The sequence below is a fragment of the Lagenorhynchus albirostris genome, chromosome 1 (assembly GCF_949774975.1).
Source record: "Lagenorhynchus albirostris chromosome 1, mLagAlb1.1, whole genome shotgun sequence".
Taxonomy (NCBI): domain Eukaryota; kingdom Metazoa; phylum Chordata; class Mammalia; order Artiodactyla; family Delphinidae; genus Lagenorhynchus; species Lagenorhynchus albirostris.
The window spans coordinates 127580917-127652836 of NC_083095.1; positions in this window are offsets into that span (position 1 = coordinate 127580917).

A 71920-nucleotide genomic window follows, 5' to 3' on the forward strand; every position below is an offset into this window, starting at 1 on the left:
GACTTTGTCCCTTTAGCACACAGCTTTCATTTGTGTTCAGATGCAGCCCTGTTTCTCTTTTTGGTGGGAGGATGTGGTGGAGGTCAGGGGGCGGGGCTAAGCACAGCTTTCCCTAGACTGACAGCCCAGTGCGCTTTGTCCTGGGGGGCGGGCTGCTGTGTGAGGCTTCGATGTCCCTTCCCCTCTCTGGGCCTCAGTTTCCTCGGCTGTGAAAAGGGGGTTGGGGCCAGGCACCTGTGGTTCTGGGAGCAGATTTTCCCACTCAGGAACAGGGACAAGGCCCGGCCCTGGGGAAGGTGAGGGAGGAAGGAGAGGAGGGGGCTACCGGGAGGGAAAAGGGTGCAGGCCAGGGGGGACTTGGGCCACTGAGAGTCGCTAGCTGGATGTGACATTTGCCAGGAGCGGCTGGGTTGCCCGTGTCCACTTGCTTTCCTTTTGTGTCGGTGCGACTCAGGTCGGGAAGAGCATTACACGTAACCTTGGCCCAAAGTCAAACAGAAGAGGTTGCCAGTGGCCCCTGAGTCTCCAGCCCTCCCTTCCTGCCTCTCCTAAGTGCTGCCCCTCGCCTCCTGAGTGTCCTGGTGCTACTTCCCTGCCACTTGGGCAGGGCGTCTGGCTTGGTCTCTGGAGCCCTAGTCAGGCCTGTCTTCCTCAAGGTCAAGCAGATGGACACTCCAGGCCATGACCTTGGGGGTGGGGTAGGGTGGGGAACATCCGCCTTTGGCTTTGAAATGCCTTTGCCGCCCCTTCCCTGACCCTCACCAGCTAGTCAGGCTCCCTGGTGAAAAGGAGGCACTAAGCTTTTCCCAGCAAGAGCCCTGGAGCTTTGGAAGATGCCTTCTGGGTGCGATTTCCCTGGAGAAGCAGCGTCTCCTTCAACCCTTCAACCTTCGTTCTGCTCAGATCCTGGAAGGCTGGGCTGCGGCACAGAGGCAGGCTGCTTCCGAAGACTTCCTCAGCTCTCCCCCGTGTCCGGTTCCTCTGAGGCCTAGAGGGAATCAGGGCACCGCAGCGCTACCTGTAAGCCGTTCCTCTGTGTCTGATGTGTTGAGTCTGGTCTTGCACGAGCTGGTGGTAAACAGCTTACCTGGCAGAGGGGTTTGGGCGTTTTCCTTCCTCCTGATCTGTTGGTGCTGTCACGCTCCATCCCTGGTGAATGTCTCTGTGTCCTATCCAGTCTACCCACCTGCACTATTCATTCATTCATTCATTCACTGAGGCCCCCATGGGTGTAACATCACCAGGGACTAGACATACAGAGAGATAAAGGAGCAGAACACAGTCCTCGAAGGGGCTGAGTTGAATGGGTCTTGCGGTTCAGGGTGGCGAGTGATGGGGCCTTGCAGGTCAGGGGCCTGGGAGCGAGGCTCTCACAGAAGGTGAGGTTTGAGTTGGGTGTTGAAGGAAAAGAAGTAAGAGTTCCCTAGGTGGGGGTGGAGGGCTGGGAGAGAGTTTTCCAGGAAAGGGGAAAAACGCACACAAAAGCTGGCAGGATAGAGAGCAGGGTCTGCTCTCGTATTGGAGAGTTCAGGGTCTGCTGGAGCCAACGCACGTGGGGGCGGAGATGAGGCTGAGAAGAAGGTGGGACTTGGATGGAGCAGGGCCTTGGGACGCAGGCTAGAGCAGCCAATTCGGCTGTGGCTGGTAGGCCGTGTGGAGGTTAGTGTTCTAGTTCAGAAAGGAGGAGGGGGAGGTCAATTAGGGCAGGCAGGGGGAGGAGTAGAAGAACAGCTCTCAGAGACACTGGATGGGTAGAAGCCATCCAATGGGATTACCATTGGGACATGGTGACCAGGAAGAGGGAGCAGCTGAGGCTGACCCCCAGGTTCCTGACTCCAGTGGTTGATTGCAGGGGGGCCACCCCTCACTCTCCAGGCTTGCGGAGAAGAGCAGCAGGTTGGGTGTGGGGCGTGAGGGTGGACTCAGGTGTGGATGCGCTGAATTTGGGTTGCCGGTGGCCACCTCAGGAGAGGATGTCCAACAAGCATTTGGTGTAGAGTTTGGAGAACTGACTTGGGTGTCCTCAGCGTCTAGGTAGTGTCTGAATCCCTGTGCTGTCGATGAGATGATTAAAGGGGCTGAATAGAGGGAGATGAAAGAAAAGGCCCAGGTCAGAGCTCTGGGGAGTACCAGCATTTAATGAGGGGGTAGAGGATGCAGGGAAGCGAGTGGGCAACAGAGTCTGAGGATGGTGTGACGGAGGTCAAAGGAAGGCTATGAAGGAGGATTAACACGTCCAAGACTAAGGCAGAGAAGCCTGGGGTTGACCTCTGGCAGGAAGGTCATTGGCACGCCTGGCAGGAGAGGACGTTGGCTGTGGTGCTGACCCCTGAGAGGCAGGCTGCCGTGCCCACCCTGCCTGCACGGCCCTGAGCACAGCGCTGGGCAATCAGTGCCCAGTAGAATGTGTGGTCAGGAAAACTTCGATGAATGAATGACTGAGGGGTCAAAGAGGGGACTTTTTTCTTTTAAAGACTGGTGAGAATTGAACAGGCAAATCTATAGAACAAAAAGTTCTATGGCTTTTAATATCTTCACAAAGGGGCTTCCCTGGTGGCGTAGTGGTTAAGAATCTGCCTGCCAATGCAGGGGACATGGGTTCGAGCCCTGGTCCGGGAAGATCCCACATGCCACGGAGCAACTAAGCCCGTGCGCCACAACTACTGAGCCTGCGTGCCACAACTACTGAAGCCCTTGCGCCTAGAGCCTGCGTTCTGCAACAAGAGAAGCCACCACAATAAGCCTGTGTGCAGCAATGAAGAGTAGCCCCTGCTCGCCACAACTAGAGAGCCTGTGAGCAGCAGCAAAGACCGAACGCAGGCAAAAAAAAAAAAAAAGTAGATGAGGTGTCATCTAAGGCTGGGTCATCAGTTGGGACAGTTGGGGTAATGGCTAAAGGGTGTAGGGTTTCTTTTTTGGGATAATGAAAAGGTACGAAAATTGACTGTAGTGACGGATGCACAACTCTGTGAAGATTTTTTTATGTTTTACTTATTTTATTTATTTATTATTGGCTGCGTGGACTTCTAGCTGCGGTGAGCGGGGGCTGCTCTTCGTTGCAGTGCGCGGGCTTCTCATTGTGGTGGCTTCTCTTGTTGCAGAGCGTGGGCTCTAGGCACACAGGCTTCAGTAGATGTGGCACACAGGCTCAGTAGTTGTGGCACATGGGTTTAGTTGCTCTGCGGCATGTGGGATCTTCCCAGAACAGGGCTCGAACCCTTGTCCCCTGCATTGGCAGGCAGATTCTTAACCACTACGCCACCAGGGAAGCCCCTTTGTGAAGATATTAAAAGCCATTGAATTGTGCACTTTCAAATGGGTGAGTTGTCGGACTTAGAAAACAAACTGGTGGTCACCAAAGGGGAAAGGTGGGTGGGGGAGGGATAAATTAGGAGGTTGGGATTAACATACACACAGTACTATACATAAAATAGATAACCAACAAGGACCTACTGTATAGCACAGGGAACTCTGCTCAATACTCTATTATAATAACCCAAATGGAAAAAGAATCTGAAAAAGAATAGATACATGTATACATATAACTGAATCACTTTGCTGTACACCTGAAACTAACACAACATTGTAAATCAACTATACTCCAATATAAAATAAAACATCTTTTAAATGGTATTGTAAAAAAAATGGGTGAGTTGTACGGTATATGAATTATATCTCAATAAAGCTGTTTTAAAAAAATATAAAGCTACCAGGAAAAAATCCAAAAGATTGGTGAGACTTAAGCCTTGGGCATCTCACCTCTCCCACTTCCCTGCTCCCAGAGCGAGTCACAATCAGAAAGGTAAAGGACGGGGGTGGTTTCCTGTCCTCATCCAGATCTGGAAATTAGGAGCTAACTCGGGGAAAGTGTGGAGGCCTGTTTAGAAAGTGACAAATGCTCCCTCCCTAGCCAAGGGGTGAGAACTCTTTCTCTGGGGCTTTCCCATAGCTCCAGCCTCCTTGGTCCCCTTTGGTGGTGAGCTGGGTGACCAGGGGAACTTTGGCTTGCTGGGCTCTGGAGGCCAAGCTCCTCTCTTTGGAGATCGTAGCCCAGGTCAGCAGCCAGCACAGGGAAGGAACACTGAAGTGGGAACCTGGCTGGGATTCTAGGCCAGTCTCTGCCATTAGCTCGTGTGAGATGGTCATCGCTTTGGGCCTCCGTCACCCCATCTCTAAAGCAGGGATTCCAATACTGCATTCACCAGGGTATCCCAAGGATAAGATGGGATACTGGATGCAAAGATCCTGTGTAAGAGAGGAAGTACTGTACGTAGGCCAGAGTTTTCTTCATTCATTCACTCATTCATAGATACATGCATGCATTCATTCAACAAAGAATGACAAAATGCTCACTAGATGCTATGATTATAAAATACTAAGTGTTTGGGGGCAGAACAGATGGGCAGAGAGAGCTTGTGATCAGAGCCTGCCTTTGGCCATATTTATGCCATCCCCTCACTGTCTGCAGGGGAAAGGGAAGGGTGGGGCTGATGGGTCGGTGGGCATCAGTGCTCCAGGCTGGTGGGGAGGGGGGCGGCCACCAGCCCTGATGTTGCACTACGGTCAGTAGGCTCTGTTGCTTGGGAGTCTGTGACAGTAGGAACTCCTTCTCTCTCCGTTCTGCTGGGGAAGAGTTTATACTAAGTAGTGTCTAGGGTTGTTTTCCTGCTTTGTCGTCTTGACCCCAGAGGCTGCCTCATTTGTTACCTGACAGTAATGGCATATCAGCCATTTACATGGGCAAAGTCACTGCTCTTTGTGCAGGTAAGAGGACCCCAGGGCCACACGTGGTCATCAGAGGCAGCTCGGTGGACACAGCTGGCTCCCGGGTATGAAAGACCTGGGCTCAAATTGGGTAGGTGAGCTTGGATGAGGTGTTTAACCTTGATGAGACTCAACTGCCCCTTCTGCAATATGGTACTCAATACCTGTCCTGTGTGCCTTGCGAAGATACGGTGAGGGTGTGAGAGAGTTTTGAATACTGTAAAGATGCCTCCTCCTCTTCCACTGATGTCAATTCATCAACATCATCATCATCGGCCCACCTTTCTGGGCTGCATCCCACGCTTCCCTTCTTCGGATGGATCCCTCTGTAACGTGTCTACGCAGCAGGACATCCATCAAAGTGTGTCCGCCGCTTATTCTTCTTTGGTCTAAATGATGGCTGAGTGGCTGGCTGGGCAGGATTTGCTGACTGACTGTCCTGACTCTATTTTATTACGATTTATGGAGGTTGTAACCCACAGGATTCTGGGCCTCAGAATCACAAAACATCAGAGCAGGAGGAAGCCTTGGAGAGCATGCACTCTGGCTGAAAATAACAGGTGGATAAAAAAATTGCTTGGATGCCGCCCTTCAAGTGTGAGTGGTTTTTTTCTGCGATCCTGCCAGCCCTCTGCCCTGCATGACTCGGGAGGGCCAAGGTGGGCGTGCTTCAAGTGCAGGGCCCTGCACCGGTGCACCCCATTCATCAGGCGGCAGCCATGCAGATGTTCAGATTCGGGCAGCCCAGCAGAAGATTACAGAGGTGCGGAGGATCATTGGTTTTAATCTGAGGTTCTTAAACCTCAGAACCTCAGGTTCTTAAACCTCAGATTAAGCTCTGAGGTTTAATTCTCCATAAATGACTTCAAGGTCCATTATGTGGGTGGGAGAGCCGCTTCCTATGGACTCAGACCTCAGGCCACCCTGGAAGGCAACCAGGCTTCCCCACATCCCCTGACATCGCGTCTACTTGGGGGCCTCTGGAGGTCTCTCTTGTGGAGGGCAGAGGGGAAAGGTCTGCTCCCTGGGAGGTGTGTTCTCCTCCACCAGCCTCTGCACACTCTCCTGGCTAGTAGACAGCCTTCCAGGAGCAGGCCTAGATGCCCCAAATCAATTGGCTATAAGCCAATTTGCCGAATGATAAATTTGCAGAACGACTCATTTGCCGTAGGACTGAGGATTCGTTTTTTAAATTTCAGTTTCCCTGTGCCTTTGCACAGCAGTTTCGGCAGCAGAATTTCACATGAGTGTCAAATTCCTAATGCTGAGCCCGACTCCAGCCCTCAGTACTTTACATGGAAAGGATGGGCTTGCCCACCCCCTACCCCTGCCCCTGAATCCGTCTCTGTCTGCTCTGCTTCCTAGGTGGGCTTTCTCTTCCAATGCAGTTTCTGTCTTCTCTCCTTTTGCAAGCTTACTCCGTGTCTGCCCTTGAATATGGGCAACGAGAGTGGATCCCTGATGGAGTAGAGGCTCAGACCCTTCCTCTGAGGGGGCTCGGGACCTTGCATTTGGGTAATTAGAAGGATGGAAGAAAGTGGTACTTCTTGCATACTTGGGCTTGTGATCTAGGATTCACGCTCCTGTTATTATTATTTATCACTTTAATTGATGTTGCAATAGACATTGAAATAGCATTTATAAGTGAAGAGCTCTAACCTTGGATGTATTTATTTATTAAATTTAAGAATTGAAATTTAGTTTAGAACCATCTCATTGCCAGCACATAGGACCATAACATTTGCTAATCACCCAAAATGAGCAGCTTAAGGTCTAGAAGTCTAGGAAAAACTAAGTTATTTCAACCCTTGACTTTCTGTGGCTCTTACCTATTACTACACCTACATCTGTATCTGTATCTGTACCTATACCTATATCTATTAGTAGGCAATTCAAAAAGCAGATTCATTCTGAATATTTTCATTTGCTTTGAAATGTGTGATTCTTTTTATTGCTAGATTTTCCTTCTTAGTAGCCTTCATTTACATTTGCATCTATTTGCATACTCATACCTAGTGAAGGCCAGTTTTTCTTCTGCTTTGCCCTTTCATCCGGCCACCATGGTATCTTGAACAGAACACTGTGCGGGTGACCTCTGGGCAGATTCATCAATTTCACTGTCTTTTTTTTTTTTTCTTGGCTGCATTGAGTCTTCGTTGCTGTGCGCGGGCTTTCTCTAGTTGCGGAGAGCAGGGGCTACTCTTTGCTGCGGTGCGTGGGCTTCTCATTGCGGTGGCTTCTCTTGTTGCGGAACACGGGCTCTAGAGCACAGGCTCAGTAGTTGTGGCTTACGGGCTCTAGAGTGCAGGCTCAGCAGTTGTGGTGCACGGGCTTAGTTGCTCCACAGCATGTGGGATCTTCCCAGACCAGGGCTCAAACTCGTGTCCCCTGCATTGGCAGGCAGATTCTTAACCACTGCTCCAACAGGGAAGCCCTCACTGAGTCTTAATGTCTTCATCTGCAAAATGGGGCTAAAAATGCCTCCCTGATGAGGTTCCTGTGGGTATGGAAAGAAATACTGGGTGGGAAAGCACTGTAACCATTCATGGAGTTGTGCAGATGTAGGCTGTTAATATGGCCCAAATTCTGGATAGAAAGAGCAAGTCCTGATGTCTATTGACCTTTAGAAGAGAGATGGGCTAGGCCGGAAGAAAAATTTGCCATGGCCAAGTTAAAACGCAGAGAGCTCTTTCTTTGTCTTCATGGGCTCCTCACCCACCCAGACTAGATTCTTTGCTGCTGCCCCAGCCTCGTCATAGCCCCTCTTCTCTGCGTGGCTCTGAGCTCCAGCCACGCTGACTCTCCGCAGATTTCTGGAATGTTGCATGCTCCTTCCTGCCTCGGGACTTTTGCACAGGTTGGTTCTACTTTGCCATGTCCCCGCTAAAGACCATGTTTAGGTCTTTGCTAAGATATCCCTTCTTCTGTGAACGTTCTGTGACCCTCCTACAGGTAGGCTCCTCCTGGCAGGCATTCTCTCTTAGCACCTGCCCTTAGTTATTCTTCACAGCATCAGTTACAACAGCAGTTAATTAATTCATTGTGTAATTATTTGTTTAATGTCTGCCCTTTTGACTGATCTATAAAAACAATGTAGTCAGAGGATGTGTCTTGTTCATTGCAGTGGCCCAGCATTTAGCACTGTGCCCGGCACACAGCAGGTGTTGGCTAAGCACTTTTGAATGAATGAATGAAGTTGGGACAACAGGGCAGGGAAGGATGAATGTCTGCTGGACACTTCTCTTTTTGACTCATTCTGGCACTCCCCAGTAGAGCTTGGTTCATTTTCCCTCCTTGGTCTGTCCCCAGTTCAGGTCTTGGCCTCTGCTCTGGGCGCTGGAGTCCGTCAATCAGCAAGCGTTGCATGAGGTGGCACAGCGAGCAGCCTGGGTGACACATAAAATAAGGCGCTCTGAGGAGGGAAGCAGCTCTGGGGAGTAGGGTAACTCGGGGGCCGCATGGAGGAGGTGGGACTTGCAGTCTGAGTTGCCTAAAGCTCGAAGGGAGGCCTGGCCGGTTGGGTCAGCAATGCCATGAAGACCTCAACTGGTCCCATCTGCTGTCAGCATGATGGCTGGCTTGGGACAGGGCAGCCTGGGGGAGCAAGCCCCCTAGTCTTTGCGGAGCATGGCTCACGGGCCCAGCCGCTCCGCGGCATGTGGGATCTTCCCGGACCGGGGCACGAACCCGTGTCCCCTGCATCGGCAGGCGGACTCTCAACCACTGTGCCACCAGGGAAGCCCCCGCCCCTTCTTAAAAATATTTTATGGAACCAGAGAACGTTGGAACTGAAGGGAGGCTAGTTCAACTTGACCTTTGCAAGGGAAGGAGGCTCAGACTCCAGGCAGTAAACTGATACTCCCTGAACAGCCTATCACATGTTAGTGATGCATGCCTTTCTTTCAGAAATATTGGACCTGATGCCTTAAGCCGTTGTTGGGCGCCATGTTTTTTTGAGGGGTGGTCAATGGACAAGCAGCTAAGAGCCAGGTCCCGTGGGAATGGGAAGTGGGGTACAGCCCCCAAGAATCGAGACAGCGCGGGACTCTTCACAGGCTTCTGAGAGTTGTCCGCCCTTTCAGAGCCTCAGTTTCTTCATCTGTTGAATGGGATAATAATCTTGTCCCTGGATGACTACTCACCAGGGAGGTTGTGAAGTGTTTCATGATTAGAGGGAGGTTGAGCTGCCTGATTTCTGAAGTCCCCCTGTAATTTTAGGCGTGTCTGGTTTGGAGCCTGGGCTGGAAGCACTGGGGGGCTCTTAAAGGCTTGAAGTCCAAAAGTGAGCAGTGTGGGAGGGGTCACCCCCTGAGCAAGGGGGAGAAACATCAGCTTCTCTTGGGCCCCTCTCTGACCGGCCACCTGTCCCAGCCTCCCTGGGCCAGGTTGAATGTTTGTAGACCCACCTCTCAGAGTAACAAGGATTACAAGGCCTGATGTCCACCATCACTAGATCCCTCTTAGAAAAGCATATTGGGAGGAAATACACTGGGCTGTTCTTTCTTAAGAAAAATTCAAAAATTTCCGCTAACATTTGGCAAGTGAGTGACTGTATGTCTCTCAGTACCATGGGGATCTTTTGTCCTCACCCCTGATGTCTTGCAAGTCCTGGCCTTTGATAGGAAAGCACTGTCTTAGCTCAGCATCACGAAAAGAGAACCTAGCTGTGTCCCAGGGCACATCTCCAGCCTCTCCTCCCTGATAATATACCTTCCCTGATAATCTCCTCCCTCAGAAATACAGAGCTTTAGTCCTGCTAAGACCCCTCGAGACCCAAGCAGGAAGGACCCATTGGCCTGGCTCCGTCAGCATGTCCACCCCACCCAGCTTGGTTCCCTTTTCCCTGGAGCACAGGAACTTGGTACCAAGGCCTGTGTTGTGGCCCATCTCTCTCTCTCCCGTTCCATAGTCTACTTCCTCTTCCTTCTCTCCTCCCAGCCCCCACACTGAGAGACCAGTGAGCTAACTAGTGTGTGAAGGAGCATTGGGACTGGATTGGCGGGAGAGCCAATGGGGCTGCAGTAGTCAAGGCAGACTTCCTGGAGGAGGAGGAGGCCCCAGACTGGGCTTTAAAGGACGGACAGGGGTTGAAGAAGTGCTGAGGAGGAAGGATAAGCTATAGAAAAGCTCAAGGATGGGTGCGAGGAGCCCAGCTTGAGACCGTGGTAGAGCAGGGGGCCATGGGTGGGGTGGGTGTGTGCTTGTGGAACCAGGAGAGACAGGCTAAGAGAAGGTTGGGAAGCCAAAGCTGAGACATTTTCTTTGACAAATAATCCAGTGGTCCCCAGCTGCGGTCGCTTTAGCTAAATAAAGCAGTCACTGTGATTTTGAAACCACAGCGGGCTTGTTACACTGCGATGGCAACTAATTATGGATTGTAATTGTTTAAACATAGGGAGGTGTTTTGACCTGAATAGCAACACTGTGATGGGCCTCCTTTGGTGTCTTCCCACGGCTGGCCCACGAGCCGTGGGCCCATCTGTGCATCCCCGCCCTGCTCCAGATGCTCGGGAGGACAAAGGTCAAGCAGGGGGCAGCGTCCACCTGGCACAGGTGGATCTCCACGAGCCAGCCTGTCGTGGTGGAGAGAGAGCCAAGAGGGACCCGGTCAACTCCTTGCCCATGACCTGGGGCGAACAACACCTACCCGGAAGGGCTGCATCGTGAAGATGCAGCAAAACACCGAGGGGAAGGCGGCTGCATGTGGCAGACACTGGAGGCATGAGAGCTGCAACAGCTGTGAGTAGCAAACCAAAGTGACCTCATTTTACAGATGAGGAAACTGAGCCCCAAGGCGAAGCTTGACCAAAGTCACATGGTCACGGGAAGAGCTTTAGGCTTTCAAAGGACTCTCACCAGCGTGATTTCACCAGTGTTTCCCATCACTCTGAATCATCATGCGGACAAGTTACCTCTCTGAGCCTTAGCTTTCTCATTTGTGAAATGGAAGTAACTCATACCTATCCAGTGGCTCCCTTGGGAGGATTACACGGGTTGATACATGCAAAGCTGCCCAGTGCCTGGCATGCAGAACATGCTTAGGAAGTGGTGGTCGCCCCCACGCCACCACCACTGTCCACCCCACTGTGTGGCATCATCAAGATTCCTGTCCAGGTAGAGGCCTTCAGGGATGCTTGCAGCCACCCCGTACACCCCTGCGGAGAGAGCTGTGGTCTCTGGGGTCCCTGTATCCCAGGGTTGATGTGAGGCTGTTGGTGCTCAGATGTGAACTCCTCTGAACCCTCCAGTGGGGCTTGGTTTCTTTGCCTGATCCAGTTCTCCCCTTACAGCTTTCAAATTGTATGAGTTTCCTCCCTCTGTCTTGTCCGAAAGCCCTGAGAGAATGGGGATACGGCATAAGGTGGTGTGCCCTCTCCCTGCCCCACATAACCCAGCAGAGGCCCTGATAAATATTTCATAGGATTCGAGTGCAGAGTACTCACTTTACAGCTGGAGAGGCTCAGAGGGGGATGTGATGTTTCCTCAGAGCCAGGCCTTAAAGCCACGTCTCCTGACCTCACTTCAGGCTCTCCCTGTGGCCTTGCTGAATTCACAGCAGAGTTGTCCACTGGGTGGAGCTTCTGATCCTCTGCTCGGAATTCTTCCCCTACCCCTTTGCTTCTCTTGCTCCCATGTATCCTTTAGGCCTCAGCTTAAACGTTGTGGCTTTGAGTCCCCTCCTTGATCTGGTTGAACCTCTCTGTGTTTTGCTCTCACAACATCATCTGGATCAGAGATTGCTGGCCCTTTTCTGACATACATGGTTATCTTCTTGTTTTATCAAATCCCAATTTAACAGGGAAGCAACGTGTACAGTTAAAAGACTACCTTTCATAGCCTTCCTGACAGCTAGGAAATTGCTGGGTAGAGCGTCTAAGAAATTGAGGAAGGGCTGATTATTTTTTCTCTTTGCATTTTGCTCTTTGTGTCTTTCCTATTTTATTCCTGGAACACAGATGTGATGGCTGGAGCTCTAGCAGCTGTCTTGGACCTTTAGGTTAAGGATATGAAGGATGTTTGTATGTTAGAGCAGAAGCATGGCAAGAGTTTGGGTCCCTGAAGGCTTTGTGGAAGCCATCACTCCAGCCCTGGGCTGCCTATTTCTGGACTTGTAAGAGCTAAAACCCTCATTTGTTTTCATCTCTGTAGTTGAATTTCTATTCCTGGTAGCCAAACTCAATCCCAATTGAGAGAACATCCTTGTAGTGCTTATCATAGTTTATGCTAGTGATGTGCAGACCCTTTTAGTGTCTCTGTCATTAGACAGTGTGCTTGATGAGGCCAGAGACTCCATCGGCCTTGTTTACTCTTGTATCCCTAACAACCAACACAGTGCCTGACACTGTTTGTGCAAGTAGATACTTAGTAAATTTTCTTGAATGAATGTATCCCAACGAGTATGTGGTGTCTAGCAGGGTCCTACAAGATGGTCTGAGGAAAGAGTGGCTGTGACAGTGGCCTTTATAATAATTTTGAGAAGCAACTTTAACTCCCCAGGCTGTCAGAAATGGCCTTTCTTTTCCTAGTAAATTGGCTCCCCAATATAATCATTTAAAAAATATAATTTTAATTTTTTTCCAATCTGAATGTTGCTATTTAAAAAATTTTTTTAATTTTTTTTTTGCGGTACGCGGGCCTCTCACTGTTGTGGCCTCTCCTGTTGCGGAGCACAGGCTCTGGACGCGCAGGCTCAGCGGCCATGGCTCACGGGCCCAGCCGCTCCGCGGCATGTGGGATCTTCCCGGACAGGGGCACAAACCCGCATCCCCTGCATCGGCAGGCGGACTCTCAACCACTGAGCCACCAGGGAAGCCCTGAATGTCTCTTTGAGGGGACTCTCCTGTAATCTCACTACCTATCGTAGCTAGTTACTTAAAAATACACAAGGAACAAAAGGAACACACAAGAAAACCAGTTTTTTCTTCTCAGTCTTGCTTCTCTGCAGTTGCTTTTCTCACATAGTTAGGCTCATATAAAAATTGGTATCTTTTCCTCCCCTCCAATATCATACCAGTATTTTCCCATTTATTAAAAGCTGGACTGAACTATAATTTTTAGTGGATTGCCTGCAACCTGTTTTCCATCAAGGGGAATTGCTTAGCCTGCCCTCTCTTCTGCCACTTTTAGCTGGAATGATGCTGTGATGACCGTCTTTATGCCCAAAGTTTTCCTGTGCTTAGGATTACTATTTCCTTAGAGGAGAGTCTCAGAAATGGAATGATTTGATCAAGGGAGATAAACATGTCCCAACGTCATTTTGCAAAACAGGAGTCAATGTAAAATTAAAGGGAAAGAGAGACTCTGTCCTGTTACTTTTCTCTAGGCTCAGTTTCTCCAGCTGTAAACTGAGCAGGTCAGACTAGAGGGCTCCAGATTCCCTTACAGGGTGGGAGTTGTGCTGACAGTTGGAGATGAGGTCTCTGACATCTTTCAGGGCACGAGGTCATGAGATGGGGAGGCAGGCAGAGACCTGGGTATATCGGCCAGTACCTGCTGTTCAGCTTGCCTGGAGCTGATCCTGCCTGTGAAAGTGGGTCATTGGAGCCTCCGGGCCCCCTTTCTGTGTCTCCCTCACCTTTACACTTCTCCCCATCTCCCAGCAAGCGTGTACTTTATTGCAACCTTAACCCTTCCTGGGAGGGAGGAGAGCTTCTGATCCCCACTGAGTCCGAGGGCCTGTGTGGTGTCTCCTATGGGGGTAGGGATTCACCTTTGAAGGCAGATGCAGGAGGAGGGCAATGCTTAACCTGAACGGACAGCTCTAGACAAGAACATGAGACCCTACTGCAGGCCCCTGAGGGACCCAAGCACAGCTTGGCATGTAAGCTACTCGTGTCAATAGCCGAAGATGCCACTTTGACTCTGTAATGAGGCTTTCTACCTCCTGCTCCAGGAGATCTTACATTATTGTATTGCTTTTCATTCTGGGCCTTGATCGGATGATGAGCTCCTTCAGGGCAGGGATTCTCTCTGATTCGTCTCTATACCTGGGACACAGCAGGTGCTCAATCCTTATTTTAAGTGGACAAGGGAAGGGAAATGCCCAGATGTGATGGGAAGAGTTCCTGGCAGGATGGGAAGGGAAGCTAGAGCTGGGACGGGAAGGAGTGAGAGGGAAGAGGCAACCGTGAGAAAAGTCCTGGGCTGCTTCTTTTTCTGTCAAGACCACATGAACTGAACCAGGCCCACATCCCTGCAGCCTGGCCCTTCTTGTGTGTGCAGGTTACAGGACCTGGGCGTGAATGTCTGGGGAATAAGCCCTCAAAGTACATACTTTGGCCAGGGTGGCAGAGAGCTCTGGACGGAGGGGAAGCAGGTGCAGAAAGAAGAAGCTGGGGGCCCCGATGGCTCATTTGTTCATCACAAACCGTTAGTTAATTTATTCACTCATTTTTTCACCCAATATTTTTGAACATCTGCTATGCATTACGTTCTGTGTCAGGCGCTGGGTGTTCAAAGGTAGAAAAGAGAATGATGGCTCCTGCAAAGGCTAGAGTGCTCTGGGGAAATGATGGGACCTAGGAAGGCAGTGGGTAGGTGACGGGCATGTGTAGAGTGTCCAGGCAGGGGGGGCGGCGGGCAGCAGGGTGGCTGTGCCTGCTGGAAGGGGCCTCCCTGGCTGGGCATTGGGCCCTGGGAGAAAGAGTGCAGTACCATCCTGCAGCTCTGCAAGCGCAGAGGCACAAAAGGGGAGCTGGGGAAGTAGAGGAGGGGAAAACGGGCACCCCATGTGGGCATACCTGGGTAGAGCTTTGAATGGGGTGGGAGGCCATGGGTGGGGAACACGAGCCTGAGAAACATTGCTCACACGTAGAAAAGTGGCAAATAAGACTAAACGGCAAATTACAATTTGATATGCTTGCTAGAGTCACGTCTATGTAAAAATACTACCTATGGAAGGTAATGTGCAAAAAAAAAAAAAAGAAAAAAAAGAAAAGACTGTTGATTGCCTTAAAGGCAAGGCTGAGTCATTTGTTAGATGGTTTTAAATGTTTATCTTACTATGTTAATAGTTATAATCTTATCATAGTAATAATAAAATTGAGAGGTAGAACAATACGAAAGCTTATGGAGATGGGAGATGTTTCCTTGAGGCTCCTTATGACATAATAAAAGGGTACCTGATAAAAATAGGATGGATGAATGCCCTCTAGGTCTACTCCTGTAGTGGGGACTCAGGGCAGTGGGGAGCCCCTGAAGGAAGCCCTGATACTACAGGTGGTCCAGTTATATTTCCACTGATCTTGGGGATTAACGGGGCTATCTGTTTCCCTTCACGGGCAACAACTAGCTAATACCCCTCCAGAGTTAGCAAAGCAAGAGCTGTGCCTCTGTTGTCACTTCTCGTTCCGACTGGGTGGTTGTTGTGACTGATGACTTCTAGCTGCATTAGGGCTGATAGCACATCAGAATTGCTCCTCTCCTGTGACAGGAAAATGGAAAAATGTGCTTACATTTGTTCTGTGGTCTTTAAAAGTTTGTTTGTGTTTTCAGCATGTCTTTGCTGGGGTTGGGGTATAGCTTGATGGATGTTTGTTGAATGACTAATTATTGACTGGTAGTCTAACAGCCTCTATTGAAGTAGGCTGAGCAAACAAACCACTGAGTGGAACGTGGTGTCTAGGTTACACAGCTTACTAAGCTGCTCATGGCTGGGGTGCACTGTGGGTTATTATTACCCGAAACACTCAAAGGAAGCATGAGCCATCTCCATGGAAATGCCAGGAGAGGTAGGAATCAAGTCAGACCAAGGGCGGGGAAGAAGATGGGGTGAGATGCTCAGTGATGAACAAGTGTGGTCCAGAAAACAGGGCATTTCTTACTAGGTGTCTTGGTCAATAACTGTTTGGTGCAAGAATCAGAGCGATTATAGACTTAGCTCTCGATAATAATAATAATAATAAATTTGTTGGAAGGCTATGAGGAATCTCACTGAACCCAAGGGCAGGGATGACAACCAGTCCGCATGAGATGCTCAAGGTGGAGCTACTGGAAAGTTATCAGAGCCCCAGACAGCTGCTTGCCTGCACTCTGTGTCTCCCCTTCTCTGTGGTCTTGTGGTCTTTTACCTCAGTCTCTCTCAGTTGGTCTGTTTCATTCTTTTCTCTGCAGACTGGCCTTCTCTAGGTCCAAAAATGTTCGCCTCCAGTAGGACGTGATCTCTCAGATCATGGACCCGACACCAAGAGTCTAAATCCTAATTCCCAGAGGAAGGAATCAGATGGTCAGTGGCCAGCCAATGGGGTATCTCTTTTTAGTCAGGTGTCTGTCTCTGTTCCAACAGGGTGCATTCAGGTGATAAACAGGGCAGCAGGGACCACTCCTGTCAGTGGGAAGGTGTTCCTCAGAGAAGGGGGCACAGACCTGGCAGGCACATTGGCTCACATGTCCGCTTTGGGGGAAAAGTGGAATGACTTGGCTGTTGAATAAAAATATTCCACCATGTGTGGAAAATTCCCCCCACATACTTTAAAAAATGCATCGTTTCTGAAGCTTCGAGTTCGGGTTGTCATAAGGGCCTACGTCATAGCCGATCTGTGAGGAGTTTCCCCCCCTCATTTTCCAAGTCTTTGGAGAGAGCAGTTAGTAGAAAATGTTAATGACCAATTTTAGCAAATGACCATTTTGGTGTTCTCAGGCCACTGGGGCTGGCCAGAGCTAATTTTCAGAATGCCCCCTCAATGATTCTGGCAACTTGTTTAATGTTGACCTAGAGACATAACGTGGGCCCGGATCCAGTAAAGCCTAGATTTACTTCACTGTGGGCAAGGAAAAGCCGCCCCATTTATTCCATGTGGATTTCTCATCTGTAAACATTCTCTGTCTTGTCTGGTCTTACTGTGGACCTGCTGGTTGTGGTTGGGCAGGTGGTACACAGCCATATGCAGTGGCCGCGATCACGATTCTCATTAAAATCCCTCAGGAGCCCTGATTCCACATTGGTTTCAGAGTTTCGTTTCATTCCCCTCTGGAATGCAGGAGATATGCCTTCCTCCTATCACCTGTGTGGCTTGTGCAGGCCTGGCTACTGGTTTCTCTGCCCTGATCCCTCTACCCCTCCAAGATGGCCCTCAGGAAGAACGTGACAACCATCCTTATACCTAGATATATTCAAATGGAGATGACCATATTTCCTCTCCTGGACTTAGTTTAAGGCCTCTCACTATAGCACATTCAATATTGGCTCCTGTTAAAGGGACTTGAGCCCAGCTGGCAGGGAGAGTGTTTCCCAAGGACCAGGTTGTTCTCAGTTCTGAACTCATGCCCAGGAGCTGGTTACTCCCTTACAGCAAAGACCAGGCCCAAGATGGAGGCTGTTTTCCCAATGGTCTTCATCATTCAAACATGGCGGCTGCCTTAGCTTATCCATAAGGGCCCTCCCCTTCTAAGCTTCTGGCCCTGATCTGCACAGTGTCCGGCACCTAGTAGGCCCTCACCTAATGGGTGCTTGGTTCATGGATGGATTCACCATCCTACTGCTTAGTCACCAGGAACCAAAGAACCCTAGTCTCTGGGGGTCTTTCCCCACCGAAGGGGTTGGTGGATAGCCTGGGGCTGCTTCGCCATGATTTTTCACTGCCCAGCCCCCTCACCAAATGTCGGCCTCCCGTGTAAACTTTTTCAGTTGCTCCAGCTTCCCTGGAGTGTTGACTCAGCCAGAGAGCGGAGAGCGTGCTCCTGCTCTAACCTCTGTGTGTTTGCTCAGCCAGGGAGCGGGCATTAGGTCCGCTTGACTCCACGAGCATACAGGTTTCTCTGTCTTTACGGGAGTGTCCTCCGGAGGAGGTGCGGCTGGGGAAGGGGGTGTGCCGGGGATGGGGTGCAGCTTCCTGTTCTGCTGCCGGTTATCACAGGCTGTTCTAATGCTGCTCAAACAATATTGAGAATAACCCTGGCTCAATAGCACCAGTGTTAGGCTGCAAAGTCAATATTGGCTGAGCAAACACGGCAAATAAGGAGTTGCTATTTGCGTAGCTACGCGTACTTGCGGCTCCGGCTGCCTCGACAGGGCCCTTGGAAATGAATGGGAGAGGAGGTGGTGTCTGGAGGTAGAGGGGCCAGGGAGGGGGGCTAGGCAGGGATTTCTCACCTCGGAGCTATTGACAGTCGGGGCTGGATCATCCTTTGTCGTGAGGTGCCTGTCCTGTGCATTGCAGGGTGTTGAACAACATCCCTGGCCTTCACCCATTAGATGCCAGTATCTCCCCCTCCCCAGGCATGACAAGCAGAAATGTCTCTAGACATTGCCAGAGACCCAGGATGAAGAGCAGGAAGGGTGAAGGGTGAGACCCTCCCACTCTCCAGCTCGGATGGCCAGTCTCTCGTGAGCGCCCAGAAGAGCCAGCCTCTTTAAGAAATAAATGTCATGTCTAAGTGCCTCTTCAGTGGAAGAGGCTTTTCAGCTGTTGGCTGGGTATCTGTGGCTGCCTACTCACCCTTGCACTGTCTTGGAACCCTCAGTTCATCCCGAGAGAGGAAGCTTGTGAGATGCTCGGATAATTTACATCTGTCTCTCTCTTGTAGAATTCTGGCATGTTTCACTCTGGCCGGTGACCTTCTCAGTCACACACACCTATTTATAACACTCTGTCCCTGGCTCTCCGTCCTCCTCTTTGCCACCCGGGGGTTGGCCTGTGCGCTGTTGAATTCTGCAAGTAGCCAAGGCTGGGCCCCAGGGGAGGGCACGCCAGCCACAGGGCCCTCCCTGGGCACAGGCTGCTCTGCAGGGTCACCTCCAGGCTCACCTTTGGTCCTCCCTTGGGAGGGCAAGAGAGAAAGTGTTTACAGCCTGGGGCTGGCAGAGACCGTGCCCGGGGCTTTCTGTGTCATAACCGCCGTCCTCGCTGCCAGCCCTTAAGCTGGGGCAGGAAGATGGCCAGGGAGCCTGCGCAGAACAGCTCTGGCCACGTCTTAGGGCCTGGAGGCTTCCTCTCCAGGCTGGGCTCTCAAGATGGCCAGGCTGGGGTAGATCAGCAGTGACAATAAGGACACCGGCCATTAAGTGAGCTTGAAGCGTGTTCCCTTCCTTCATGTTGATCTCTTTGCTGTGATGGGAACAGGAGAGTGAGGGCCATCCCTAGGCAGCCATGACGATACGGGTCCTGCCCACTGTACCCATTGGCTTCAGCTCCAGGAGGTGGCACCTTAGGGGGAGGGAAGACTCCTGTGTGCTCAGATGTTGCAAAGCAAGGAAATGTGTTTATTGTCAGGAAGGAAGGACGTGGGCAGTCAGAGCGGAGCTGGGCAGTTTTAGTGTGTTTAAGCAGCTGCAGAAAGGTAGAAAGTTTTCGTTTTTGTTTTTTATTTGCTTTTTCCAAAGTTAACACACACACTTCTTCTTGCAGCACCCCATGATGGGGGCCTCGCTCTCACCCCTGCCTTCCTCACGTCTCTGTCTCTTAGATGGGGTTAGGAGAAGGTGTGCGAGAAACCTGCCGCAGACACCACATCGCCAAGGATGATGTCTCACAGGGCGACGGAAGACCTTCAAAACTTTTCAGACCTGCTGCCTTATTTCTTTAGAGACTTGGCTGGAGCCTGCTTGGCCTGTTCCTGACTCCCTGCTGGTATATTTCTCTTCCTGCCAGGAAGGTGGTGTGAAGGGGGGCTGTGGCTGTGGATGGAGAAGCCTCAGGGGCAGTGAGGTGGGTAGCTAGGGTGGCTCTGGGTTCTGCACGATGGTTCCAGCCAGAGGACCTCTCTCCTCTCTCTCTTGCATCCTGAGATTCTGTGTCAGGTTTTAGCTGAGTAGAGACTTGTGCTGTTTAAGAAAACAGCAGTTACCGTTGTAGTAGAAAATGATTTGACTCTCAAGCCAGGAGTTACCGAGTTCTAATCTATGTCCTTCCACTTACTGGCCACATCCCCTTAAGGTGATACAACTGTTCTGAGCATAAGTTGTCCCACCTGCAAGTTGACGATGGTACATTTAGCCCATAGGGCTGGTATGAGGATGCGATGCGGTGGGATGTGTACGTGGTAATGGTGCTGTGCACAGTGTCACAGGCACTCAGGAAGTGTCCATCCTCGATAACCCTTGCCTTTCACTCACCTGACCCTGCCCAGCTTCACGGCCCAGCCTAAGTTCAGCCCTACAGGAGTCTCTGATGACCTTACTTCTCCAGCTCCCAACCATCTCTTCCTTCTTTGAGTGACAGAGAGTTAATAGAAAGAACGTGGGATCAAAAGACCTGGCTTTGAATTCCAACTCAGCCACTTAATAGCTGTAAGATATCAGGTCAGAGACTTAACCTCTCTGAGCTGTTATTTCCTCGTCTGTATAATGGGTCTGACAATACTTTACTCAGAAGTAACAAGAAGTCAGGGTAAGGCAGTGCCTCAGAAGTGTTGGCATAGTTATGCAGATTTCTTGCCCCTTCTACCCAGATGCACTTGGTCTGGGTGGAGCCCAAGAATGTGCATTCTAGATAAGCAGGTGGGGACTGTGATGTGGACAGCCCACTGAGAAACGGAATAGCGTGCGTGTGACCCCGGGGCCCCAGCCGCTCAGGCAGGACTGCCTGCAGAGTCTTCTCGAGCACTTCCCCCCAAAGCGCCATGTCACGCCGTGGTCACCACTCACTTCCTGTCCTGTCCCACCCCACACCCGTCCATGCCGTTTGCTCCCGAGGCTGCTGAGTGTTGCAGCCGTCGTCTGTGACGAGGCTGTTGCCTCTGGGTGTATCTGCCACGAAGCGGTGTCAGATGGGGTGAGGTCCCAGGCAGAATATGGGGGGCCACTCCGTGCAACTCAGTTTTACAGTTGCCACTGGGCCCTAAAACTGCACAAAATCCTAGAGAGGGCCTCGGGCTAAAAGCTCCTCAAGGCCTCTGGCCAGCACCTGCATCCTACTGGAGCTGGAAATAGTCCAAGGACTGGGCAGGGCCCAGACGCCGTCCCTTCCCCACAAGATGCTGAGCTCCTGATATGGTAGACGTGGGTCTCCCTTTTGCAGTCCCATGGCATCTTACCAAGGGCTGGGTGCAGAGTCTAAACCTGGTAAGAGCTTGCGGAACTGGTTGGTAGCTCTGAGGGGACGGAGGCTCCGGCTGCCGGGACGACTTCTCATCATGCCTGCGAGAATACGCCCCTAGATTCATCTAGGGCCTTGGCGGCCGACCACCGTCTTCCTCCTCCCAAAGGCCTGCCATCCTGCCAGGGGACTTCTGCATCCTTGTGCGTGACACATCCATCACCCATACCTCACGGACCTCCTAAACCTTTTCAGGTCTGTTGGCCATCATCACCACTTCATGCTACTGCACACCCCCCCAGCTCTACCTTAAATGCTAGGGATTCCCCGAGCTGGCTCTCATCCACACCATTTGGGGGGCTTTAAAATATACATTCCCAGGTGCCAGAAACTCCAGGAAGGGGACACAGGAACTAGATGTGACGTGCTGCTCATCATCAGCACGTCCAGTTGGGGACCCCTGGATCTTGTCATCCTCCGTTGTGGCTCTCTCTGGAATTCAGCCTGACAGCCGCTTACCCCCTGCCACACGGGTCACCTCCAGGTCCCTCCCTCACTGTACTGGGTCCCCTCATCAAGTCTTCCAGGCTTCTGACCCTTCTCTTTTCCTCCTGTCCCTCAGCTTCCTCCTGTCTCGGTCAACGTCCATCGCATCAGCCTGGAGTGCAGGAGCCGCATTTCAGCGCTCGTGCCCATACCCTGCTCCCTCGTCCCTGCTTGCTTCCCACTGCACCTGTCGACAGAACCGGACGGCAGCCGGACGGCAGCCTTCTCCACTCCTCCCGTCCCCCGGCATGGCTGCCACACACACAGGCAAGGAATCCACGCCCCCTTGAGTTCTTTGGGATGCCTGGCTATCCTCGCACGAGTCGTCAGCCCCGTCCCCCAGTCCCCTCGACAGCCATCGCTAGCTTCCACTCTTATCCTCGATCCCCCATCCCAGCACCCACACCTTGTACACCCACTATGTGCCGAGCAAGTCAGACAGGGCCCCTGCCCTCCTGGAGCTCCCAGCCTGAAGTGGGAAACAGGCAAGCAATCATGACCAGTCTCTGGATTGTGAAGAAGGCCAAGTGCAATGCCGGGCCACCTGCCTTGCCGGGAAATGAAGCCGTTAGGCGGGAACCGCTTTCAACAACCAGTCCTGCTCTGTCTACACACCTGCGGTGTCCACAACCCCTGGTCTCCTTGCTTGTGCTCTCGCTGGAGGAGACGCCCTTCCTGCTTCACCATCAGCCCCTCCTCTGCGCCCTGGCTCTCCCCTCCCCTGCCAGGCCCGTCAGGGATTAGGTCCCCTCTCAAATGTCCAACCTCTTCTTTTCCATTGCCTCGTTCCTTTCATCTCCAGCTCTTCCATTTTATTATTGGTGATAATATTAACTGTTTGCTGAGCCTCAAGCAGGTCAGTCTCATCGACAAGATTACTCACAAAGAACCGGCCACAAAATAAAATGGCCATTTGCCTTTGTCTGGGGGGTGGGGTGGGGGGAGGGTAAAAGGGCAGCGAAACGGAGGCATGGTAGGGGAGGAGACGGTGGCCAGGCCGGAGCAGAGCTGCCGTACTGATGCTGTGCATTCCAAGTACACAGGTTGTTCATGCGGGGAATTAGAGGCTGAGGCAGCTGCTGGAAGGGTGGAGGAACGAAGGTCAGGAAGCCATCATTGAAGGTCATCCGGCAGGTTCCAAAATGGATGGTTCTCCAGAGCCGGCCCCGAAGCTGTGTGGGACCTCCTGGAGGCTCGTGCTGACCCCTACAGCTGTGAGCAGGTGAGGGCAGGCGCTGGCCGGGAAGCGCCTGCAAACCTCACGTCTGCCAGCGGGTCTGCCTCCAGTGCCTCTGGAGAAGAATGGCCTCTCCCCTCCTTTGCCTTCCAAACATCACATGAGGGTTTCACTAGCAGAGCATCTCATTGGGACGCTGTGCAGAAGGGGAACCTGGGAGCCCCGTTCCTGGGGGAGACTGTGGAGGAGGGTGGCGGGATGCCCAGGTGATGACAGACAGTCCAGCACGGCTGCTGCAGGGCAAGGCTGGGGTCTGAACTCAGATCTGCAGGCTTTCAAATCCTCTGCTCCATTTCCCAAACCATGCTGACCCCTGTGCAACTTCCTCTTAAAGAACTTGTGTTTTTCCTGCCCCTGCTGCTCTAGAATCGTCTGAAATCCTTTCAACCATCAGAGGACGTGGAGGGCTGTGGGCCACTGACTGTGGACTAAACCTTCAGACCCTTTCCTTCTTCTGAAATAATACCTCTCACTTTAGAATCAAACTCAAACAACTCGAGGTATCAGTTTCCAACCTGTAGTTTTTGAGGTTCTTTTAGAAGCAGAATCCTTCATTCAAATATCACACATAATTCCACTCTACATGGAGGGTCCTGTGGGACTGCCTGGTACCCTGCTGACTGTCCGTCTTCTGTCCTCCCTGGGCAGGGATGGGTAACAGCAGGTTCTGGAGAACAGCAAGCAGGAGGGGGGCGGGGGAGATGCTTCTTATCAGCCCAGAAAATCCTGGCAAGTCGCAGAGGATTGTGGGAAGGAAATGCCAAGAAAAAGACCTTCATTTCTTTCCTTCCACTCTGGCGGGGGACTTTTATAGGGCAGTGACCAGACTCCTTTGGAGAGGAGCGGGGCCTCGAGGTGTAATATCTAGGAATGGAGCTAAAAAGAAAGTTGTGTCTCTTTGACTACAGTTTTCCGTGAGCTTCATCATCTTTTCCTCGAATAGCTTTGGTTTGAGGACTGGGGACATTGTTGATGAAGAACAGTGTCCCGGTCTGGGTGGGGCTTTCTTTAGGGATTCTTGGAGTCCACAGTTTTGTTGTTTTCCTTCCCTAGCTCCTGCAGACCCCAGGCCAGCAGTTGTGACTGTGTGCATGTGTGTATTCATTTAAGTGAGGGAGACACTGGATCATAAATTTTTCTTCGTAAATTACAAATATTATGAGCTGTATTAACACTCTGGGCCAAGACAAATGTGATTTTGGATTCTTAAGTCCACATGACAAATGAGTGCCTATTAATTTTTATTTATCTTGAGTGAATTAACAGGAACTAGCAATGGAAAAAAAAATAATTGTCCCTCTGCTCCTTAGCAAGGAGAAAAGCCTAAGAAACAGTAGCACAAAAATCATTGAATATTGAAACCGAGAGAAACGTTTACTTGTGCTAATTCAACAAACATGTATGGACTATTTCCTAGGTCCTGGGGATTCAAAAGCAAACAAGAAACTGTTTTTCCAGTCCTCAAGGAACTCAGAATCTAGTAGAGACAATGACTAGTGGGGAAACTGCAAAAGTGGGAATTTGGTCAAGGAATAAAAGTTGTATGAGGTTAGAGTGGGCTCTCGTTAACTCTTTTGTGGGTGGCGAGAGAGCCAGGAAAGGCTTGCTGGAGGAAATTATATCTGAGTTGGGTTTTGCTGTATGAATAGGAGTTAGGCAAGAAAAAAAGGTGGGGGAAAATATTCTTGTCAGAAAGAAGGAGAACAAGGGTTTATTAAACCAGGAATTGAGTTCAGAAGCCAGCAGTCTGAAGGTATTTAGTGGAGGGAGATGAAGAGAGACAGGGGAGGGGCCCAACCCAGAAAGCTGAGCTGATGATGGGTCTGGACTTTTCCTTAGTGATGGGGGTCATCCAAGGGCATGAATCAGGGGAAGGACCACTTTGCTGGTGCTATGGAAGATGCAAGTCTGGAAGCAGAAGACCCTCATGGGGAGATTGCAGTGGACAGAGAATAAAGTCAGGCAGGGGCAATGTGAAAGGAGAAAGATGATAGACGGTATTAGTTTCTTTTTGCTGCTGTAACAAACCACTCCACATCACTCCAGTCTCTGCTTCCATCATCATTTCATCTTCTTTCTAACTCTGAGCCTCCTACACCCCTCTTACAAGGACAGTGGATATCCTGGGCCCACCTGGATAATCCAGGATCATCTCGCATCTCAAGGTCTTAATTTAATCACATTTGCAACGGCCCTTTTACCATATAAATTAACATTCACAGGTTCCAGGGATTAGGAGGTGGATATATTTGGAAGGCAGCCTACCACAAGGATGCAAGGAATTTTGAGAGATGTAGACAATAGTTTGGTGACTGACTAGGGGGTGAGCGGGGTGAGAAAGGAGTGGTTGAGATAACCCCTCTTGTTACTGGCTTGGGCAAGTGGATGGCGGGGCTACTGACAGAGAAAGAAGGAAGAAGTGCAGATTCAGGGAGTAGGTGTGGGGGGCAGGTGGAGAGCAATGAGCTCTCTATGTTGAACATATCAAATTCGAGATGTCCAGTGGGCCATCAGATCTATGGAGTTCGGGGGAGGGGTCTGGGCAAGAAAGAAATCCGAGTCACTGTCATGTAATTGGTAATTGAAATTGGGGGCATGGATACGGTAACTCAGGGAGGATACAATAAAATAAGTTCTTGAACATCATGGTGCATCAGAATCACCTTGGGATAGGGTTGGCAGGTTTAGCGAACGAAAATACAGGATGCCCCATTAAGTGTGAATTTCAGATAAACTACAAGGACTTTTTTAGTATGTCTCAGATGTGGCATGCACCTCTGGACATCCTGAATTTTATCTGGCAACTCAACTTAGGGAGCTTGTTAAAAGGCACGTTTGGGCTTCCCTGGTGGCGCAGTGGTTGAGAGTCCGCCTGCCGATGCAGGGGACACGGGTTCGTGCCCCGGTCCAGGAAGATCCCACATGCCGCGGAGCGGCTGGGCCCGTGAGCCATGGCCGCTGAGCCTGCGTGTCCGGAGCCTGTGCTCCGCAACGGGAGAGGCCACAACAGTGAGAGGCCCACGTACCGCATTAAAAAAAAAAAAAAAAGGCACGTTCGTGGGCTCCATTTTCAGAGAGTCTGGTTCAGTAGGGCTGGAGGGCGAGGCCTGGGAACCTGCATTTAACATGCTCCCCTGTAGGGTTTCATGTAGTTAGACCTGTGACACATATTGAAGGAGAGTGAGGCAGGGAGAGAGCTCAGGGGCAGACCCCAGGGATCTCAGCACTTAAGGGCAAGAGAAGGCAGAAGCCCACAAACACCCAGGAAGGGAAAGATGTGCACGAGGAAGACGGGCCTGGGGTGGTATTCCTGGGATCCTGAGGAATAGGCAGGCGGTGAGCACAGGTGGCAGCTCAGTGAGGAGCTGTAAGGGGCGCCCTGAGAAGAGGCCATTGATTGCCGTCGTGGGGTCAGTGGTGACCCTAGCAAAGTCGTGGACTCCCTACCGCAACCCCTCTGGGTTCCCCAGAGTCATCCTGCAGCTGTGGGCTGTTCCTGGAGCACAGGGAGAGCGCCCAGCATGTCTCTGCTTCTTTGCCTAAGGGCTGTCCTCAGCGTAGCTTGCTGCAGACAGGCACAGCCTGGAGACGCAAGGGAGCGAATGTCCCAGGGCAACCCTCACCCCTGGGGGATGCCATTGGGGTTTTGGTGTCCCAGCCTCCCCGCCTCTGAGTTCCATCCATTCATCCATTCCGAGGGGGCCCACGGGATGGCTCTCAGTTGCCCACAGTGGCGACCTGCTCCTAAATTCACTTGTTTGGCTTTTCTTCCTTCCCTGTCCCACTCCCTTCTAACCCCCTTGTTCCCATCCTCACTCCCTGGGATCGCCTCCCAATTAGGTACCCGTGTCCTTGTTCAGGGTCTGCTTCTGGGGGGACCCAAACCAAGACCTTGGAGATGACTGTTTCCGTGGAGCCATGGGGTTTAGCTGTGGGTGACGGCAGAGCAGGTGGGGAGAGTGATGGGCCCTTGAGGGGGGTCTGAAGCAGGAGAGGGTTGTCTTCAGTGAACCCTGACTCCCCAGGTCCCCCCTTCTCACTTGCAGCCGTCAATCCTTGCTGCTTGTACCTTGTGTCCCTCCTGCAGAGCTTCTGGGGGCCTTGAATCCTGGTGGACATTTCCCTGGGACTCTGCCCTCCGCAAATGTGCTGACGAGTGCATGCTGGCTACCCCGCCCCCCCCCGCCCCCCGCTTACAGTCACGCTCTTCCTCTCAACACAGGCCTTCAACATCTTAGAGAAGCAAGGAGATTAAGCTTTATGGAGCACTGCCGTGTGTCCAGCTCCGCCGTCCCATTTAACTTTCACAACTCCATATTCCTATCTTGCAAATGGAGAAACTGAGGCTCAGGGGAATTAAGTACCCTGCTGAGGTCCCCCAGCTCAGTAGGGGCGGAGCTGGCATGTGGACATGGCTCGGCCCCTCTAGGCTGGCTCAGGCCCATGATGGGTATTTGAAGATGGTGCCCACGCTCAACCACGCCTTTCCTTTCTCCGTCCAGCCCTGTGATCGAATTCTCTCTCGAGAGAATTGCTTCTCTCTTCAAGAAGCAAGGTTCTCTGACTTCTCACCCCTTGGGTGACATTCTCGTCTGTGTTCCTAGTGAAGTGACACCCAGGGCTGGAACCTTTCCAAACGAAGTCTGCGTCCTGTGCCTGTCACCTCCATTGGCCTGAACTTTATACTCCATCTACCATCCCAGAATGGCTTTCACTCCTCAAGCAGCGGCAGCCCTGAGTGGGCTCACATGAAGCTGTGGGACCACCTAAAACCCTGAGGTCTTTTTCACCTGGACTGCAGCCAAGTCATGATGCTCCGGGGGTAGTTCATCATTTTGACCCCAAATGCAGGCCTTGACATTTGTTAGGACTGTGGTTTTCATGGTTTGAGCTAATATTGCAAGATAAGAATGTGACATCTCTTGACCCCCTTGTCCACCCACAGAGCCCTCTACAGGGTCTTTCTAAAACACAGTGTGATCAGGCCCCACCTTAGCTCAGGATTCCCCAGGGCCTTTCCACCCCTGGAGGAAAAGGTCCAGAGAGAACTTCAGAGGTCTCTTGGCCACAGTCCATCCACAACCTCTCAGGCGTCATCAGAGCCTCCTCCTGGCCTTTGCACATGCTCTTCCCTTCCCACCCTCTGTCTCTGGCTAATTTTTTCTCTTCCTTCCATTCTCAGAGCATTTCCTTCTCTTGGCCGCTGTCCATGACACCCCTCCCCACCCCGCACCCCAGTTGATGGGGGTGAGTCCACTTGTCCCATGTTGTCAGAGCCCCACCTCTTGTCTCAGCTCTAGGGCCTAGCCCTGAGTCACAAGTCACATGTCTTTCTTGAGTCCTCCAAGTTCCAGGCCCTTGCCTCAACCTTGAGGACACAGAGATAGATGCATCATGTTCCTGGGCCCGGAGGAGCTCGCCATGAGAGCGAGATGCAGGTGCATGCCAGGTGGGGCGATGTGCTGGCCAAGGTAAGCTTCGGATCTCTGGGAAGCAGCACAGGGAAGACAGGTAACCCAGCCTGAGGGGGTCAAGAAGGGCTTCCTGGAGGAAGAATTGCTGAAGTGGAGTTTTAAGGTCTTGGTAGGATACATGAGGCCGAAAAGGAAGGAGGAAATTGGGTTCCCAGCTGGAGTCCTAAGGATACAAGGCAAGATGGGACCTGCAGCAGGGCTTCCAACAATCTTGCACCAGCCTGTTTACCAGATGAAAACAGGGAGTCTCTGAGAGGATGGAGGACTCACTTAAGACCACAGAGCATGGGCCAGAGCCTAGGGCACAGGAGGTGCTCAGTATAGATGTATTATACGAAAGGGCTGACTGAAGGACCACAGGAGTGAATGAGTGAATGAATGAATGAATGATAGAATTCAAGCCCCAGCATGTCTGGCTCTCAGCTCAAGCTCCGGCCTGTCTTGGACCATGTCACCTGAATTCCCTCCACCTCCAAAACAATAACGAAATCCTAGTGATGGGGAGAGTGAATCACATAACTTCCCCCTATGCCGGCTGTGCTGGTTGCTTTCAGAAAAGACCTCTCTCCCCTCAGCCCATTCCTCCAAGCCAGGAGCCCACAGGCCACCCGCCCCCACCCCACCCCCATTCCAGAACTTTCCCTAACTGCTCCTGGGGCAACTCCACAGCTGCCCTTTTGAAGACGCTGTTTGCTTTTCCTGCCTCCAGTTTTATCATTTTCTCCAGGAAAATATTTGTCTTCCCATTACTTTAATCACGCCTCCCGGGTCCAGCGGGGAGCCTTGGAGGAGAATTAGTTCTGTATTTTGTTTGCTGTACTGGGAGAACAAACAGGCTTGTTTGACTTACCTGCATTTTCCCAGTAGGTGGACCTCTCGGAGCAAACACCGAGCAGCCCTGCCTTCCGCCCCTTGGACCTGAGTTGACTGTGGAGCGTTTAAACTGAAAGGGCTTCCCTCAAGCCAGGCCGGGGTGGGTCAGGCCGTTCCCACTGGTTTCCCTCAAAGCACACGGTGCTATCGCCGCCATACGAAGTGCCTGAGCTGGGCCTGAGGTTGCTACCCTCAAGGTTTCCTCTTGAGGGTAGGAAACATTCCATCTTCCTCAGATAGCAGCCCGACCCTGTAATACTTCAATGGATTGAAGTAAGAGTGAGTCTTCAAAATGAAAGGGTTCTAGAGATGACGGGTGGGATTGGGTGGAGGGGCTGTGACCAGGAAAAAAACTGGAAATTGTGGGTGTGCAAGGGCCCTGGGTCTGGAGCCAGACAGATCTGGTGAACTTGAGTTATTGGTAAGCTGTTTGTTACGTGTGTGTTGCTAAGGACTGAGCTGGCGCTTCACTTATTCTATACATGTTTAGTGAGCGCTTCCTGAGTGCAAGGTGTGAGGAGGCATCAGGGAACAAAACAGGTAATAGTCTCTGCCCTTTGGAACAACGTTCCAGTGGGAGAAGACAGACAAACATAATATATAAGAAAACCATGTTGCCAGTGAAAAAGGGGGTGAAAAAATTGAGCAGGATAAGGGTGAGAGGGGAAGTCTTATGGATGGGGCTGCAGTATAAACAGGGTGGTCAGGGTAGGCCTCGTGGAGAAGGTGTAATTTGGGTAAGGAATTGAAGGAGGAGAGGTACTTAATTCTAGGCATGTCTGATTCCAAAGCCCAAACTCATAAGCCTACACTCCCGCTTTCCCAGCTGAATGAGCCCAGAGAGCTGGTTGCATCATAGCGCTCAGTAAGTGTTTGTTCCATGCCCATCCTTCTTCCTTGTAGGGTCTCTTGGGCACCCATCCACCAGGGTGGACAGACATGAGGGCGGGGCTTCTGGCAGGGCAGCATCCTCAGAGCAAGCACGTAAAGTGGTGGGGCTGGAGAGCAGGCAGCCACCGACATGGCCATGATTGACCTTGAGGGTAGAGTTAACTCTGGTTGGGGAGTGGAGTTTGACCCGAGAGGGATGGGTCTGGCTGGGAAGGTAAGGCTCACACAACGACGTTCACCGCGCTCCCTAAATTTGGCCTGTAGACAAATGAATTCAACACACATTAACTGAGAGCCTACTAGGAGTCAGGTGCTTCAAGGTGCTTGCCCATCCATGTCATTCTCACAACAGTCCTCTGAGGCAGGTAATATTATCTCCACTTTACAGCTAGGAACAAAAAGCCTCCGAAATTGAAGACCTTGTGTGCTGCTGACTGTCTGGGATATAGATCTGGATCTGTCTGATTCCACAGACCGGTGAATTTTCACATCACCGTCATTATTGACTTCCGCATCTGAACAACCGCCAGCAGCATCGCTGTGACCGTCACCATCATCATCAACATTACCAACCACATCAACATCATCATCACTGTCAATCCCACCAAAGTCTCCATCAACCTCACCTGTGACATCGCATCAATGGCCCCATGGTCACAGGCAGTTGGGTAATAGTCTGATAGGTAACTAGGTAACAGGTAACTAGGCTTTGGATAAGTCAGGTCATCTCTCTCAGCTTCAGCTTCCTTGTCTATAAAATGGGATAATCATATCTCCCTCGGAGGGCAGGTGAGATGCTGAAATCAGTCTTTGGTTTCCTCCATTCCACTGAAACTGCTCTTGTAGAGATCATCGATGACCTACGTAACTGTGGTCATGATACTCGCCCCCCATGAGAATTGGAGGCGTCTGACCCCTTCTTCCTGCTTTGCTCCTCCTGGCTTTTATGACACTCACTTTCTAGTTTTCCTTCTAACTCACCGATTCCCCTCCTGTCTTCATCCAAACTCTCCAACTGCTTCCTCTCTGGTCCATGCAACCATCGTGACCCCCCGGGAACACTACAGCAACCTTCCCATCACCAGGGGATGGCCAGGGAAGTGGACCCTAGAGTAGGCTGTGGAGCCCCCCTGAGGAAGGAGGGCCCCTTCCCAGACCCATCTGGGACTAAAAGCAACCTTTCCAAGGAGGAGATGTCAGGCTAATCCTGAGCACAAGTGTTTGCAGGTCGTTTGAGGGGCCTCTGCCTCTCGAACCCGCATGCTTTTAACTCTTCTCGCTGGCTGGGTCTGCATCGTCTCAGGAGATCAGAGGCCTTGGACTCCTTCTTCCCTCAAACACGTCCATGCCGAGATGCCAGTGACGGAACCTCGTAGAGAGTGGCCCCCACCACTGGGGGGGGGCGGGCGGTTCCCACTTAGCAAAGAACTAAGCAGAGAGCTAAAGAGAGATCTCGTTAGTGGCTGGGGGTATTCATGGGATGCTTTCCTGGAAACTGAAATAGACCCCTTTGGGGGCTACTGTTTCCTCCTCCACACTGGGCCCATCCTGAGACAGATGGTCCCCCTGTTGGGCTGTTCTCACGCACGTGAGCAGAGGTACCCTTTTAGGTCCTCTTGGCCTCAGGAGTATTTTGAATCTGATGCCAGGAGAAGCAGATTGCCTATCCCTTATTCTGGGGGCTGTGGGTGGACGGGTTGGAGAGGAGCTCTCTTCCAAGAATGTGTTTTCCCTTTCATCTTCAGGATGCGATGCGTTTCACTCTCTGCTCTTTTGAGGCTGACATGAGTGTGAGATTGCTTGGGGCGGGGTAACACCTGCGCTGCCTCTGCCTTCACTGCTCCCTTATTGGGGGGTGGGTGAGTCACCAGTGGCATCAGCCTGCGTGCCCTTTGCACAGGGCTACCCACTGGAAACACTACGGTCTGCTCCCCACAGCCAGCTTATCATTCCTAAAATGGCTCGGTGTGATTGGGCCAGTCCCCTGCTCTAGAACAATCCAGTCTCTCGTTGCCCCTGGAATAACGTCCCAGGCTTCAATTTTGCCTTCAAGCCCCCTACAATTTGGCCACCCATGTCCTTCATTCCTTCTCCACCAAGGTCTTCCCTCTGGGCAGCCAGGCCTCTCTCCTTTCCCAGAGTGTGCTGGCATCCCGGACGCTCCCACACTGACTCGTGGTTAAAATGCCCTCACCCATCCCCTTCTTGTCCATCTAAACTTCTTCACGTTCTCTCAGACAAACTTGCAAAGGCCTGCCTGCTCCCTTGGTCCCTTTGTTCATTCACCCCTGGCCCCATCGGACCAGCTATGCCTCTCATGGGTCAGTCTCCCGTGACTGACCACCCATGACTTCCCCCACTCCCCCGAGGAGGGTTCTTTACAAAGGCGCGGGAGGGCGCAGAGGACTCTGGACTACGCTTTATACCTTAGACTTCCGATGGGTAAGTGATGAGAACTTTGAGTGTCACGAGGAGAAAGGTCCTCAGGATCAAGCTGTTCAACTTTATTTCATAGATGGGAACATGGAAGCTCAGAGAGGGTTGGTGCTGGTCTGAGACCACACAGTAAGGGAGTGTCAGAGATGAGCCCAGAGCGAGTGTGGGCCCCATAGTTCATTAGTAAATTGGTTCTTTTGGAAAGACTACATAATAAATCACATAATAGGATTCTGCGTTTAAGTCTTACTGGCCATGCTGGCCATGTTTGGTAACCTGTGGAGGTCCCTAGTTGGGGGGTCTGTTTGTAAGGGGTGGTTGACAACCCCCAGGGAAGAGATTCATCCTGAAGGGAGAGGCCACTAGCAATGCCTTTGACCCAGTTGTAAGTGACTGGAAGTTAGGAACGCAGCATGGGGCCTGTTTCTCAAACCTGTTCCCCACCTGACTTCCTGGACACATACTTGAATCCCATGGAGGGCTGTGTGTGTGTGTTTGTGTGCGTGTGTGTGTATTTTAAGGGGAGGGCTCCGCAGTAGAACGTGAAGAAGCTGTTTTATTAAATTCTGAAACACCTTGAATCCCACGCAGCACTGCTGTGGGACTCCTACAAGAGCGCGTCCCTCACCCCCCAACACACCCCATTTTGTTTCAACTCTCCACCCAATTCCCCTCTGCTCTTTTATGAAAAATTAAAGCAATTGTATAGTGTTTCACAATTTTGAGACATTCATATATATTACTGTTTATAGCTCACAACAGGCCTGTGATCGAGCTAGGGCAGGGATTACTATCAATACATCCAGTTGTCAGTTGAGGGAATGAATTCAGGGAGGTCAAATAAATAGTCCAGGGGCTTCCCTGGTGGCACAGTGGTTGAGAGTCCGCCTGCCGATGCAGGGGACACGGGTTCGTGCCCCGGTCCGGGAAGATCCCACATGCTGCGGAGCGTCTGGGCCCGTGAGCCGTGGCCGCTGAGCCTGTGCGTCCGGAGCCTGTGCTCTGCAACGGGAGAGGCCACAACAGTGACAGACCCGTGTACCGGTAAAAATAATAATAATAATAAATAAATAAATAGTCCAAATGTGGAAAGTGATGGAACCAAACAGTGGGCTTGACTCTGAAGACCAGGCCCTTTGGATGGGACCATATCCGGTCCCCTCCTTCCAAAAACACTGCCTTTTTCTGAATCTTCTCCTATTCTTTCTCTCTCTCCTTCTCCCAGCTCTTCCCTTTCCTCCTCTCCATCTTCCCATCCTCTCTTTTCCATCTCCCCCCCCCCCCCGCCTTACTTCTTTTTCCCTCTCTCCTTCTTCTGAGAAGCCAACGTTTTCTCTGGTCCAATACACCCAAAGCATTGTGTCAGGGACATTTTTGCTTGCTTCTTGATATCAAGAGTGACTGCGTGGATGTATTTGTGAGGCTTTGCCTCCAGGGAGAGAGCAACTAACTGGTTGCTTTCTGCTTCCTGTACCCACCAAAGTGTTGTTTGCAGACAATACACAGAAATTACAGGCAACATAAGTCGTTAAGCAATCTTTCCTTGAAACAATTAGATTCTGACATCTGCTTACTGTTTAATTATCTTCTGACTGAGGAAATGGAAAAGTTGACAAACAGTTTAACCCAACAAGAGTCAAGTTCCTTATTTTTTGCCCTTTGTGAGTGTGTTTATAGAACACCGATCTGCCAAGCCCTCCTAGTCTCTCTGGAGCACTGGCAAAAAAAACGTAGACAAATATTTATATTCCATGAACTCAAAATGGTTTTCATGTTTAACTGATTTCAAATGAACGACAATGGCCCTTAATGTGGTTACAAGAATTTGCCATTAATTTTCACTTAAAATGGACCCAGCTGGTATAAAGGCCTACCCTGTATTCCAGGTCTTAATGATTTATCTTCCGAAAATATGGGCTGCTTCCCACTAGCTGACCGGCACAGCAGCTTAGTGGGGGTATCTGTCTCCTATTACATGTGAACAAAAATTAAGTTCAGAAAATCTCTCCGATTTTGGAGCTCTTTGCACAAAGCATTTGAGGCTGGCGGCTGGGAAACTGGGTGAAGGCCACAGGAGTGAGTCCGGCTCGGCATACCATCCTTTCCTGCTGGCAAAGATGCCGGCTCAAGCTCCCAGGAGGAGACAGGGCTGGGTTGCCAGGGCACATAGGAGTGCTTCAAGGTCTCAGAACGTTTTAAAAAATTTCCTGGTGTCTTTGTACCTTGGCTTTTGTGTGCATCAGTATAATGTCCTAGGTTCTTTGTGAGGTTTCAAGTCTTCCCTCCCTTGGTCTGAAACACTGATGTGGATGGTGGAGTAGAGACGGACCGGGACAAAAAGAGAAGAGTTGAGCCAGGAGAATAGGATTCTCTACTTTGGGGATGTCATTTAACCTTGGTAGCACTCAGTTTCTGCTGAATCGAGGTAACCAGATAATGGAATATTTTTGTAGGGGATAAATGTTACATTCGTCGGAAAGTTGGGAAAACAGCCTTAAATGGGAGATAAGGTCCACTTATGAATAAAGCATGGTGGAGGGTAGGAAGTAGGTTTCATATCCATATTAACTCCAAGAGAAAGAGTGAGTCCCTGGAGTGCATCGTAAAGGATACAGCAGCTCCTTCTGAGCTCAGTGAAAAAGAATTCCCTGATTGATTAGTAATGTCTGTCCTGGTTGCCCGGAACGGAAAGGTGGCACCTATGCCAGGTATTCACCATTCCTGGATTGGATGAGCTTCCTAAGCCCTTTGATTCGATTTTTGTGATAAGGAATAATTGCTAACGTCTCTCTCTGGAGGTTGAGACCTAGAAAGCTAGACTAGGAGGCCCAAGGAAGTGCTTCTCAAACTCGAATGCGTACACTTGAATCTTGTTAGAAAGGAATCTGTAGGTCTGGGGTAGAGCCTGCCTTTCTAACCATCTCCCGGGTGATGCCGATGCCGTTGGTCTGTGGGCTGCACTTTGAAGAGCGGATCCGAGACAGCACTCTGGACCTGGGGCAGCACTCCTTCATTGCAGGCTTAACAACTTCCATGTGCAGCCCACGTACACCTTCTGTGTATATGTTCCTTTCCAAGGAGTTTTCACCGATCATTTAATTTATTCCTCCAGACAGCCTTTTCACGTTGGATAGATTATTTCCCACCCACCACCCACTTTATTTTTTTGATTTTTAAGGTTTTTTTTGCAGGTGCTGTGGATTTTATGGCTTAGCCCAAGGTCTATATATGGCAGAGCTGGGACTCACCCCTGCACCTGCCTGGCCCTTTGAGCACCTAACACAGAAGTGTAATCGTAGGGCTAATTGTGTGAGTGCCCTCTACTCAAATGGGGCAGCTCTTGGAGCTATGCCATGGGATTGGCCTGATGCCAAATGTGCCCTCCGATCACGTCAGAAGGCCAAGTTCTGCCTCAGTGACCGCTGGCTCCACAATTTTAGTCGGTCATTAAGGCTGGCAGGAAACATCCCGTGATCCTGGGTTCATGGGAAAGAGCCCTCTTTGACCTTATGAGGGTTTTGGAGCCGGACAGACCCAGGTCGGAATCTAGCCATATTGCTTGACCTTGAGCAAGCTTCTAAACCTCCCTGAGTGAAGGCGGCCCCTCACTTGTTCAAAGAGATAATACATTCTTGCTTTACAAAGCTGGTGGGAAGATGGAAATTAATAATACAGTAAAATGGATAATACAGTGCACAGCACAGACGGAACACTCAATTTCCCCCTTTTGCCCTTCTGAAAAGTGTAATGGTTTAGTTTTTGCTATTCACCGCACAAATATAAGCATTTTAGATTCTCCTTCAATGCAACGGCATCATCTGTAAAACTTCCAAAGTAGAAGTTTAATGTGGCACCTTAGCCACATGTGATAAAACAGGAAAATGTATTAAATATGAAATCCCATTCTATCCTATAGAACAAAAAAAGTAACTATTTAAACAAACATCAAAGCTTATACGCTAAAGTAAAGCATGTCAGCACCACGAGATAGTCAGTCAACACAAATTTGAAAATGAGAAGCAATCTTTGAATGTCTCCATTGTGACATTAGCGAAGCCATCGATAAGTTTCACAACTTCTGCTGCCTTGTTTCTGAAGTGAGTGCTGTTATTTCTGTTAGAAGTTGTTGTCGCAGAGTGTTCCTTAAATAGTTTTTAATTGGTTTTAATTTGGAGAAAGAATGTTCTGCTTAAGAGACAGGGACAGGAATTGTCAAAAATAAAAGGAACAGATAACCTTCTATGGAAAAACAGTGTAGACAGCTGTACTGTTCTATATACTCCCTTGGCAAATACACGGATACTTTCAATTTTGTCAATTTCTCTGGTTAATGATTTTCGCAGAGCAGTGGTTTAATTGGTAATGCTTCTAATGGGTCACTGGGACATTTATTTTTCACCTCCTGTGTGTTCTTCACCGTGGTCTTTTTACCTGCATAAATTAATAAGGATGGCGGAAAAAAATGCAAACAAGTCAGGCACTGCACTTCACCCTGAAATTTTAGGTCTATTTGGTTAATTCAGGTTATCAATTAACCTGTGAAAAAGGATAAGCCTTATAAAATCTTTCTTTAAAAAACATTGCTGATGATCAAAGTACCATCACCCCGACACTCAGCAAGTAAACAGGTGGAAGCAAATAATGCAAAAATCTTTTTGTTATCACGGTATCTTGGCAAAGTATGAGCCAAAGCAGTCTATCTTTTCTTTTTTTAAGTTTGAGAAATACAGTCAATTTTTTCACCTGTCTTTTTAGGTATTATCATAGTTCTGTATGTATGAATTCATCATTCCATCAAAGAATTCTGTATCCCTTCAGCTAAGGGAGCAATGGTCATTCTGCCAGTGGGGTCTTTGCAAATGCCAGCCCAGGTGCCCACATTCTCTTGGCTATAAAGGTAGCAGAGGTCACTATGCTTTCCTAGGAGCTGCTGAGTATGGCCAAAGAATAGCCCCAGTCTCATTACATGTAACATTTCATTACATGTAACATTACATGTAACATTTCTGTTCATACAGCATCTGGCATAAAATATGTATTAGAAACATTTTCTTTTTCCAAACTAAAGTAGATCTGAATTATGCAGGGGAAAATTGACAAGTACAGTGATCTCAGTGATATATCTACACTTGGGTACGACGTCACGTGTCCTTGCATTTGCTTAGCCAATAAGATACGAAGAGGCAGGATTTGAATGTTCCTGTCTAACAGACAGAAGTATATATTTATGACTCCATAGGTAATTGGATACAGGATAGATAAGCTTGAATATTAATGGAATAGTTCTCACTGGATTGTCGGGGAAGCCAGAGAAGAAATCTATTCAAGTGCAGCTTTGTTTATTCACCAGTGGTGTCATGTGTATTTGAAAGCCAGTTGTGTGGTCAACCACCTAGCTCACGAGACTCTCAGAAGCCTACTATAGCTGGTTCCGTAGAAACATTCAGTGCACAAGGGACGTTGAAACAGGGCATCATCCTAGTTTGACATGGGTCCCTTGGTTTCCCACTCTCACAGTTCTGAATCCTATGATGAAAGCTTCCACCGCCCGGCCCCAGCTTCAGCTCCAGCACCCCCGACCCAGAGTCCCCTCTCCAGCCCCCTGGCCTCACCATCCTGACCGGGACTTTGGCTCTTCTGCCCCTGCTCCTCTGCCTGGTCGTCTCCTGTTTTCTGAGTTTCTTTTCTTCTCTGTCTGCATCAGTCCTACTCATCCTTTAAGACCCAGCATAGACCCTGTATTAATCAGGGTCCTGGCAAGAAATTGATGATGATGCATCAGAAAGGATGACTGAAGAGCACGAAGGAAGGGACCGTTTAAGCGGGTGGCTTGGGCACAGGGGAAGCAACAAGTGATGCTGCAGGGCTTGGCGCCTGCTGACAGCACGGAGCTGCTACCATCCCTGGCTGGAAGGGCCGAGAGGAGGGAGGGTTTACCAGAACCACGAGAGAACCACGGCTGCAAGCAGGAGCCCCACCTTCACTAGAGGAACTTGGTCCACCTGGCAGAGAGGAAGCCAGAGAAACACAGAGACCTGCTCTTTCCTCCTGCCGTCTACCCCCTGCTGCTGCTCGACTTGGCCAAACCCAACTTGCAGGTGGAAGACACGATGTCCTTCTTGCCAGCTGCCCTTACAGGTCAGAGCAGCAGGGAGGAGGCTGGAGCCTGGACAGGGAGGGCCCTCACCTTCTCCTGGGAGCTCCTCTGGGGAATCCAGCCCAGAATGCGGCTCTCTTCTCCTAGCCCCGGGAGCACATTCGCCCTGGAGGAACTATAAGGCTTCTTGGTATTTTCAGTGTATCCTGTCTCCCCGCTGACTGCGTAAGCTCCCTGAAGCGTGCACCTTCACTTATCCTCAGTGTACTTCTCATATGGAAACAACCAGACATCTTGGGATTTCTTGGTCACGTCAGTTTTGAACATTCTGCCCCTTTGTTGCCCCTCCAGGGCATCTGGACCTGGGCCTGGGATGTTGATGGCTATTCAGGTAAGGGTGAAGATTCTGAGGGTCCTGGGCCTGGTTTGGGGAGCTAGATGCAGCAGGAAACCAGAGCACAACAGTTGGCAGAGAGAAGCTAAAGGGCAACTCAAAAGGAGGAGTTGGCGTGATGGGCACAGGGAGTGTCACCAAAACCCAGTGGACCAGAGACAGGCATTGAAATGGGATGTGAGTTGGTAACACAGCGCTGGGGGAACCTGAGCAAGTGAGTCACCATCAGGGAGACGTCAGGAGGGGTGGGGAGGGGGTTTGGAAGCAAGTTTAGAGAGGGTGGAGAGCCGCAGTCTACACCTTGCTATCCAATATGGCAGCCACTGGCCATGTGTGGAGAGCTGCAGTCTACACCTTGCTATCCAATATGGCAGCCACTGGCCATGTGTGGCTATTTCCACTTCAATTAACTAAACTTGACTAAAATTAAAAATTCAGTTCCTTGGTCGCACTAGCCACATTTCAAGTGCTCTACTGTGTTGGCCAGTGCAAGTTAGGACATTTCCATCATCACAGAATGTTCTATAGTACAGCCTGGTCCAGAACATCCTAGAGATTTTAGGGTCCCAACAGTGCCAAAAAACCAAAAAAAAAAAAACGAACAAAAAAACCCCACAGACGTGTTTGTTTGCTTTGATCTGTTCATGTCTGCCTTACTGTCAAACAGACCTAGTTCCAAAGCTGCACTTTGCTAGTGAGTCATCGCATGATGAGTCCCCAAACCTCAGTTTTCTCATCTAGAAAGCAAAGATGATAATAGAGGACTCACTAGACGGAGGATTGAAAGTTGTCTTGAATGATCAGAGATGCACAGGAGCTGCTTAATAAATTTCAGTTTCCAACCTCCCTTGTGACAACAACGATCTTAACGGGCATTTATTAAAGCTGGCTCTGCTGGTACTGTGCTAAATGGTTTATGATGACTGTCTCATGCAATCCTCACAATAACTCTGTAGGCAGAGAGCATCATCGTTCCCATTTTGCAGATGAGGAAACGGAGCCTCAGAGAGCTTAAAGCACGCAGCGGTGAAGCCGAGTTTCTGTGTTCTTGGTTCAAACAGTCACACGTTGTTCTCTGCCGTTTCCCATGTCTTATCTAACCAACCAGGCCACTAAGAACATCATCTTGGGCTTCATTTGAACCCCGCATCAAGCCTGGCATGGGCACGGACTGACACTTGGTCGCCAGTTGGCACATCAATTTCCATAAACTGTAATAAAAACACTGAAAATTTCTTCAGCCCTGATTACTGACGTTAACATTCGCTCCACGACGGGGGTCTTGAAAACAAATCCAGGAGCATTCAATCTTTGTCTTTAGTTAAGAGCAGAGCTGGCAGAGAATTAAAATCCAGGAGATTTTAGGAGCACCATGACCTTGGGTGCAGAGGGAAGAGATGGGTTCTTGTTTGGGGAAACTTAAAAAAAACCCAGAAAGTGGGACCATGACTGGCTTTGAATGTAAGTAGCCCAAAAGTGGAATCTGATGTGTCCTGGGGAAATCATTTATATTCTTGGACTTTCAGGTTCTTCACCTGAAAGAGACTAAGCCCTCCCTCTCCTGTGGGTGGTCTTGAGGATTGAATGGGTCTTTAGGACACAGTGCACAGGGATGCCCTCAGTAAACACACTTCCAGGCAGCTTCCAGGTCACCCAGATCTCTCTGTTTAGTGAAAGGAAAGAAACTCTTATTGTTTGCACCACACATTTTCAAGGAAAATAAAGTTGTGTCCTGGGAATTATACAAATGATGTTAATTTCCACCTTGATTGGAAAGTCTCTCCTTTCTTCCTTAATTTACTGAGATAAACTAGAGCTGTGGAGGGACAGACCCCCACACCCCATCACACCTCCCAGCCTCCCCCAGAGCTGGATCCTGGCTCCCTACCTCCCTGGTGACCAGAAGGTCTGCTTACCAGCTCCTGGCTGACGATACCAGTGGGGTACTGAGATGGTTTAAAGGAAAGGGAACAGCACGTGACAACCCATGTAGTACTGGAGCAGGGCGGAGGCTCCCCAGGCAGTGAATCCAAGTCCCTCTGCAGCCTCAAGTTAGTGACGTCAGCCTGAAGAGAAGCCTGGGGTTCACTGATCTCTCCCTACCTCCTCCTCCAGTCTCTCAACAGGTTATTTCCTCTAGTGAATCCCAGCATGAGCTGTTTTTCCCCTGCGTTATTTGTTGGGGTCTGTGGGGAGTTCTGAGCACCCTGGGTGGGAGTCACGGCATTGTCTGAAAAGACCATGTGACTGTTAGGCTCAGTGACATTATCTCCAAGCAGGTCAGGGTACGGCAGTTCGGTGTGGAAAAGTTCCGATTTTAGAGTCAGACTTCCCTGGGCTCCAGTCTTGGCTCTCTTAGGAGCTGGGCGTCACTGGGCAGGTACTTCAGCTCTTTGATATTTTGAAGTACCAGCTTTGTATTGGGGTTTTCACAGAAGTTACGCATTCTAATTCTCACAACACATCCTCTTTATCCATTCATCTGTTGATGAGGTGTGTTTTTGGTTTTTGTTTTTTTTTAAAAAAAAACATCTACTGGCAAAGAGTAGAGAGAAAGTTCTGGGATCTCCTCTCTCCCCGAGTTAAGAAAAAGCTGGATGTAGTGGTCCTTCTGATTTTCACTCCTTTAGCATCTCCCCGGGCACTTAGAGATCCTCAGCTGACTGGTCAGTATACACACAGGGTGTTATTTCAGCCTCAAGCTGTGTTGGTGGGCAGGAGCTAGAAACCAAGCCCTACTCCCAAACCAAATGAAATGCACATGCCACCCCACACGGTTTGTTTCTAGGGGAACCGCCCTTCAGACTTCCTACTGCCACAGCCCCCTTTTCTAACAACCTCTACTTATGCTGGCCAACGATCCAGATCTGCTTCCAGAACCTCCTGCTTTGCCTGGGGCCTCATTCTTGCCCCCGCCTCCATCTTTGAAAGGAATAATTGCTTATTTTTATAGTTACAGACCCTCGCACAGTATGGTGAGGAAGGTAGCTGAGGAGTGGGCCCAGAGGAGGGGAAGGGACTTGCCCAAGGTCACACAGCTTGTCGGGGCCAGACTTTCTCTGATTCTCAGGACAGGGTGTTTTCCTCTAAAGCTCCTCCCCTTCCCCCCCACCCCCCACCCCGCAACAAGCTGGCTGGTGAAAGCAGGCTGCCTTTGGGCTTAAAACATCACCACCTAGAACTATCTTGACTTTTCAGACCTCACTGAGAACAAAAAAAGCAAAAGAGAACAACGGCAACAAAGCAACAAACCCAGAAATTAATAAAACCTTCCGCGATTCCCCAGCCCTGACCTGAGAGGCCTTTTTACCGCGCAAATCAGAGTGGGGCGTTTCCCCATGGCCTGCTCTGCCCAGGGGGAAAGCAGCATATCTGGGGATATCACCCCACCCTGCCTTTTGTGGGTGCTTTATGTTTGTCCATTTAGGTTACATTGTCTTCAAGAGCGCCAGTCCTGCCACTTGTTTTTTTTCCACCTTATTTTTATTTTATTTTATTTTTCGCTGCCCCTTGTTTTTCTTGGGCTGTTTTCATGAAGGCTCTGCCTCTCCCAGGCAGAGCCAGGGACTTAATTGCAGCTCCGGGAGGTTATCTCCCCAAACTGAATTTCATCTCTTCTCAGGCCACTGGAGCCCTCCCTGCCGGCTATCTTTACATTAGCGGCTGACCCGTCCTTTTGCTGGGAGGTGAGGCTGCCGGCGTCTGCGGTGTCACCCGCGCTGATGGACTGCAATGCTTTGTGAGAGGAGGCGTCCGCCGTCTGGCTCCCTTGTACTTTCTAGAATTGTAACACAGGCTCTAGTGATTCAGGGCAGAGATTGCATTATTCACCTTTGCATCCCCAGCGCCAGGTGCAGGCCTGGCTCAGAGCACAGGAAAGTTCTGTTGAGTTAGAATGTATCTCCACGTACTTCTATTCCACTCAGGGCGGTCAACCCACTGGCTCTCAAGCCTGCTATTTGCTTCACACTTTTGTTCAAGCGGCTGCCCCTGCCGAGAATGCCCTTCCACCAATATTTTTTTAAATAAATTTTTTAATTTACTTATTTATTTTTTGGCTGCGTTGGGTCTTCGTTGCTGCGCGCAGGCTTTCTCTAGTTGCGGTGAGCGGGCTTCTCATTGCAGTGGGCTTCTCTTGTTGCAGAGCATGGGCTCTAGGCGTGCGGGCTTCAGTAGTTGTGGCACACGGGCTCAGTAGTTGTGGCTCACGTGCTCTAGAGCTCAGGCTCAGTAGTTGTGGTGCACGGGCTTAGTTGCTCCGCGGCACGTGGGATCTTCCCGGACCAGGGCTCGAACCTGTGTCCCCTGCATTGGCAGGCAGATTCTCAACCACTGCACCGCCAGGAAAGTCCCCTTCCACCAACTTTTGACTGTTCAGAATCTCGTCAACCTTCAAGGATCTATTCCACCCCCTGGCAGATGGTACACTCCCCTTAGGAAAAAGGTTGGACTAATTTTTTAGGATATGTTTGTATCCTAAGGCAGAGGGCCTCAGCACGTGTCTGCTGCATGAATGAATGAACAAAACTTTACGTTTCCCCATTTTGATTCCTTTTTAAAGTCCTTCTCAGAAACCCCTCCAGCCCATCGGGCTCTCTCCCTCCCATTGGCCCGACCTCTGGATGCTCTGATCTCTGTTTGGCTCCCGCCTCCCAGGCTTGCTTGGCTATGTTGGAGAAATCCTTTCTGTCTTCTAATCCTCTTTGTCTTATTTCCCCCAACTAAACTGGTCCTAGAAGAACGGCTGTAAGGCAAGCTGGCCAAGGTCATTCCAGAGGGTCCAGCTGAGGCAGAGAAGGACAGATGGAACCATTGGTCTAGGTAGGAAAGGAGTCAGGTCCTGGAAACAGGCTGGGACACCGGGGATGTGAGATCAGGCATGTGAGGTCAGGATTTTAGAGCTCAAGTCAATGGGTTTTTCCATCTAGAAGGTACAGCATCCCCGAGGGCTAGCATTGGCAGAGATGCGCTGTGCCCGTGACAGTAATGTTGGCGTCTGGAGCTCAGATCCCAAGGCAAAGACTCGTGGCTCTCAGCCAAGATTGGTCGCTCTGTGCGAGGCCTGGGGGCTCTTGACCAATAGGAACTGGCAGTGGCCAGAGGATGGCCAGAGGCCTGCAGGTGAGTCCTGCCACTAAAGTAGTCAGGGGCATTGTAAGCCCCTTGACGGCTGGTATCATGTCACCACCTCATCCTAGTGTTTGTCTAAGTCCCATTGAAGTCAGATCTGGCCCTAGAAATCTTCCTCTTTAACAAGCTCCCAAGGTCCCGATTAAGCACTAAAATGTCACGCCCACTGCCTTCCGCTTCTGAGCTGGACACACAGTGGGTACAACGTAAATATTTCATATGATTGAAATCAGCTAATATGTTATGTGTGGTCTCTGCCTCTTGAGTTCCAGCTAAGATTGGCTTAGACCTCCAAAGTTCCTCCTCGTGGAGATCCAGGGACCCCAAGATTCCTGACACCCTCTGGGGGATCACATGCTATCAGCTCCCGCTGCCCCAGGCTCTTGCTTTCACACCTACTCTGTCTCACGGCTCATGGACCCAGACAGGAAGTTCAGCCTTGTTTCATTTTCCATAGAACAATTCTATGGCATAAAGCATTTGCGGGTCAGGCACATTAATTTGAAGATACAGGGTGGGGCGGGGGTGGGAATGAAGGAAGGTTTTACGCCACAGCGAGGCAAACAGCTTCATGTTGAACATTAGGTGTTTCCGATCTTAAAATGCCCTCTGGCCACCCCACCACTCATGCGTCTCCCTTACCTTTTACTCCAGACAGCTACAGCTTTTGCACCGTCTTCTGCTCCCCAATTCCTCCCATCTCTGGCTCTCTCACTCCCTTCTCCTTTTCCCCATTTTAAGCAATCCCTGATCCTTGCCTCATTTCCTGCAGAGCAGGCTGACCTCTGCCCCCATGGCCTTGCATGTGGCACACACCCACGCCTTCAGACCTCACCATCTGCTCTTTAAGGCATCTCCCCAAATAAAGACCTTCTGTGCCTTAGAGGAATGATGGTAGCAGCTGTAGGTGATAAAGCTTCACCTCATTGCCTGTATGTGGAGCGCAGAAGCTAGAAGAACCAAGCTGACATCCTGATTCATCCTGAAGATCATGAATCAAACTCAAGTTGGACAGGCAATGGCCCAAGGTCTCCGGCGGGTGAGAGGCAGAGTAGAAGCTAGAACTTAGGCCCCTGGCATTCGTGCTCCCGCTGATTAATCGATTCCCTGAGAAACTCAGGATTCCAACGCACTTTTACAAGCATTGCAGTTAGGAGTAGGCTTCGGGGTCAGGCCACGTGGTCCAAGCAGACTGCCTGATGACTCCTACTGGTGCTTCATCATCACCTCACCCTGACTCAGAAGGTCATTCTCACGGTCATAGCCCTTCTGCCTCTTCACTGGTCTTGGGCTGACAGACAAGAGGCAGGATTCTCACTCATTAATATACTGCTTGATCTTGGCCCAGAGATGTCTTCTCTTCAGGTCTCAGTTTACTCACCCTTAAAAATAGCTCTGTGTTTGGCACTGTCCTAGAAGTTTGTAGCAACGTCTCAGGTGCCTTCAAGGGGCGGCATGCTTGGCTCCAAGTGTGTGTGTGGCTTTAGGGGTGGGGAGGGGAGGATTCGGGGCTTTTCACCCCCAATCCAACTGGAGGCAACTCCACTTATATCTGTTCTAATGACTGGGCTTTCCTAAAGCCTTCTGATCAGAGAAAGATTTCCATTACTTCAAAAGGACTTGACAACCTCTGGTATAGCTGACATCGAGGGTCCAAGGCTCTGGTGAAATATATAAGCCTTCCTGGCTGCAGTGAGGGGAGCTGTCCTGCAGGGCGTGCATGGCTGTGCTGTCCGTGTGGCCACCATTAGCAAATTGGGACATCCATCACGAGGCAGCTGGGGCAGCTGGATGGGTGGGTCCCCACCGTGGAGGCTGTTTTGGGGACTTTCTGAGTATTGGCAAGTGTGAATCAGGCCCAGGTTTTCCATTTCCTCTGCCCAATACACTTTCATAAGAAGCTATAAGTGTGTGCTTCCGCGAAATGCAGATGCTAAAAGTCCCACGGTCCAAAGGGGATGTGGGCAAGAATGGACGGCTGGGTGGGCACCCAACATTTCCACTGTGGGTGGTACACTGTGTGTGAAAATTCTTTCCTGCCTGCAGCCCTTCCCAGGAGCAAGTCCCTGGTCAGCCCATGTGCTCTGTGGCCCTTGCATCTTGCGTGTCCCTTCTTGTCCCAAGTGTCTAAGGTTTGGAGAGCAGCCAAGGCATGACACTGGCAGCACCTGTGTGGATAAGGTCTCTCCTGGTCAGCAATGTTGGCCTGGTTCCTGCTCACACGCAGGCATGGCCTGGCCCACCATTGACGCCCTCTGGCCTCATAATCATGGTCAAAAGGCACAATAACTTCTATGTACAACACTTCAGAGTTTGCCCAGTGCTTTCCTATCCGTGATCTCATTTGATCCCACGCAACACTAGGAGGGAGGCAGGTAGGGACCAATCCAGGTCTTTGGAATCGAAATCCAGTGCTCTTCACTCTCTACTCCAAGACCTCCCAAACTCAGTCTGTCCTCATCCTCATTTCAGATTTCTGCTTCGCTGAAAAGGATATCATTACTGATGAAGTTTCCTTGGCATTTCTTATCCTGCCTGAGTTATTAACACAACAGCTTAATGATTTGTTCCTACAGTCATTCATTTATTCACTCACTCTCTGAATCATTCATTTGTTTACACAGTCACTCCATTTATTCAGCTGCTCATCCCATCATTTAGCCATTCATTCATTCATTCATTCAAGTCCTTGAGTATTGGGCTTCCCTGGTGGCGCAGTGGTTGAGAATCTGCCTGCTAATGCAGGGGACACGGGTTCAAGCCCTGGTCTGGGAGGATCCCACATGCTGTGGAGCAATTGGGCCCGTGAGCCATGGCCGCTGAGCCTGCGTGTCTGGAGCCTGTGCTCCGCAACAAGAGAGGTCCGCGCACCGCGATGAAGAGTGGCCCCTGTTTGCCACAACTAGAGAAAACCGTTGCACAGAAATGAAGACCCAACACAGCCAAAAATAAATAAATAAATAAATAAAAGCCAAGCATTTGAAGCCCTTAAAAAAAAAAAAAAGTCCTTGAGTATTTACATTGTGGCCACTTTAGGGAATAAGAAGAATGCTAAGTTGTGATTCTTGACTTTGAGAAGCTTATACTTTGAGAAACTATGGGAAAGAATGTAATATATGATTTCCCAGTCACATAGGATATATTTTCATTTGTTCTTACCACTAAGGGCTGATCGATGCTACTGACTTCTATAAGTCATTTAGCTTTCTGAAATCTCAGATGTGTTTTGGTTGGGGAGATGCTGGGTTAGGTGAGTTTTAGGTTCCTGCAGTGCTGGAGTCCTGTGCTTCTGCAGGAGTTTAGAGAAAGGAAGTTTCTTATAGCTGGGGTGGTCAGCGAAGGCTTCTCGGAAGAGGTAGGATTTGAACTCAGCTTGGGAAGTTGGGGAGGATTTGCAAAGATGAAGAGAGCAGACACAGACGTAGAGGACATGGGGAGGGGGAAGGGTAAGCTGGGACGAAGTGAGAGAGTGGCATGGACATATATACACTCCCAGATGTAAAATAGATAGCTAGTGGGAAGCAGCCGCATAGCACAGGGAGATCAGCTCTGTGCTTTGTGACCCCTTAGAGGGGTGGGATAGGGAGGGTGGGAGGGAGACGCAAGAGGGAGGAGATATGGGGATATATGTATACATATAGCTGATTCACTTTGTTATACAGCAGAAACTAACACAACATTGTAAAGCAATTATACTCCCAAAAAAGATGTTAAAAAAAAAAAAAAAGATGAGGGGAGCATAGGCCGAGGTTGGTGGCAGAAGAAGAAGTGAAGTTTTGTGCACGTTCATGGGGCTCTGGAGAGGTGTCCAGGCCAGGTAAGTGGAAGTGTGCAGGGAGGACGGGGTGTGGGGGGAAGAGGCGAGCATGTGGGCAGGCATGGGTGGGCGTGGGGAGGGGGAGGTTTATGGGCAGGAGACTGTGTCAGAACCTGCCTCCAGCCCTTCTGTGCTTGACTGTTTGGCTTTGTGTTGGTTGAACCTGAAGTCTGAGGAGGTAACAGCTCGGTAATTTTCCCTCCAGCTTTGACGAGAAACTTGGGTGCTGCTCTTTGGGTAGTAAAATGGCCTTTGCCTCTTTCAGCCTTTGGCAAGCCAAACATTATCAAATTGTTTTCTTTCTCTCTCTGTTTTATTTGTGTGGTGTGTGTGTGTGTATGCGTGTGTGTGTGCGTGTGCGTGTGTTTTGTTTTGTTTTGCTTTGGTTTTTTTTTTGTAGGAAAGAGAGAAAGAAAGTAAAAAATGTGAGTCAAAAAGGAAAAAGGTAGAGAGAAAAAGAGGGGAGAAGGGAGGAAAAGGAACAGATTCTATAGGGAGAAGTTAAGATGTTGAAATACAGGGAAGACAAGGCAACGGGCAGAGAAGTGATACAGTTATAGGGAGGCTGGAAGGGGGAGAGAAGAAAAAAGGAAAAGGGGGGAAAGGAGGAGAGAGGAGATGGCGGGAGGAAACAAAGGAGAGGGAGAGGGGAGAGAAAGGAAAAGAGAGAAGAGAAAAAAGGGGAATGAGAAAAGGAGAGAAAACAGAGGAACAAGAAGAGTTGAAAAACCACTGGCATCTGCTTCATCCTCCCGAGAGCTTTGGCTATCTCTTGCCCCAAGTACTTGGGATACATATCTGGATCCCTCAGAACCAAAATGCCACAGAAGGACCAACTCCTCGGGGTTAATCACAAAATCAACTGCTTTTCCAGATGGCTGTTTCTGCTTTTGCAGAGAGACAAAGGAGCAGCCGTCTGGGGTCCTCTCCCTCTGGTCCACTGTATGTTGCCATGAGCATGGTCTCCCTGTGGTCAGAACCATCCCATGCTTCCTCTGTAACTATTAGAGGTATAGCTGGTGTTGCAGGAGTTATTGGAGTTATGCCTCTCCCTCCCTTCCCACTGAAATGACCATGAAAACACCCATTCTCAGGGGAGAACACCCAACCCATATACAACTCAAAAGACTTGGGAGAGAAGATGTTCCCTAATCTGATAAAGAAAACCTATCTTAAGATAGGAATAAGACAAAGACATCCTCTGTCAACAATATCTTTTAAGACATTTCCCTGGAACTTTTAGCCAAGGCAAAATTTCAAAAAGTACAGGAAGAAAAGCACCTTAACTATTGAAAATAAGAGAAAATTATTATGGATTTTAGGGTATATAATCATATATCTAGAAAACAAGGAGAATCAATAGAGAAACCCTTAGCGTTTATAATAGAACTTGCTAAAGTGGCCAAAGGAATGGTAACCCTAATAATCTCAGGGTCCCATGTGGCTTAGTTTCAGAACAGAGTTACACTCAAAGGAAACCTAAGTTTGACTGTAGGAACCTTGAAGAATCATGTGGATTTTTACTGCAGGATTTCTTAGGAGGGCTAGCTATGACCAGAGGATTTACACATCCAAATACATAGAAAGTTTTGCAGAAATTCTCTCTAGACATTCTTTCCTCTTCCTAAAGCTATACTTTCATGGTGGCAGCTCGTCCCCTGGTACTTCTCCATTCAGGCGGTGCTTCCATCACTGTGGTCTCCTCTCCCACCTACACTTTGTCTTTCACCGGTGGACCCCACTGCCCTGTGTCTGAGACTTGAAGGTGGCTGGAGGAGAGGGCATCTTGTGCCTCCTGGTTGTCCCCACACCCACGGCAAGGGGAGTGCTGAACCCCGGGGAGCAGAGCCCTTCTTTTGCTCTCACGCATTTTCTTGTGAATAATCACTGGGAACATTGCTAGTGAATATATTCTCCTCTCTGCAAGGTAAAATATATGCAAGCTGAAATATACAAAAACCAATCAATTTCTTATATACCCGCAATAACCAGTTTGAAGATAAAAGCAATCAAAAACATCATCTGCCTCTGAATGATTCTCAGAGAGAATTCTGTGGGATTTTCATGCAGGAAGCCACAAAACTTGATTAGTTTTGTGTAAGAGAAGATTTGAATAAGTAGAGAGTTGTAATATGTTTTGGGGTTGGGAAAAAGGAACGATGAAGAGACATTCATTTTTCCTGAATTAATATGGAGATCTAGCAAAATTAGAATCAAAATCTCAGTGGAAACTTGGTAATTTGGTAATGAACCTGAAAGAATAACAAGCTAAAAATAGCTAGGAAATATTTGAAAGAGCAAAAAACATGATTTGTTTAACAATATTCAAATGTATTTAAAAGCTGCAGCGATTGTATAGCAAGGCACTGGCTCCGGAACCAGCCAGTATCAACGGCACATGACTGATCACCGTAAAACCAACCTTACTGTGGGTATAAAAGCCACATGAGATAAAAAGAATCATTGCAAATCAATGGGAAAGGGGTGGATTAACAACTGATGTTGAGAAAGTTGACTACGTGGGAGGCAATCATTTTAGATCCTTACTTTTTTCTCAGGTAAATTTCAGATAAATTATAGCATTAAGCACAAGGAACCCCACAACAATAGAAGAAAACATAAGTGAATATTTAAATTATCGTAGAGTGGGAAACACCTATCTAAACTTAAAAGGAATTGAAGAACTCACAAAGGAAATTGTCTATGCAAAAGTTCCAAAAATATATTTTAAAAAATGGAAAAATAAAAACATAAATGACAAATTGAGAAAAATATTACTAACAGATATGGCAAAAGGTTAACAGCCTTAGCATATAAAGAGCTCTTACAAAGCCAAAAAAAAAAAAAAAAGACTAAGATCTCAGGAGAAAAATTGGCAAAAAACATTTACAAAATAAGACATACAAATGGCTAACATATGAAAAAATGTTTAATTTTACTGTTAGCCAAAGAAATGCAAAATAAAACAAGATTCTATTTCACCTGTTCAGTTGTTAAGATTGATGATGATGATGACAATGATGATGAAATAAATATTGTGACCGTGTGATGAAGCTGGAACATAAAGTGTCACAATCTGTTGAATTTCAACAGTCTTAATGTGTTTTGACTCAACAGTTCTATTTCTAGGAATCCATCATAAGAAAACACTGGTGATCAATCTGCCAAGTTCACTGGTCCAGAGTCGCTGGGATTGGAAGCAAGTTCCTGAGTTATCTGGCTACTGGGGGTAATGATACAATGTATTGGTTGTTTGTTTAAGGGCAGTTTCATGGCCTATAGGAAAGCATCTTGACCTTGCAAAGTGCTGTGTCACAGATGGCTCTCCGACCTTCCTAAGCATATAGGTGGCTAAGAGCCGTGTGGCTGACAGGGCCTTGGTGCTCTGGCTGGCTGTCAGACCTGAGCCTCTGAGGTGGGAGAGCCGAGTTCAGGACATTGGACCACCAGAGACCTTCTGGCCCCACATAATATCAACCAGCCAGAGCTGTCCCAGAGATCTTGGTCTCAACGCTAAGACCCAGCCCCACCCAACGACCAGCAAGCTCCCGCGCTGGACATCCCATGACAAACTATTAGCATGACACGAATACAACCCCACGCATTAGCAGAGAGGCTGCCTAAAATCAAAATAAGTTCACAGACATCCCAAAACACACCACCGGACGCGGTCCTGCCCACCAGAAAGACAAGATCCAGCCTCATCCACTAGAACACAGGCACCAGTCCCCTCCACCAGGAAGCCTACATAACCCACTGAACCAACCTTACCCATTGGGGGCAGACACCAAAAACAATGGGAACTACAAACCTGCAGCCTGTGAACAGGAGACCCCAAACACAGTAAGTTAAGCAAAATGAGAAGACAGAGAAATACACAGCAGATGAAGGAGGAAGATAAAAACCCACCAGACCAAACAAATGAAGAGGAAATAGGCAGTCTACCTGAAAAAGAACTCAGAGTAATGATAGTAAAGATGATCCAAAATCTTGGGAATAGAATAGAGAAAATACAAGAAACGTTTAATAAGGACCTAGAAGAACTAAAGAGCAAACAAACAATGATGAACAACACAATAAATGAAATTAAAAATTCTCTAGAAGGAATCAATAGCAGAATAACTGAGCCAGAAGAACGGATAAGTAACTTGGAAGATAAAATAGTGAAAATAGGGCTTCCCTGGTGGCACAGTGGTTGAGAGTCCACCTGCCGATGCAGGGGACACAGGTTCGTGCCCCTGTCTGGGAAGATCCCACATGCTGCAGAGCGGCTAGGCCCGTGAGCCATGGCCGCTGAACCTGTGCGTCCAGAGCCTGTGCTCCACAATGGGAGAGGCCACAACAGTGAGAGAGCCACGTACCACACACACAAAAAAAAGATTACTCTACCCAGCAAGGATCTCATTCAGATTTGATGGAGAACTGATCAGAAATAAATGAAAAAGAAATAAAGGAACTACAGCAAAGATCAATAAAGCTAAAAGGTGGTTCTTTGAGAAGATAAACAAAATTGATAAACCATTAGCCAGACTCATCAAGAAAAAAAAGGGAGAAGACTCAAATCAACAGAATTAGAAATGAAAAAGGAGAAGTAACAACTGACACTGCAGAAATACAAAGGATCATGAGAGATTACTACAAGCAACTATATGAGAATGAACCAGGAAGAAATAGAAAATATAAACAGACCAATCACAAGCACTGAAATTGAAACTGTGATTAAAAATCTTCCAACAAACAAAAAGCCCAGGACCAGATGGCTTCACAGGTGAATTCTATCAAACATTTACAGAAGAGCTAAAACCTATTCTTCTCTAACTCTTCCAAAATATAGCAGAGGGAGGAACACTCCCAAACTCATTCTACAAGGCCACCATCACCCTGATACCAAAACCAGACAACGATGCCACAAAAAAAGAAGACTGCAGGCCAATATCACTGATGAACATAGATGCAAAAATCCTCAACAAAATACTAGCAAACAGAATCCAACAGCACATTAAATGGATCATACACCATGATCAAGTGGGGTTTAGCCCAGGAATGCAAGGATTCTTCAATATATGCAAAGCAAGCAGTGTGATACACCATATTAACAAAGTGAAGGATAAAAACCATATGATCATCTCAATAGATGCAGAAAAAGCTTTCGACAAAATTCAACACCCATTTATGACAAAAACTCTCCAGAGGGCTTCCCTAGTGGCGCAGTGGTTGAGAGTCCGCCTGCCGATGCAGGGGACACAGGTTTGTGCCCCGGTCCAGAAAGATCCCACATGCTGTGGAGTGGCTGGGCCCGTGAGCCATGGCCGCTGAGCCTGCCCGTCTGGAGCCTGTGCTCCGCAACGGGAGAGGCCACAACAGTGAGAGGCCCGTGTACCGAAAAAAAAAAAAGAAAAACTCTCCAGAAAGTAGGCAAAGAGGGAACTTACCTCAACATAATAAAGGCCATATATGATAAAACCACAGCCAACATTAGGCAGAAGACCTAAATAGACATTTCTCCAAAGAAGATATACAGACTGCCAACAAACACATGAAAAGCTGCTCAACATCACTAATCATTAGAGAAATGCAAATCAAAACTACAATGAGGTATCACCTCACACCAGTCAGAATGGCATCATCAGAAAATCTACAAACAATAAATGCTGGAGAGGGTGAGGAGAAAAGGGAACCCTCCTACCCTGTTGGTAGGAATGTAAATGGATACAGCCACTATGGAGAACAGTATGGAAGTTCCTTAAAAAACAAAAACTAGAACTACCATAAGATCCAGCAATCCCACTACTGGGCATATACCCTGAGAAAACACTGGTGATAGAGTCTGAATGTTCATCACAACATTATTTATCAAACCTAAATATTGGAAATCATTGAGGCATATGACAACAAAAGATTAATAAAATAGGGTATATTTATGTTGTAGAATATGTTTTTAAAAGCATATGTCAGGGTATATTTAACAACATGGGAATATGCTTACAATGAAATGTTAAAAATTAAAAAATAATCAAAAGTGTGTGTGTGAGGGTGTGCACATGTATGTATAGTGAATCTCAGTTTGCTACTCTTCTGTATGTAGGGTGGAGGAGAGGCAGAATTAACATGGCCTGTTATTTAACTTCTTGCCCTCAGTCCTCTCACCTGTAAAATGGGATCACGATACTTGACTCTCAGGGCTGTGTGAGAATAAATGAGACAGCCTATGAGAACATGATATAAGTTCTAATTTTTCATGCACCTGTATCACCTCTCCGGGGAGACTGGATTTTCCTAAGGGCAGGAACCAAGGGGCTCCTTTACCTGTAAGAGGAGGAATTGGACTGGTGTTCATTGAGCTCCACAGGTAAACTTTAAGTTCTGGGACTGTGTTGAGTTCTAGCCCTGACTTAACCTCATGCTCCTTGCATGACCTTAGGCAACTCACCATCCATCCCTGGACTTCAGCCTCTTGGGATCTGATGAGGGCATGACTAGGGTCCCGTTGAGAGCTGTGATGATGCAATTCTCTTTGAACCTCACAGTTAAAAGTCACAGTCATCTCATAGTTCATTTGGGTCAGGTCTGGGCTCATGGGGCCCTCTGAGAGGGCTACTGCCCACAGACAGATGTATCAATTGATCAAAGGACTCAGTAATTATGTCGGCACATGACGACAGGAGTTTTCTTCTGTTTCGTTCACTTCTGTGTTTTCAGTGGCTAGAACAGGGTCTGGCACCTAGTGGGCACTCAATACCTATCAACTGAATGAAGAATGGATGGGGAGATGGATTGATGGGCAATCCTGAAAGAAGGCTAGGTGGCTGACTTGAGATGGGTGTCCTCAGGACCTCTCCCACGGGCCTTGGAGCCATCAGGGAAGGAAGAGGGAAGGTAAAGGTTAAGGTGGTGCAATTGAAGAGAGCGTGCAGGAGGCTGCAGCCTCCTGGGCCTCCACTAACAGCTGGAGGCTGGGGCTTGCAACTCCTGCTGTGTGCACGCTGAACAGGTCAGGGTGGTTGTCCCAGGACCCTGAGTCTGGCTCTGTGCTGTATGTTTTAACCTGCATTATTTCATTTGAACCTCACTTTAATCCTGGGAGGCTAGTATTATTATCCCCATTTTACATACAAGGCAATGATCTCAGAGAGAGAGGAAATTTTGCCCCCCTGTCATGTAGCTTTTAAATAGAGGAGCTAGAATTTAAACCCAGGACTCTCTGAATCCCAAGCCCTTGACCTTGAAGCTATACTCTACAAGTGTTTCTCTCCTCAAACTTCTCCCTTTAGTAGAAAGGAAAAAGTCCACTTTTGCTGTGTGTGCATCTTGGGAGGGGTTCCAGCTCTGCCCCTAAATCATCTCCTGGATATGAGTGTTGTGTTGGGAATGGGCCATCAGCTGATGATGGATCCCCACCGTCTATCATGCCCCGGCAGCACACTGACACACAGTGCTGGAGTGTAATCAGGGTGATGGTGTCCTGATCTATGGGGGACGTTCATCATCTCAGGGCTGGTACCTTGACATTGTACCTTAGCTTGCTGTCATCAGGACAGCTCCTTAATGTATTTCCGTAATATATCACCCACTGAAGGTGGCTAAGGAGGCCCGCTGATGCCAGTCGGCCAGAGCCCTTTCCATGAGTCTCCCTGAGTTTTTGGTCTCTTAAAAATTCATATGTTCTTGTGAATTTGTGTGAGCATAGAGAGAGAGCATAAGAGAGGGGGGCAGAAACAGAGAGACGGAGAGATAAAGAGAGGGTGAGAAAAGAGAGGCAGAGAGAGATGAAAAGGAAAAGAAGCAGGAGAGAGTCAGAAAGCAACCTAGGCATGCCAGCTTTGGCGTTGAGCACAGACATCGTGGGGAACCTCTTTATCTGATCTTGGTGGGGCCTTGCTCCTCTGGGGGATGGAGGGGTTGTGGGAGGAAGTGTGGTTGCTGGAAGGACATGGGTCCAGGACTGGAAACTTCTCTTTCTCCCTTTATAGACAGCAAAGGGGGTTCCGTGACCTGCCAGGACCTTTTGCCTTCTGTCTCCTTTGCTCCAGAGGTCACCTTGTTGGGGAAGATTCCCAAAGCTGCCTCTTGGACCCCAGCACCCCTTGTCTACCTGACCAATGGACAGCTTTACTCAGACAACCCAACAATACCACAAGCTTGGAAGACCCCAAACTGTGGTCACCTGTCCACCCTGGTCTCCCTTCTGTTTTCCTTATTGCAATGAAAGTTCTCGCCAGTCTCCAGTGCCCCAAATCTCATGGTTATCTTATCTCATCATTCTCTCCAAGGGCCCCATGTTCCGGTCTGTCAATTATTCTCTTCTGTTTTTGTTGCTTTAATTCTAGTCCACATCAGTAACGTGATGGATTGGGCCAGCCATCAGTCAAATATTTCCGGGGATTATACTCTGCACCAGACACTGTGCTAGGGTGACAACTTGTACCCAGTGGTAGATCTCTCTAGTTGGCACACCACTATCCAACTGACCTTCCTAAAACACCCTTTTGTCATCTTACTTTTCAGTCCCTAAAATGTGTGCCACCTTATGGACGGTAAAGAGTGGAATGGGAGCATGATTTGCAGGTAGATGGTTCTGAGGGTCTAGGTCAAGCCAGGAGGCATGTTGCCCATGTTGTCTATGGCTCCTTGGTTCGACTGCAGCACAGAGCTTTAGGGAGGAGGAGACGTGAAGAATGTGTAACTCTAATATTAAGTGGAGCCCCACAGTGCCCAGTCTTACCACGACATTACATTCAAAGAAAATATTCCAGAAAACAAAAATAAAAGCAATTCCAATCTAGATTGCATCTCTCACAGGGCGTTAAAGGAGGTCCACATGATGACCCTTCTTAAAATCCCATCGCCTCTCCTCCGATCTTCTCAGTCCTGTAGCTGCTCCGTGGCCTCTCCCCATCTAAACACGTCTGCTCCTCAATGTTCCACAAACACTCTTTCCAATACCCAGACATTCTGTTTCTCTCCTTTCTCCTCTCCTTCCCTCAATCCCTTTAATTTTGTAGAGCAGTTTATACCCTTGGGCTTCTTATCATGTTCTGCTTGTTTCACCCATTGTCTAGATTTTCTAAAGACACAGGTGAGTCTGGAAGCTGACCCAGCAAGCCTATGGATGTCCAATTGCTCCAGCACCATTTGTAGAAAAGGCTATGTTTATTCCATCGAATTGCTTTTGCACCTTTGTCAAAATCAGTCGGGCATATTTGTGTGGGTCTATTTCTGGGCACTCTGTTCTGTTCTATTGATACATATGTCTATCCTTCTGCCCTTACTATACAGCCTTGATTACAGTGGCTATATAAGTCTGAAATCTGGTAGATAGATTCCTCCCACTTTATTCTTTTTCAAAACTGTTTTAGCTATTTTAGTTCTTTGCCTTTTCATATAAATTTTAGAATAATCTTGTCTACAAAAAGTCTTTCTGAGATTTTGATAGGAATTGTGTTAAACCTATATACTAGTTTGGAAGAATTGACAATTTTACTCTGTTGAGTCTTCCTCTTTCTGGAAGAGATTGTGTAGAATTGGTGTTAATTCTTCTTTAATCATTTGGTAGAATTCTCCTGTGAACCCATTTGAGTCAGGAGATTTCTTTCCTGGGAATTAAAAAAAAATTGTGAATTCACTTTCCTCGAATAATTTTAGATTACAGCACTATTCAAATGATTTATTTCATATTAGTGAATTGTAGTAGTTTGTATTTTTTAAGGAGTTGGTCCATTTCATCTAAATTATCAAATTTATTTATGTAGATTTGTTGTAGTATTCCCTGTTATGCTTTTGATGTCTGCAGGGTCTGTAGTGATATCTCTTGTTTCATTTCTGTTGTTGGTAATTTGTGTTTTCTGTCTCTCTTTTTTTCCTTTGTGAGTTTTTCTAGAAATTAGTCAATTCTATTGATTTTTTCAAAGAACAAGTTCTTTGTTTCATTTGTTTTCTCAATTGTTTTTCTGTTGTCAATTTCATCAAATTTACTCTTATATTTATTATTCCCTTCATTCTGCTTGCTTTGGGTTTATTTTACTCTTCCTTTTTTCGGGTCTTGAGGTGGGAGCTTAGATTATTGGTTTGAAAGTTTTCCTCTTTTCTAATGTAAGCACTTAGTGCTACAAATTTTCCTTTCAGTATGACTTTAGCTGTGTCTCACAAATTTTGATTTGTTATATTTTTATTTTCACTGAGTTCCATGTATTTTTAAATCCCCCTTGAGACTTCCTCTTTGACCTATGTGTTATTTAAAAGTGGCTCCCTTAGTTTCTAGATGTTTGGAAAATTTCCTGTTATTTTTCTGTTATTGATTTCTAGCTTGGTTTCATTGTTGTTGGAGAACACACTCTGTATGGTCTCAATTGTTTTAAATTTGAGGTTTATTTTATAGCCCAGGATATAGTCTATCTTGGTATATGTTCTTTGGGCACTTGAAAATAATGTGTAGTCTGCTGTTGTTGAGTGGAGTGTTCTATAAAAGTTGATGAGGACCTGTTGGTTGATGGTGTTGAGTTCTATATTCTTGCTTGTTTTCTCTATAGTTGTATATAAATTATTGAGAGAGGGATATCTAAGTCTTTAATTATAATTGTGGATTTGATTATTTCTCCTTTTAGTTCTATTGGCTTTTGCTTCATGTATTTTGCATCACTGTTTTTTGGTGAATTAGCATTTAGGATTTCTATGTCTTCTTGGTTTTATAATGTCCTTCTCTTGTCTCTGGTAATGTTTTTTTTTTTTTTTTTGCTCTGAAGTCTACTTTGGCTGATTATTAATATAGCCACTCCTGCTTTCTTTTGATTAATATTTGCATGATGTATCTTTCCTTTCTTTTATTTCATCCTGCCTATGTTGCATTTGAAGTGAGTGTGCTGTGGTAGCATTTGGTTGGGTCATGCTTTTTAATTCACTCTACCAATCTCTGTCCTTTAATTGGTATATTTAGACCATTTACATTTAATTTAATTATTTATATTTCAAGGTTTAATTTTGTTTTTTATTTTCTGTTTCTTTTCTCTGCTTTTTTCTCTCTGTTTTCTTTTTCATACTTTCTATGAGTTACATGAATATTTTTTAGAATTCCGTTTTGATTTATCTATAGTGTCTTTTTTTTGAATTTTATTTTTTATTTTTTTATACAGCAGGTTCTTATTAGTTATCCATTTTATACATATTAGTGCATATATGTCAATCCCAATCTCCCAATTCATCACACCACCACCACCGCCATCACTCCCCACCACTTTCCCCCCTTGGTGTCCATACATTTGTCCTCTACATTTGTGTCTCCATTTCTGCCCTGCAAACTGGTTCATCTGTACCATTTTTCTAGGCTCCACATATATGCGTTAATATACAATATTTGTTTTTCTCTTTCTGACTTACTTCACTCTGTATGACAGTCTCTAGATCCATCCATGTCTCTATAAATGCCCCAGTTTCGTTCCTTTTTATGGCTGAGTAATATTCCATTGTATATATGTACCACATCTTCTTTATCCATTTGTCTGTTGATGGACATTTAGGTTGCTTCCATGACCTGGCTATTGTAAATAATGCTGCAATGAATGTTGAGGTGCATGTGTCTTTTTGAATTATGTTTTTCTCTGGGTATATGCCCAGTAGTGGGATTGCTGTGTCATATGGTAATTCTATTTTTAGTTTTTTAAGGAACCTCCATACTGTTCTCCATAGTGGCTGTATCAATTTACATTCCCACCAACAGTGTAAGAGCGTTCTCTTTTCTCCACATCCTCTCCAGCATTTGTTGTTTGTAAATTTTCTGATGATGCCCATTCTAACTGGAGTGAGGTGATACCTCATTGTAGTTTTGATTTGCATTTCTCTAGTAATTAGTGATGTTGAGCAGCTTTTCATGTGCTTCTTGGTCATCTGTATGTCTTCTTTGGAGAAATGTCTATTTAGGTCTTCTGCCAATTTTTTGATTGGGTTGTTTGTTTTTTTTAATATTGAGCTGCATGAGCTGTTTATATATTTTGGAGATTAATCCTTTGTCCATTAATTTGTTTGCAAATATTTTCTCCCATTTTGAGGGTTGTCTTTTCGTCTTGTTTGTAGTTTCCTTTGCTTTGCAAAAGATTTTAAGTTTCATTAGGTCCCATTTGTTTATTTTTGTTTTTATTTCCATTACTCTAGGAGGTCGGTCAAAAAAGATCTTGCTGTGATTTATATCAAAGACTGTTCTCCCTATGTTTTCCTCTAAGAGTTTTATAGTGTCCAGTCTTACATTTAGGTCTCTAATCCATTTTGAGTTTATTTTTGTGTATGGTGTTGGGGAATGTTCTAATTTCATTCTTTTACATGTAGCTGTCCTGTTTTCCCAGCACCACTTATTGAAAAGACTGTCTTTTCTCCATGGTATATCCTTGCCTCCTTTGTCATAGATTAGTTGACCATAGGTTCATGGGTGTATCTCTGGGCTTTCTATCTTGTTCCATTGATCTACATTTCTGTTTTGGTGCCAGTACCATATTGTCTTGATGACTGTAGCTTTGTAGTATAGTCTGAAGTCAGGGAGTCTGATTCCTCCAGCTCCGTTTTTTTCCCTCAAGACTGCTTTGGCTATTCGGGGTCTTTTTTGTCTCCATACAAATTTTAAGATTTTTTGTTCTACTTCTGTAAAAAAATACCATTTGTAATTTGATAGGGATTGCATTGAATCTGTAGATTGCTTTGGGTAGTATAGTCATTTTCACAATATTGTTTCTTACAATCCAAGAACATAGTATATCTCTCCATCTGTTGATATCATTTTTAATTTCTTTCATTAGTGTCTTATAGTTTTCTGCATACAGGTCTTTTGTCTCCCTAGGTAGGTTTATTCATAGGTATTTTATTCATTTTGTTGCAGTGGTAAATGGGAGTGTTTCCTTAATTTCTCTTTCAGATTTTTCATCATTAGTGTATAGGAATACAAGAGATTTCTGTGCATTAATTTTGTATCCTGCAACTTTACCAAATTCATCTGTAGTGTCTTGATCATATCTCTTTGTATAGCATTTTAGTGGTTGCTCTCAGTATTACATTATATATATATAACGTATCACAATCTACTGGTATCATCATTTTTCTCATCCAGTGAAGTGTAAAAACCTTACCTCCTTTTATGTCTTTTTACTCTCCCTCATTTTAAATTGTCATAACTCTTTCCCCTCCTACCATTTAAAACCACATCAGATAGTGTTATAATTGTTTCTCCAACAAACATAATGTAGAAAATTCAATAACAGAAGGAAAGCCTATTTTTTTAACCCACATTTATGCTCAGTGTTCTTTATTCCTTCCTAATGTTTCAAGTTTTCTTCTTTTATTGTCTCCTTTGTGCATAGAGAACTTCCTTTATCTATTTTTGAGTAGGTGTGCTATAAACAAATTCTCCTAATTTCCCTTATTCAGTATGCATCTTCATTTTCTAAGGATATTTCTGCTGAGTATAGGATTCTGGGTTGACCCTTTTTTTCCCTTCAGCACTTGAAGAATATTGTGCCACTTCTTCAGGCCTCCATGGTTTCTGATGAGAAATATGTTGTCTTTTGAATAGTTTTTCCTATATAGCTGAGGTGTTATTTTTCTCTGGCTGCTTTCAAGATTTTGTCTTATTTTTCGAAGTCTTGGCATAGGTTTCTTTGGCTTTGTCCTGTTTATGGTTCACTAAGATTTGCGAAATTTTCAGCCATTATTTCTTCAAGACTTTTTCAATCCTGCCCTCTATCTCTTCTCCTTCTGAGACTCCAAGGACATGAAATTAGATCTTTTGTTATAGTCCCATAGATCTCCGAGGCTGTGTTCATTTATTTATTTTGTCTATATTCTCTTTGCTTTTCAGGTTGTGTATATTATTCTATCTTCCAGTTCACGAATTCTTTTCTCTGTTGCCTCTACCGTGCTGTGGAGCCCATTCACTGAGTTTTAAATTTTGGTTATTATATTTTTCAGTTCTAAAATTTCTTTTTGTTTCTCTTTTATATCCTCTCTTTCTTGAGGCTCTTTTTTCATGTGTTTCAGGCATGTTCATAATCTCTTGTTGAAGCATTTTATCATGGTTGCCTTCAAATCTTTGTCAGATAATCCTGACGTCTTTGTGACCTTGGTATTGGCATCTATTGATTGTCTTTTTTTCATTCAGTTGAGATCTTTTTGGTACGATGAGTAATCTTTTAATTAAAATCTGGATACTTTTGTATTGTGTTATGAGACTCTAGATCTTATCTTAAACGCTCTGGGTTAGCTGGCTTTTTTGGACACCACTCCAGCCAGGGGGGGATGGGAAGACACTGACTTGTTACTGCGAAGTGCTGTAGAAGTCCAGGTTCTGCACTCAGCCTCCACTGACATGTCAGGAGGGGACCCCTCATCACCCCTGGGTGGGGTTGGGAGTTCCAGCAGTCTCCGTTGCTACTGAGGTGGGGGTGGCCCTGCTCCCTGAGCTACGGTAAAAGTCTTGATTCCCCACTGGGCCTCCTCTAACACCACACCCCAGTGGGGAGAAGGAAGGAATGCCTTGTTACTGCTGAGTAGGGTGGAAGTCTAGGCTCCCCACTTGAACTTTGCTGGCATGGGTAGGGAAGGGGCCACAGTTTTCCCTGTGGTGTTTGCCTAGAGTAGAACAGTATTGTCTAACTATTTCCTATCTTTCTAGGTTGCCTCTTTACCTGTCCTTTGACAAGAGAACAAGCTTTCGTTGGAAATTTTTTTGGTCTGTGGTCATTGAAGTGTTGGGGTTGTTGGCTTTTTCAGCTCCAAGTCTGGGATGTATGAAGCACAAAGAAAAACCAAGGAACCATCAGTATGTAGTTCCTTGGGTCCTGATATCCCTAGTTGGTCTGCTATTGTCTATCCACCTCTCAGAGTCTGCCTATGATTGTTTTATATATAATGTCCAGGGATGCAGTTTTCCTTAGCCGGAGGAATAGGGGAAAGCATCTCTGTTCCACCTACCTGGAACCAGAAGTAGACCTGACCTTTACTTTTTTTTTTTTTTTTTCTGTATGCGGACCTCTCACTGTTGTGGCCTCTCCCGTTGTGGAGCACAGGCTCCGGACGCGCAGGCTCAGCGGCCATGGCTCACAGGCCCAGCCACTCCGCGGCATGTGGGATCTTCCCAGACCGGGGCACGAACCCGTGGCCCCTGCATCAGCAGGCAGACTCTCAACCACTGTGCCACCAGGGAAGCCCCTGACCTTTACTTTTAAGCTGCTGAACCTTTCCAAAAATATTGCAAGTGAAAGCCCAGTATTTTAAGAAGAAAAAAATCAAGATGTTCCAGTTGAAGTGAGGGTGGAGATGGCAGCCCTGACCACTAGTTCCCTGGCACTAGTAGCCATTGAAGTAACTCCCAGAGTTCTGAATTTCCATGGGGAATGCAGCTTGAAAACCAGAGTCCTAAATGACCCTTCCTTTTCCTGCCTTCTGGGACATCCATGGGGAGAAATTCCACACAAGAGGGGAGACTTGAGGACTTCAGGGTATAGGTAGATTTTGGACAAGTAAGAGCCACCTGGCTACCTCCCAAATGAGCCATTGTTGCCCACAGCAGTCACCTGCCCATTAACGGAACCCACACTGGCCACCCTCCCTTCCCTGACCCCTTCCTACACTCCCTTCTTGGTGTTTCCTGCGATTACGTCTCAAATGAAGTACTTGCCCTCAAATCCTTGTCTCAGGGTCTCCCTCTGGGAGGAGCCAAACTAAGACCACACACACACACACACACACACACACACACACACACACACACACGTACATTTAATTAATGTAATCAGGGCTGTGTGTGTGAATGATGGTGATGGACTGACCCGGAAATAACAAATAAGAGTGATCTGTCCTCCTTGCACCGTCCTCCAAGTTCAAAGGGACAGTAGATCGGAGGATGTTTCATGCTGAGGCCAGCCTGTTCTTTAGAGGGGCCGTTAAGGAGGGGTTGTACGCTGGCTCAGGCTGAGGGTGGCTTCAAGTTCAGGGGCCTGGATGAAGGAGAGAAACTTAACCTGTTTGGTTAACAAACATTTTGTTCCATTAATTAGTGGAGACAAAACAGTTCAGCTAATCATTTATAAGAAAGGGAACGGAATTTGGAGGGTCTGTGTCTGCTCTGTCATGGGTAAACAGGGGAAATCATGAGTCTTTTCTGAGTCACATGGGGAAGGAAGATGATGAGCTACCTTTTCTGAAACGAAAAGGGATGGGGGGATTTCTCTAACCCTTGCTGTTTTCCAGGGTCACAGGTTCAGGAAAAATTCAACATTTTCAATCCTGTCCTAAAAATTGAGTTGAATCCTGCAGGAAATATGAAATAGATCCAGCGTTTCTCCGTGAGGATAATTAGGGACGTTAGCAGAGCGGGTCTCCCATGTGAGCTGCTCTCAGCGAAGCAGAAGTTCCCTCTGAGCACTAAGGCTGTGGGCCGGGGTGGGGGGCTTCCCAGGCGACTGCTCCGAGCTCAGAGCTTAAGGTCCCTCCTCCTACTGCCCCCACCCTCCCTGCTCCCGGCCACCCTCCTCCCCGCCCGCCACACAGCTGTTTTGCCAACATTGCTGCCTGATTATCTTTCAAGTGGCTTCTTGGAGCAGATGTTCCTGGCTCCTCGCTGCATCAAAAACAAACAGGAGCTGTGTTGTCATTTGCTCTCCTGGGGAAAATCCCTCTGCTGCAGCAGATTCTTCTGGAGAGGTTCAGGGAGGGCTGTGAAGTCTCTCCGTGCTGCTTCTTGCCAGGAATTTGCCTCCAGATGGATGGCAGGGCCTCCTCAGGTCTTCTGAGCTGTGTGCGGCCCCTCGGGAACGTGGGCGGGAGAGGCACACTTGTAACAGAATGAAATTCCCACCTGGGGGAAGCAAGGCTGGGCTTTGCTCCTGTCACTACCTCCTAATATCAATTAACCTTTTGAAAAACATAAACACCCCAACAATTTTGATTTTGAAAGATTCCCCCCAGGGGTTTGTCCCCAGTTGAAAATCTCTCCTTGTTTCCAGTAGCCCCCATCAACAAGAAAATGTTCTTGGCTAACTTTTTGAGGTGCGTGGTATGCAAGAGACAGATTATTGGTTTCTGTTTCGTGAACATGAAAGTCGAATACGCAGTTGAATGTGTCTTTTAAAAGTTGCCCATTGAGCTCCCTGCAGCTCCCGGGTCCTTCCACCACCACCCTCCTGCCTCCCTTCTCCAGGGGCTTCACTCCTACCGGAAAGAGGAGGGGAGATGGGGGCAAGGCAACAATTTCTATACCCTGGACCCCGCGCCAAGCCTTGATGGTTATCAATAAACGTGAGCCTCGGTTTCCTCTCTGAAAAAAAAAAAAAGGCCCATTTCATTGCCAGCTGAGCATCAGGGCTCTGGTGGACCCGGCAGCTGCTTGGGGGGCGGGGGTGGTGGTCAAGAAGATCTGTGCGATGCCAGGAAGGCCTTCTTGCCAAAAAGTGTCAACCTGTTGTGGCAAGGTATTGCAGCCTTAGCCATTCGCTCCTGGGAGGTGGAGCCCACGGACACAGATCACAGTGGGTCCGTAATACATATACCAGTTGACTGCAGCCTGCAAAGCGCTCTAAAGAAGAGGGGAGAGGCACAGGTGGGAGCAGGCCTAGGGAGGGAGACGGGACCTAAAGGGAGTCCTCAGCGGCGTGGTGTCTCGGGAGGAGCGGGACATCTGAGGATGCTGGGCTCGGTGTGAGGAAGGTGGGAAAGGAAGCCTTCCTGGTATGTGCTAGCATGTCTACTCCCCTCAGTCAGAGGACTCTGGGAGCTGGTACCAGAGTGGACAAAATCGCAAGTGAAATATGTTTGTGGGTCTGTCCTCAAATGTTCCATTGACTTGGAGAGTAGGTCTAGCACGTGGTCCATTCCACGTCCCCACTTTGTTGCTGGAGTGTCCTCCTCGTGTCCACTCCACTCTGGCGTGGCCCCAGCCCTCCCCAGCCCGGTGGTGTGCGCATTGCCACATCCCACGGGAGTGCTCTGGGCTCAGCCTACACAGCAAAGCCTACGCAGGCTCAGCTGAGCCCCAGGTCTCCATACTCGCTCCTCTCCTGGCCTCGGACACACCATCCTCTCCTGATAGCTCTCCTATTTCTCTGGCTACTCCTGCTCTGTCTTCTTTGCTGGCTTCTCCTCCTCAATGTGCAAATGTACACCTTTCTCAGTGATGGGGCTGTGCCCTCCTGTATTCTCTCCCCAGACCAGTGTTTCACACATGTTAGATGGCACCCAAACACTCCAGGGCGATTGCTAACCATGCAGGCCCCTGAACCCCATCCCCAGAGATCCATTTTCGTGGCCTGGAGGCCTAGAAATTTGCACGTTCAACTAGCATCCCGAGGGAGTCCTATGCCAGTAGCCCATGGAACACGCTTTGATGAAGTTCTGCATTGCACGACTGCATGTGTGGTTCATTCAATCCCAAGGCATTGCACAGTATTTATATGCTGACAACTCCTCAGTTTAGACCTCCAGCTCAGACCTCCCACCTCAGAGCTCCAGGCTTCTATCTCCAGACCTGCTTAACATCTCTATTTGGACATGACCTAAACATCTGAGCCTTAGAATTTAAAAGAAAACTTGATTTTCCTCCTTAAACCACCTCTCCTTAGCATCACCTCAGGAAATAGAAACACCAACCCCCGGTAGCGCCTTCAGATCGCCCTTTCCGCCAGCCCCATGTCCAAAACATTGGCAGATCCCTGGGCTGTGTTTACAAGTATTTCTCCAGTCAGCTGCATCTCTCCCGCTCTGGTTCTACTACTACTCTGCTCCCAGCCACCTACATCACTATCTGGTCGACCACAGTAGAGACCTAAATGGCCTCCCTGCCCTAATTCATTCCTTTACCGCAGCCAAAGAGGAAGCATGAAACACACCGTAGTTACTGTTGCTCCCTTTAGTGGCTTCTCATCACACTTAGATGGAAATCCAAACTCCCCACAGGCCCTCTGATATCTGGCCCCTGCCTGCCTTCCCCATCTTCCCCTGTCACTCTAGGCCTTGCCCTCTGAGCTCTGTTCATACTGAACTTCTTTAAGCTCCTGAACACATTAAAGACTTTCCTGCCTCAGGGCTTTTGCACATGCTGTTCCCTCTGCCTAGAATGTTCTTCCCTAGTCCTCCAAGTGTCTCTGGCTCTTCCTCACTTTTTAGGTCTCCTGACCTCTTTAGCTTTCCTGATCTCTTTATTATTAATATTATCACATCCATCCTATTCTTTTTTTTTCCATCCTATTATTCTTAATAATGGCCACCTGTCCATTCTTTCATGGTATCTCATGAACACTCATATTTGGTAATTATGTATTTATTAATGCTTACTTATGTCTTTTTTTTTTTGTGGTCTCTTTCACCAGACAGTATGTTCTATGAGGGCAGGGACTATGACTATTTTTTTTTCTCACCTGGCATGGATTAACACCCGATAAATATTTATTGAATGAATGGAGTGAATTTTATTTTATCCACTTATATAACATTTAGCCACAGTCCTATTATTCCTTTGCACTGTCTTCTGTTCAGACCTGTTCCAGTCTCTTCAATTCTATTTTAGTCTGTTGAATTCTATTCTTTTCTATCCTGTTCCGTTCTGTTCTGACCTGGTCTATTCTGTTCCATCTGGTTCTATTCTCTTGCATCCTGGTCTATTCTGTTCCACCCTGTCCTAGTCTAGTTCAACCTGTTTCGTCTGTTCCACCCTCTTTTATTCTGTTCCATACTGTTCTACTCTGTATTTTTGTTCTTTCTCCTTCTTTTCACCTATGCCATGCTATTCTGCTTCGTTCTACTCCATTACATTCTGTTCCAATTCATTCCATTTGCTCCATTCTGAGAGATTCAATCTCATTTTGCCCCGTTTCATTCCGTTTCATTTTATTCCAGTGCCTCCCTCAAGATTTTTGGAATACCTGCTTTGTGCTCGGTATTTTGATAGTGGTCTATGAGATTGTAAGAGAAGAAAACGTCATCCTCTAAAGGATGAGTGAATGGGAGAGAGGAGAGAGATTGCCATAGGGATCTAAGCTGGCCCATGATGGGGAGGGTTTGGGAAGGATGCTGACATGAGAGAAAGCAGGGAATGGGCCTGAGGGGCAGTGATACATGAGGACACCGGCCTGGGAAACTTAAGAGGGAGCCTAAGGTTAGGGCAGGCAGAGGGTGCTGAGTAATAAGAGATAAAGGGGTAAAGGTGGGTTAGTCTCCTTCTATGGCTTGACTTGGTGCTTTGATGTTTTCCAACAAGAGAACTCCCGTGGTTTGGCGACGATTATTGGGACGCCAGGAGAGGCAGCGTGGTCCCGTGGTTGAGAATCCTTGGGTAAGGTGACAAGCCTTTGTGATTCTCAGTTTGCACTTCTGTAAAAAAGGGATAATTGCTCTCACCTAGAGTTACGTGCAGATGAATAGCTTATACTCCTGTGCCAAGAGTTGAACAAGCATTCAGCACCGCACCCGACCCATCCTAGGTGCTCAGTAAATTCTTGCTCTCTCCCACTTTGCCCTCATCCACTAGTCCATCCCAACTCTACTAGGTTAGCGCTGAGCCTCAGTTTCCCCAACAATGAAATGGGGACAGTGTGAAACAAACATGAGGTATCAGGTACTGTAGCGTTACTATTTCTTTGAGCTGCAAGGGACTAGACCCACGGCCGATGTTTGTCGATTGAAGGATTGATTGTAGTTCCCTTACACCCACCATAACAACACTGAGCGCAGAGCTGGGAAGACAGAGGCACTTAATAAACACCTTCGACTTGAAGCCAATGCAGAAAGAACCCAGAATAGTGGCAGATGGGTAATACCCTTTCCAACGCAGCCCAGACAGGGGGATGCTGGGACTGAGCGGAAGAAATTCACACTAGACCTCCAAATATATTCAGAATCAGGGAATTAGGAGACAACAGAGGAGGCTGCCAAAAAGAATTTATCTCTGAAGTGGAGCTTGGGGAATAGCGCTAATATTTTCGGAAATTGAAACTCCAACCATGAAATTGCCTATCATTTATCATACATGGTCTCTCAAAGGGGAAACGGAAAAGCATTTAGTCTTATTGCTTTTTAAACACATGATTGCTGAGCACAGCCATCCAGGCGGTGGTTTTAAGAGATGATGTGTCTGAAAGGGTCCGGCGAGGAAGCCTGTCCAACCTAACGCAGGGCTCCTCTCTGCGGACTCTCCTGCGTCAAGAGGCCTGAGCCATGCACACTGAGGGTCCAGCCCACGTGGGCTTGAGCAGCTTGGTGTGGTGCACACTCTGATGTGTCTAGAAACCCCCAGTCTTCTCAGATCTTCCCCAGTCCCTTCCTAATGCCCAATCGAAGTCACTGTTAAAGTCATTAATACTTGAATCCTTTGAAAGTTTCCACTTCTACCCCTATGCTGACGATGATCCCATTTCTCTCTTTCCCCCTGGACCCCTTGGGCTTTTGGACCTCTAAGTGCAGGTGACTCCTGGGCTTCTCCACCTGAGCCCCCACACACTCATCAGATGCAGCATGCTTGCACTGTCGACACCATCTTCCCGGGTACGTTGTCCAAGGCCACAAGGCTGGAAGTGAGACTGTGAGATTCTCACCCAGGTCCGCTGATGTCCTCCAGCACCATGTTCTTCTTCCTGAACAGAGAAGGGCCCTGGGATAACGGCGTACACTGACCGAGAGTCAGGACATGAGTTCTCGCTCCTGTTCTGCACCGCTGCCTGCAGCTCCGATACTTGGGTTGGCCCTGGGGAAATGGGGGTATTTCTGAGCCAGCGTTTCCCAGGACTCCACACCCATCCTGCTTGTTGCACTCTTGCCCATGGCTTTGAACACCAGCTCTGTGCTGATGGCGCTCAGACCTGCACCTCTAACCAGACCTTTCCCCTGAGCTTGGGAGCAAATGGCCAACCGCCTCCTGGACACCTCCCCCTAGAAATCCTACGGGCACTAAGTGACACTCTTTTTCTGGAATTCTAAGTCCCACACTGGAAATCGTCACATCTAGACCTTCTTAACTTCACTCTTACCGGAAAGTCTTTCTGGAATTAGGCTTTATTGATTTTTCTCTCACATTTCTTCAAGAATCACTGCCACAAGTGGTTATGTAATGAATACGTCCTTGTACAGTGTTAGTCTTCTACCTTTGTAGAATAAATTGTCCTTCATTCTGTGAATGCCTCTTGTGAGAATCTCTAAGGCACATGCCTGTTATAACCAGTCCTGGCCAGGGATGGGGGTGGGTGGACTTGAGATCTCCTGAAATATTTTTCCATAAAAAGATTGTAATATTTTTCCACTCATTAAACATCGAGATGTAAACGTTCCCTTTTATATCTTGGTTACTGGGAAGCTCAGAACATAAAGAAATGCTCAGTCCTACTAATTTCATTAGCCCACACTGTAATACCTATTTGCTTTCATTTTGTACATTGTTTTTATTATGGTGAAATAGACACACCATGAAATTTACCATTTTAACCATTTTAAAGTGTACAGTTCAGTGGCATTAAGTATGTTCCTACTGTTGGGCATCCCTTACCACCATCCATCTCCAGAATTCTTTTCACCTTCCCAAACTGAAACCCATACCCATTAAATAATAATTCCCCATTTCCCACTCTCCCCTGCCCCTGGCCACCACCATTCTACTTCCTGTCTCTATGAACTTGACTGAATTCATATAAACATTTTACGCTAGTAAGCTAAAATCCATTCAAAAATACGCATTTTGTCCAATATCCTGGAGGATCAATGATCTGTATGATATGGTCTCTGCCAGAAATAATCTTGCAGTCTGAACAAGTGACTCTCATATTGCCATAAACTAAAACTGGGTACTTCATATGACTGGAATCATACGGTATCTGCTCTTTTGTGACTGACTTATTTCACTTAGTGTAACATCACAAGCGTAGCATCTATATTGTTACGTGTCAGAATTTCCTTCCTTTTTAAAGGCTGAGTGATATTCCATTGCATGGATATACCACATTTCGTTTATCCATCCATCCACTGATGGACCCTTGACTTGCTTCCATCTTTTGGCTATTGTGACTAATGCTGCTATGGACCTGGGTGTACAAGTATCTGTTCAAGCCCCTGTTTTAATTCTTTTTTGTCTGTATCTGCACATGATTTTTTTTTTTTTTTTGGCCACATTGGGTCTTCGTTGCTGTGTGTGGGCTTTCTCTAGTTGTGGCGAGCAGGGGCTACACTTAGTGGTGGTGCGCGGGCTTCTCATTGCAGTGGCTTCTCTTGTTGTGGAGCACGGGCTCTAGGTGCATGGGCTTCAGTAGCTGCGGCGCACAGGCTCAGTTGTTGTGGCTCGCAGGCTCTAGAGCACAGGCTCAGTAGTTGTGGTGCACGGGCTTAGTTGCTCCGTGGCATGTGGGATCTTCCCAGACCAGGGCTTGAACCCATGTCGCCTGCATTGGCAGGCGGATTCTTAACCACTGGGCCACTAGGGAAGCCCTGAACATGATTTTTAATTTTCAACAGCTTCATTGGCTCTGTGCCTATTGATATAAGAGTCAAGTGCACCTCACCTGTACTGAATAGCACTGCACACCTGGCACAGTTCTAAGTTCTTTAAATAGGTTTTATCGTTTGATCCACTGTAATCTCTATTTTACCGTTGAGACATTGCTTCTTTCTGGAAGAAGGCAGAGTAGCAGTGATAACAAAGACATGGATTAAGTAATCGAGCTGCCTGTACTTTCTTACTCCTGACTCACTCCTCGGGCCAGAGCTGCGTGACCCCCTCCACCCCACGGCTCCCTGGAAAGTGCTTTGGCAAGAGCAGTGACCTTCATCCATGCATTGAGTGGGAGGGAGGCAGAGTGTGGGTGCAGATATGGGAAGCTTGCCACGTGTCCTGATGGGAAGATGAGGGCGCTCTTTCTGATTGGGACCATGTTCTGAACAAAGCACAAGGCCACCAGTGACCTCCATGCTGCCAACTCCAGTGGAGGCTTCTAGGCCTCCTCTACCTGCCATTCATATTGACCCCACTGACTACCCACCTGTCCTTCCTGGACCTTCTTCCCTGACGCCTGGGATACTGCTCTGTCCTGGCTTTCCCCCTGGTTTCCTTTTCTCCTCTGTCTCTCTGTAGGATCCTTTCCCTCCGACGACCCTCAAAGCCGGGCACTCTCCATGGCTCTGTCCTTGACTGGCTGCTCTTCTCACTTGATGTGACCTTTCCAGGAGACCCCCTCATCGTCCTGTCATTGTGTCACCAACCTTCCTTGCTCACGGCTCCCAATTCTCCTCTCTAGTCCTGGGCCCCACTGTGAGCATCACACTCACATCTCTACCCTCCAGTCTAG